Source organism: Pagrus major, chromosome 13, assembly GCF_040436345.1.
Source record: "Pagrus major chromosome 13, Pma_NU_1.0".
NCBI classification, from domain to species: domain Eukaryota; kingdom Metazoa; phylum Chordata; class Actinopteri; order Spariformes; family Sparidae; genus Pagrus; species Pagrus major.
Window position 1 is genome coordinate 3360117 of NC_133227.1, and position 72089 is coordinate 3432205.

Here is a 72089-nt window from a genome sequence, read left to right on the forward strand (position 1 = left end):
GCTAGTGCAGGTCATTAAAAAGTTTAATGGTGTTGCCGTGGAGGTCATGCGACTGATGTAGTTTGTTTTTAGCCTGATGTTAGCTTTTTACTTGTGGCGATTGCATTTACACTACACTACAAAAGCAGTGGGAAGATGATCTTGCAGAAGAAAATGTGTAAGGATCATAAACTTCCAAAATCCAATTGAAAATGCCGTAGACTTTTTGTCGAGGGGTCGAGGCTAACTTCCAGATTCGCCAACAAAAACCTTGAAACTGAAGCAGCGATATGGAATTCAGCCTTATTATTTACACCTGTGCTTCCTTGTTGTAACATGTCAGTATGAAAATGGTGCTATATAAAGGCCCTTAAATTTAATCCAGCAGTTATAGAGTGGTGTAGCGATGACATTTTTTTGTAGGCTAACCCAGAAGTTAGCACCGCCCTGGTTCCCTTGTGACAAAACCTATGGGATTGTTGAATTGGCTTTTGGACTATTGGCGAAAAGCTCTGTGGCAAACATAAGTTTATGATACTGATATGTTTTGTTCAGCAAGATCATCTTCACAGATGAACACCACTCATTTAGCCACTTGTTAGCAACCGCAGTTCTGAAGACACCAAAACGCTTTATAATTCAATTGTGGGACATTTAATGATGTTTTTTATGTCGTAGAATAAATAAATGTAAATAACTTAAGCCTGTGGTAACCGACAGACCTTATTTTAGGCTTTTAACCGAAAAAAACAAATTTAAAAAACTCATAGACAGCCAACAAGCCAACTGCTAACTGATTTCCAGGTTTTAGGGACTACAAACGACACCAGCAGGAGCAGCGAAATGGAATTCAGCCATATTATTTACACTTTCCTGTTGTAACATGTCAAAATTAAAATGGTGCTATATCAAGGCCCTTACATTTAATTCAGCCGTTATAAGCGTCGTTGTTTTAGCTAACTTCCTGTCCCTGGAGCAGTTAGCAGTCCCCTCGCTCCCCTTATTATTTCAATAACCTTTAATGTCATTAATTTGCTTTTCCTGTTATTAAATCACTGGAAATCACCTTCGTAATCAGGCAACTGTCCCTTTTCTTCATCTGCATGCGTGCGAGCAGGCGCATCAGAGGGTGGGGGGAGGTTGACGGGATGTAGCGTGGAGTAGTGCAGGGGTATTTTTTTTTTTTTTGTAACCCGTGTGACTTCATTTCCCACATTGCACCGCGCCCCATGATGTTCCCAACAGCTGACAGACGGTGAAAGCCTCTGCCAGAGCTGTCGGTGGAAGAGAGTAGCCTCTCGTCGGTGGTAGCATACACGGACTGAAAAATACAAGTCGCGGCATTGCTGGACTTCGGACCGCTTCGACAACCCGGGTCGCCGTCGAGCGTTTTGTTTAGATAATTTAAAAACAAAAACAAAAAAAAGAATAAGAAAGCAAAGAAAAGACAAACTGCTTTTTGCATCCTGACTCTTCCAGATTGGGAGCTGAGGGGGGACAATTTGCTGTCAGCTAACTTCCACAATAGGTCGCCCCGGACTGCTGCATATGTTGTATTCGAGCTTAACAGTTTGACTCCAGCCCTTCCAGCCGTGCCCAATGCTGAGGAATGGATAGTGTGTCTGCTAAAGGTGGGAAGATGGTCGAGAGTGATGAGCAGCCGAAGAGGGATAGTGGCGGCGGCGGCGGCGGCGGTGGCGCAGCGATGGCCGCACTACATCAATGCGAACTCATCCAGAATATGATTGAAATCTCCATCTCCAGCTTGCAGGGGCTACGGACCAAATGCGCCGCGTCCAACGACCTCACACAGCAAGAAATACGCACTTTAGAGGTAAAGCAGCTTTCCCCCTGTGTGTGTGTGTGTGTGTGTGTGTGTGTGTGTGTGTGTGTGTGTGAACCGCAAAGCAGTGTAGTCAAATTGCGGAGTCATGAAGCCCAAACGCTATGTCCGCCTCACATATAGGCTGAATATTGGCTGCAAGCGAGGCGCCCTATCCCTGAGTGTCAGTGAGCTGAGAGCACATTTTGTCGCTTCTGGGTCGATGCATGGAGGTGAGCATGGCTCAGAAAATGATATTCAAGTGTTTGGGCTTCATTGTCTATTCAGAGTATTCCCAAAAATTGAGATATCAGTGCAGCCTGGTCCAGTTATTTGTGTGACCTCTTTCTCTGGGTGGAAATATTTTTGTGAGGAGCCCCTCGGATAGTTCGCAGCGCCGTGCTGTGCAGCTGAATTCAGCCTGGCCTAATGGCACACATTCAATAATCTAGATGCTGCTGCTATTAGCTATTTATGTCCTCCCCCCTCCCTTGTTCTGTTCCCTGCACAGGATTTTCGTGTGTGTGCACCGTGAACGAAATGTACGACGTGTACCATGTGTGTTTGTCCGCCTCCCAGCCGTGCAGGGAGAGAGGAGGTCGGTGGACTCGCTGCTTTCCTGCATCTGGATGCAGATTCATTTCAGTCGTGTTGGGATGACTTGACATTGCTTTGCGCAAGAGCCACGGCTTTAGTAGGGCCTCAGCATGCCCCTACTATAGTATGGCAGTCATGCCCTGGTAGCATGCAGGCATCAGCAAAGGGTGCACTTAATATTTTCACCCTGCACAGTATTAAAAATAACGCTCTGATAGAATTCAGATGCAGGTTTGAAAATGCAATGTTCAGGTAACTACACAGCAATGTGCAGTTCCATATAGGGCTGCAGCGATTAATCGATTAGTTGTCGATTAATGGCCTAATATTTGGATAATTGATTGAGTTGCCAACGTGAATATTTTCTGTGACAGTAAACTGAATATCTTTGCGTTGTGGACAATACAAGACATTTGAGGTCAATGTCATTTTTCACCATTTGTGACATATTATAGGACAAACCGATCGACCGATTAATCAACAATGAAATCATAATCGCCATCATTCCCATGTCATGTTGATTTTATAGTGATGTTGATGTAAGGGTCACTTTTTTTTTTTTCTCAGGCCTGCATGTTTCCACCCATGGGATGTTTACAGTCACATAATGTTTTTGTAATAATCTCAGCTGCAACATGACTGAAGGAATCATGTCATGGAAAGTCCGGCTTCATGTTGTTAGTAACAATGCCACGAGCCGACAGCAGGCCCTGCTTCTGCTGAAGGGGGGCCATGGGAAGAAGGGGGTTGGATGGTGAGGAGGCTGAGACGGTGCCTCGATGAGACGTTGAGTTAAACAGTAGAATAGCACATTTGTAATGGCTACAAGAAAGTAGATGAACGTATCGTTGGTATAGGCTCCAGACATGCTGACACTTCAGGGATATGATAGATGGTAAATGGGTTTTCTGGCTCATGCTTTATTTAAGCTTTATACCTTGGATAAAAGGAATATTCCACTCCTGATTGGCTTGAGGCTATCAATTATCCATGTCTGTTTTATTTCTGTATAACTGAACACCCCATGAACAATTGTGCCGTTGCCCCTATAAACCAATGTTCCAGAAAGCTCAGAGCATTTAGTTTCAGCCACACAGAGACACAATGTAGCCTGGCTGGACTGTTTTTTTTTTTTTTTTTCCTAAGTGACCTTCAAAGTGGTCAGGAATCATGGCTCTTGAAGAGAGTAGCCCTTTTAAAGCAAGTTGCATTGTATATGTAATCTTGTTCCTGTCGGACGGTTTGCATCAGCCAGTAACTCCTGCTCAAAAGGTGTATTTGTATTTGTGATGTCTGCAGGAAAAAAAGATATGTGTTAGAACAAAGGAGAGTTGACAAAGCAGTCCTTTGTCTAGCTGCAGCTTTTTATCCATTTTCATAATATTAATGTCTGCAAAATAATTTGGTAGCTCAGCTGGCTGGCAGGCATCAAGTGCAAGTTGGCAAGCTACTGTGTGGGAACACATTTTCACAGGCTCAAGCGAAGAAGCCCAGTATTAAATGAAAAATTCAAAGTATTAACTGAAATGGAAACCAGACCCGATCAGTTTGCATGTTTGTAGTTGTCCCCTTTTATACTCCCAACGCTTTTCTGCAATGAGTGTGAATGAATCTGCTGAACGTAGCATGTTTTCTCACACAGACTTCTAGTTACGGTTTAAAAACATAGTCTGGATGCAGGTTCACGGCCTGTCCCTGCTCCACACACTGCTTCAACCCGTCTTCATCCGCTGTCATGCGTGCCTCCTCGCTGCGCGGAACAGGACGTGATCTGGCAGAGTACTTCCTGAGGTACGCTTGTCTCATAGGTGCATTTTTGGACGCCATTGTTCGACACGACAATGGGCAGGCCGCGCCGGTTTCATGTGTTTCTTGAAGGCTATTAAAACTGCTCTGAGGTCTCTTTCCTGTGGTTAGAGGCCGTTTTTAGGGGGGAATCTCTGAAAGTCAGAAGTGCAAATAGTGGGTCCGGTTTCCTCGAGTTAGCTTTGCTGGTTTGTGGTTTGGGAGGGTTCAGTATCAGAACAACTAGGAGGCTGCACTGGACACAGGTATAGTAGATACTCTCTGTTTTACAGCACAGTTAAACGGTCTCAGTGGTACATTTATTTACATTTTGTCTAATTTACATTTTCTAGTCAGTGGTGAGTTCAGAGTGCAGCTACTCAACCCAGCTTTGACTAACAATAAAGTGCTTATGGTGTTCCTGACTGTTACAAAGTCTAAAGTAAAGATAACGTGTGACTAAAACATCCTAATCAACACACGAGCAGCGATGTTTGAGGTCACAGCTCAAGTCAAAACTTTTAGGAACTTCCCTTGAACTGATTATTTGCTGTTGGTCTCACAATGCATCGGCAGAATCATACAAGTCCACATCGTTTCTCTGTTTTAGCTAGGTGTGTGATACAGTCGTCTTAAATTCCTTTTGACCTCTAACAGGTTTTACTCTTACTTACTGTGTTAGTGTCATGTGATTCTTGCCTATTTTCTTCCTGTTGAGATTCTTTGAAACCACTTTCCTGTCACTCAAACAAGGGTTCAAGTCACAACTATTTAAAAAGATAATCACATGTAAAGAAAAGCAATGGAGGAGACAGTCATGAAAATGACGGCTTAATGCGTTTAACTTCCAAGATTAAAGGAGCAACATGTAAGAACTGGCCCCCTGTCAAATTCATACTTAAAACAAATAGGGAGCAGTGTATCACCAGAGTAACCACCAACTGATGCTTTCCCTTAGCTGGTCAGCTCAGGTAGACATGCAGCTAGCGGTTCGGACAGCTAAAATTTGTACATATTGCCCCTTTAAGTTGCACTGTTAACGCTACTACATATACTGTCCTATGACACATATTCTTTTGAAATATGACCTTTTGAGCTGACATTTTGGTTGAAGATCAGCAGCACATCATTCAAATACAGCGTCAAACGTTCATCATCGTTTCTAGGAAGCCTGGCCTAGATGTCTTGCAACAGTCTTTCAAGTGGAGCTGGCATGGCATGTCTTGATCAGCAGTCTTACTTCCTATGTCTTTACTGGCACACCATTTTGAAACCACGTCTTGCCACAAGTGTGCACTTTCACTTCTTGCTTTAGCTCTCATTGAGATTTCCCTTGCTACATGCCTCGAACGTTTCATGTCAGCAGATTGTGGAAGTTAGTAACAGTTTTATTAGGCTGACTCTTCATGATTATTCCAAATTTCAGCCAATATGTTACAGTTTGGAGATGCACAAGACATCCCGAAAGGTCCTCCCTGTTGTGTCTGAACCTCGACCTATTAACGTGAGAGGTGTAAAACTCCCATTTCATCATCCAGGTGATCACCATCCTGTAGCAGAGGTAGCTGGATATGATAGCTTGTCATTTAAGCTACTTTAATTCAGCTGATGAATCTGAGCGAACTGTGTGAGGGTCAGAGTAGTTGTCGCACTCGTGGTGCAAGCGGGTATCGCTCCCGTATTGCGCTGGAGTGCCATCGAGAGAGGCTTGAACTCGGTTTATACTCTCATTGAGAGAGCTTTATTATTCCACTTGAACTGTGTGGTTTTTCTGCCTTGCCAGTGAGAGGATAATGATACTGGCCTCTCAAATGGAGTGCTAACTGGTACTTCACTTTTCACATGTTAATCCCACTCAGCCTGGTCTCTGCCTCTCACGCTGTCTCCGTGTTACTTTTACTGTAGCTCTTTATGTAGCTCTGACTTTTGCTTTATCATATCCTCCCTGCGCTGCCCAAGTTAGCACCATGTTTCTTTTTAAACCGGGTCCAAATCAGTCTAGACAACTAGAAACATGAGCTCAAAACATCCTATAAACAGTGGACCTGAAGTGGTTTGCTTATGTGCTGTGTTTTAAACAACCTTGATATTTATGCATCGGTGTAAATCTTTACATAAAAGCAGTTCTTATCTGTCTAATCACTGCTCTCGGTAACGATCAGCAAACAGCAAAGCGTCACTCTGTTTTGTCTCCTCATGGTGTTGGAGAGAGTTTGCTGTGCGCTCGTGGTGCGAGCTGTTGTGGCTGCATCTATATTTAGACATCTTTCTTCCTACGCATTTTCAGGGTTGGTTGTTAAATAAGAAAATCAAATGACGCGCAAAGAGCCTGTGCGAGAGGGGAGAGCAGGGAGGAAAGGGGAGGGGAGAATCAAAGCCAATCCGCTGGGCTGCTTCTTATGACATGACAACCGCTGTGTGTGTGTGTGTGTGTGTGTGTGTGTGTGTGTGTGTGTGTGTGTGTGTGTGTGTGTGTGTGTGTGTGTGTGTGTGTGTGTGTGTGTGTGTGTGTGTGTGTCTCTCTGTCTCTCTGTCGGAGGCCGAGGAGAAGACAATGGAGAATGTTGCTCACATGAGTGTAAAGGAAACACAACTCTAGTGAGTGTAGCAATGCCGACCCACTCTTTGTTTCCTTTTTTCTCCTCCAGTACGAGTGGTGTAGTCAATAAGAATGGATGGCATGATGTGGGACTCAGGATGAACAGTGTAGGCAGGCCTTCATCTATTCTTAAACTGACTCAGGATGAGTTGCATTACATCCTGTAATTTTGAGGTCTCCTGTGCCTCTTTTGTGGGAAAGGGGGCATTTGCTCATCCCAGCTTCAAATTATAAGGACGTAAGGACGTGGTTAAAATTGACAAATGCTGACCCTGATTTGCCAGAGCCCGAAGTGACGTCAAAATTGACGTTCAAATTTCTTCTAAACCCAAAGACTCCATCCATGCATCCAAAAAATCTGTTTATTGTGATTGAACATGTTTTACTGGTTGTACTGGTTCGCCTGTTATTCAGCAGATCAGATTAAACAAAGTTAGCACATGAAAATATTTTTAACAAACACTAACTGGGTTTGTAGACTGTTGCCTTTGAACAAATGTTCTCCTGTTTCTAATCGTTTACATAATTTGTTAAGAAATTAAATTAAAATGAATTGTTAGGTGCACCTAAATGAAAAAATAAGGCGCACCAGTGCAACCAGTGTAAGACTTTAGTCTGGAGCCCTGTACTGTCATAAATGACAAAGAAAAGCAGCAAATTGTTAATTTTAAGAAGCTGGAACCAGCAGATGTTTGAAACGATTAATCATTTAGCGACTAATTTTTTTTTCAATCGATTAATTAATTAATCAATTAATCGACTAATTGTTGTAGCTCTAATGTTGCAGCCACAACCTCGATTCCAATAAAGTTGGGATGCTGCGATTCTTCTCAAATTTTTTTCCGCCATTTTCTGACATTTTTATAGAGCAAACAACTAATCAATCAGTCAATCAATCGCTAAACTAATCAACAGATTAATCAACAATGAAAATAATCGTTGGTTGCAGCCCTATTAGCAGTGTACTTGAGTTAGTGTCAGGTATGTCCGTAATTTCAAACTTTTAAGTATTTGCTCATCATCAGTTTTCACAAAATGTGTTTGATGTCCAATATTATCAGCAGTAGCAATAATAATTGTGTGTATTCGTATATGTTTGAGAAGCATAAAATGGCCCTACTGACCACATGTCCTTCTGTCACAGATACGTCACAGTGTAAGCCTAAACTAGGCCAAGGTTCTGTCTGTGTGTATGCGTGCAGGTCGTAGGCCGGGATGTAGACTATCCCTGCACAGCCTTGCCACAGAGAGTTGGAGGCCACTTTATCACCCCCTCCTCCCTCCCAGCCCAGTTGAGGGGTCAACTTGCACTGGTGGTAACAATGATGGAGGAGGGGCAGCAGGCCATTGTCTGCGACTGTCAACCATGTACGTTCAGCCTACCGCAAAAAAGTCCATGTGACCTGGCCTCTGCATAACTAGATCTGCCTGGCTCAATTGTGTTTTTGTCTTTTGGCGTTATCATCATTTTTTTTTTAAATACATGCAGATAAAATTGTGCGTCAGCCATGAAACATCAGTGTACTCACAACGGCTTCCGTGCGTGATCCTGTATGAAATGTGTCCTTGAAAGTGATATTAAAATTAGCCTTAGATTTGCATTATCTTCAAGCTCCAGTGCCACTGTTGCTGCTGTCACATTTCATTTGGACTGTGACACTGACTGGAGCTGCCACATGTAAAGACAGAGGAGACTACAGGCTACAACCAAAGAATAACTAGAGGATCCCTGCTCTCCTCATCCTCCTAATAGTGACGATATTGTGTGCAGATCTAACATTTTCTAGGTTTTGTTCTGAAGCACTTTTTAGTCTGAGGGAAACAAACTGACCTTCCTGTGCAAATATCATTTTCTGGGATAGAGCGTTGCTGCTCAGTTCTCAGATAGGCCATGCTATCCTTGGCAGGTGCGCCAAAGTTGCTGTGTCAGCAAGAGCCTTGAGAAAACAATTGGAGCAGTGGGATCTGCTCCCCAAGTCTGCTGTGTCAGGCAGGCCGCTCGCTGCTGGGACTCCTCTTCCCTCCCCGGTGGCCGACGCACTGGCTGTCACTCATCTCCTCGCAGCATTAGGCCGTTGCCATGGTGTTGTTTAGCTCTGCTGACAGGTGGGCTCTGACGCCATCCCCCCCATCCCCCTCCTCCTCCGCCTCCTCCTCCTCCCACCTCCAGGCCACACGTCAAACGCTGCTTTTCTCCACTCTGCACCAAAAATAATATGCACGGGGCCTGTCATCTTCTGGTTTGTTGATGTGCCTGACTGTGCTCCCACTACAAATACACACATTACTGATATCAGTAAGGGATTTGGGGACTTGTGTAATCCTATCCACCTTATTTACTTAGGATGATAATGGGTGTATTGAACGCTCTGAGTGTGACTTGAGATAAAATGTCGCTCGTGTTTTGTAGCTACAACACTTACTGTCCAGCAGAGACACATGGTGACATTTATATGTTGAGATGCATTGTGTCTGAGCCCCGTGTTTCACATGTATGGGGAAAATCCCACTGAAATGTTGCTGACGACTCAGAAGAGGGGTTGCTAGGTAACCTGACGTCACAGCACTGCACTGGTGTATAGGGAGGTAAAGCAGGAGGCTAGCTCATTAGCCACATCGAGTAAAGGCCTCTCACTGCTGGCCATGCTAGTCCAGATATGCAGAAACACTGACTTCACACACATGACGAGAGCACAGTGAATAATCTGTGTGTTGAGCAGGCTGCCTGTCTCTGTCATCCACCCACAGAAGGAGCTGCTCTTACTGGCTGGGCTCTAAGGTCAAATGCTCAAAGGAGCTTCATTTTGGACACCATTTGAAGGGGTACTCCAGTGATTTATCATTTCACTTTCATAAAGATTGGAGACTCAGAAAAGAAAGATCATGAAAAGAGCAACATAAAGATTTCCTCACTGCTACTCCTTGCTATGAACTAAGCTTAAATAAGACATTGGATCCTACCTTTCCCATAATGCAGCTCAATAGTGTCTGTAATTACACTCTACCTGCCTACGTATTTCATACTTGATGCTCACAGTTTGTGAGGCAGACTCTTGTTAAAGGTGCAATATGTAAAAATTGGCCACCTGTCAATTCAACACATTGCATAGATATCTTCGTCGACGTCGACACATAAGTTGTGTCTTCACATAAGGTTGACAATTTCATCAAACGAAAATTCTTTCATATTTCACCTTTTAAATTATCTACAGAATGTGAAGAAATAACATTGTTGACATTATGATGTATTATGTTGGAGATATCTACTCAAGTTAGCATGCTAACCAGCTAGCCTTGGTCTGTCCTGGTCCAAAGCTCCAGTGCTAGTTGTGTAAGCACCAACACTCCCCTGGTGCTCCAAGCAGCAATTAGTGATTACTCTGGTGACATGCTGCCCCCTATTTGTTTTAAGTATAAATTAACAGGTGGCCAATTCTTACATATTGTACCTTCTTTTTTTTGTTTGTTTGTTTTTCTGTTTTTTTTGTTTTTGTTTTGTTTTTTAATTTAAGAGAGATTTCAAGAGAACCCCGATGACACTACAACATCATCTGGGTTATTTTTTCAAACTTTGGAGTGTTCCTTTCAGAGCCACATACGACATTTTAGGCCAGTTATCACAGGCTGAGCAGTACTGATCATGACGAGCAAACTGAGCTTATGTGTAAAATCGATTGAGTGCCTCTTTAAATGTTTTTTTTTTAATGCTTATTTATAAAATATTTTGTAAGCGTTGACATTTAAGTCCAGAAAGTTTGCATTTAGGCATGTATGGGGTTTCTATTGGAATTCATTTTCATCTGGACCGATCAGATCTTGCTTGTAAGTTTTGAAAACATCACCTTTTATTAGTTTGCTTTCAATAATGCATGCTGTATTATTATTTTATAATGCTCTCAGTGCAGCTGATAATTGACGAGTAAAAAGCTGCAGTCAGAGTTGACACTGAGAGCGTTTACCTCCATTCCATCCTCTCTCATCTCTCTGGCCCACAGTGGAGATGCTTTTGTTAGCTGCCACGAAGCAGCCTTTTTACATCCCAAGGCCACACTTTTCTGAGAGCAGCAGCGCGGCTGTGTGAGTTTTTCTGTCTGTTCGGCGAGTGAATGTGTCAGGGAGAACGTTGAATGAGCAGAGAAAGACACGCGCTGCCTCATTGTTGCTCAGGCACTCGAGAGGTGTGCGGCGGGGTCGAGAGCTGGCTGGTGTCGCGCAGCTCATCTGAAGGTGCGGCCTGCTGTAATGGACTCTTACAGATAGACGGCGAGATAAGGAGACACACTATACGGCCGCGCTGAGCTGCACAACGCGGGCCGCTGCAAACCAATACCACGGTGTTCATTGTAATACTTACTCACAGGACCACTGCACTTGACATTGGCTTGGAAAAAGTGGGATAAAGTCTCCCGGCTTTATTTGTTGTTGATTATTTGAGTGTTGTGCGATCGTCACTGGTCCAGCTGAGGGTTTGGGATGTTCTTGTCATGTTAACTGATGCTCCCCACGTTATGAGACACTACAGCAAAGGTCCTCACCAGGGCTTTAGTCATTAATATGCTGATTAGCAGATGCAAGCATCAAGAGGAAGACGAGAGGGGGTGTTGCTGTGTAAGCGACTGGTTCCGACCTTGGGGGTCCCAAACCCCATTAAGGGTCGCCAAAGCTTCAAGGAGGGGTTAAAAAAAATCTAATGTTGGCTTATATCTCAGCATTTCATTTATATCTGTGAAGAAAAACACTTTTAGAGTTTATATTACTATTTAAAGGTGCTCTCTGTAGTTTTGGGGAAGACATTCTTTTTTTATATGCTGTCTTCGTTTTCATGACTGAATAAACAAACTGACCTTAAAGGACAACGCAGTTTTATACTGTTAACTTTGTTTTATATTTGGCGGACCTTGCCACCTTTCTAGCTTCAAACAGTGTTCTGGGGACCTTATTTTCTTCTGTGAACAGCTTGTTTATTCAGTCATTGAAAAGATAGATATTTCTGAGTTTGTATTATTACCTCATTAAAATTATTATAATATTAAAATTCTGACTTTAAATTTCCTCTCCAAAAGTACATAGTGCCCCTTAAGATATAAAAATTTCACAGGATAATGGCACAGTGAGGACCTGAACACAAGCTACATTCACAGAGCCTTCACTCTCGGCTAAACAGCCTCATCCTGCATTAGAGTGCACAGTTATAACAGGCTGAGCTAATAGATTAATGACACTAAACACTAAATTTGTCAAAAAAGACATAAAAATATACTACAGTGAACTTTTATCTGGTTATGAAAGAGTCTCAATTTAATAATGATGCCGCCACATGACGTACATGAGCAAATCAGGGAGAAGATTGGTTATTTCTGTGTAAAAATTACAGCAATTCGTAATGCCTGTGATCTGGTTGGAATTCCAACTTATGTGGTTTGGAAAAGCCATAAAATTAAAACATTTTTTTATGGTGGAGATGAATTAGGGAGTCTCGCAGCCAGAGGAGAGAAGCCGCTCTGTAGTCTGGTGGCACTAAAAGAAAGTTTACTTTGTTTAACCTTCGTCATCTTTTGTCTCCAGTGGCCGCCAGCGTCAACAAACAATTAAGCTTCCCTAGTAGTAGCTTGTAGCTTGTATGATTGTTAAAAATTAAGAAATACATAGAGAGAACTGTGTATAAGTTTCCTAAGAAAAACTAATCTGTGATGCAATATTCCCAGGAAACAATTTATCCAAATCACTTGTTTCACAATAAATTACTGCAGTTATTTCGTTCAGTATGGAGGTTAATTGTACAGTCTATCAGTTGTTTTGTACTCTTATTGATCTTGGCAAAAGGTTCAAGTCTTTACCATGTTTTTCAGGAGCTGGTAATGAGGTGCAGTACAGTACAGTACAGTAGAGTAATTAACTGGGAAATTGACCGGTCATATGGCACTTTCTTCCGTCATTAAGTCGCTAAGTCGCTTCCTTGTTCCAAATACACTTGTTTGCTGTGCCAGCACCGCAGATGCTCTCATTAGATGACCAGCTTGTTGTTCCTCTGTATGATAATAGCTGTTTATATCTAATTAACTGTCTTGTGCACTGGGGGCATTGGGAAATTGGGTTAAACAAACACTGGAATCGTCACTGCAGGTACAGCTCCGAGCTCGGAATGGAAAAATGGTGCGAGTATGGAGCACTTTATGCGTCAGGTTAACCTTTATTGTATTGATGGAAAATATATAGCGGTGTGTTGCCAGCTGAGGTGATGAATGTGCGGACTCTGCCCTCTCTAAGGTCACTTTTGTAGAAGCGGCAGTATCAACTGTTGCAGCTGCAAAGATTGAGTTATTGTGTGTGTGGTATTGCAAGAACAATAAAACACAGCACGCTGCCGACACAGAGGTGTGACAGATATCCTCCTCAGTGAAGGCCTGCTCCTTAGCTGTAGCTCCTAGCACGCTGTGAGTCTCTCCTCTAAACTGCCCCTCCCATCTGTGCTGTGTTCTCTATTGCTCCCTGCAGGTGAAGCTGATGAAATACATCTGTAAACAGCTGCAGTGCAAGCAGAAAGTGCCAGAGACGGAGAGGCCCGAGGCCCTGGACAGCTACCCACACTTACGAGACTGGCTACGCACCATCAACCTGCGACCGGAGCTGATCGAGGTAGGGTCATTTCTCTTCCCCCGTCTCTCTGGCCTGGGTGACTGTATGTGTCACATTTATGTGGGTTCAGTTTGTGTACTCTCACATGTGCATGCAGAATATTTGACCAGTGACCATCGAAGTGTCTTTCTGGAGTGGCAACAGTTCTGAACCTGACCTGATTTATTTTTTGCAATGTTTAAATCATGTTTCATGAGACTTATGTATTGAGGAAGGTGAATGCTCGCTATTGCTCAGACAAGATTAGACAAGCTCCTCGTGGTCGCTAAAAGTCTAGTCCACAACCTACTGCCATTTATATCATTGTGCCATGTTAGTGAGACTGGAAAGTGACTTTTATACAACTGTGTGAGGAATTTCTACATAATAAATGTTTGTTGAAGTCTCGCATATATTCTTGATCTTGCCATGGATTAATTTTGGCTTTATTAGAGTTGTATATTTGTTTGTGACATTTTGATGTGCATTGAAAATATACAAGGTGTGTTTTATTCCTATTTTGGACATGTTAGCTTCATGTAAATGATTTTCTCAATCTTGGCTTTTCAACAGTGCATTAGTCCAGTCTTGAATATGCGGAGCACTACTGTCCAATTTTTGACAACAGCAAACAGTTCTACTTGTTCTCATACTTTGCTCGACCAACTTAGTCATTATATACACATCACTGATGATTATTTATCAAAAATGTAATTGTGTTAATATTATGTGAAAGTACCGATAGGCATCCCTAAAATATTTTTGCGACGTCGATGCTGAGGTTTTGGTCAATTGAAGTATTTCAAAACATCGAGATTTATTGTGTATCATGATTTAACTTAAAAATGTTTCAGTGTTATTTTAAAGGACAAGTTAACCAAAAAATGAAAATTCAGTCATATATACTCGTCCCCAAGGTGATGGAAAGTCGGGTGAGGTTTCGCAGTCTACAAAACATTTCTGGAGCTTCACAGCAAAGCAGCGTTGAAGCATTCTCCTAAGCAACTGAAGTAGATGGGACTGTAAAAAAAACAACTGAAAGAAAAGCATATAATGGCTCCATACAGCTCGCCCCGCAGTAATCCAAGTCTCCGGAAACCCTGAGATCCCAAATTGATTTGATGTTATTTACACCTTTTCTAAAGCTGAAATCTTCCCTGCAGCTGCTCAGCTAAAAGCGGTAGCACACATTGGAACAAACTGTATGACTTCACCTATTGTACTATTTAGCTTACCAGCTGTAACTCTGGGTCTTACAGTCCTCTAGTCATAATATAGCATAATATGAGTGCTCCTAAATATAGCCCGACTGACACTGATATCAAGATTTGGAGGTTTTAGAAATCCAGCTAGGATAGATCTCTAATTATTTTTAACAAAATTGCTAGAAAGAGAACTTGAAGTTATTATTGCATCGCACTAAATATGCTTATGTGTTCGTGTAAGGAAGCTACAGCGTTAGCAGTGTTGTTTAGTACCTTACACCCACACCCAACCACCGGATGCTTATACACACCTGACAAAAATGAATCAGATAGTTTAGTGCAGTCGTCATCCCACCGTGCGTTTTGTTTGTCACATTTTAGCGTCATTTCCTCTCATTCGTCTGGCTCCCCTTCCTGCGCTGCTGTAAACAGTTCTAATCCCTCTCGGCTACTGTATGTTTTCCTTCGTCTTGTCTGTTTGTCGTTGTTTGGTGACCTAACCGCAAACTGCTTATTTTACGTGTTTCTGCACTTGTTATTCTTTAATATGTCTCTACTTTGTGCACGACTTGTGTTTTTGTTTTACCGCCTCGTTCCAGATCAGATTATTTGTCTTGTGTTTATGGCTTACTCATATCGGTTTACTTTGCAATTTAAACCTCAACACTTTCCCGTCAAAGAATTCAGCTGTGTTCTGGAGAAAAAAAGTTTCTCGATTTGTACGTCTTGTAGACCAACCGGGATTTCCCAAAACATGTAGAGCCGTCATAACACGATGATGACCCATTTAGATAAAACATTATCAGATTGCGATCTCTACAGTGCATCCCCTCACTCTATAGTGTGAGGGGTGGATTATGTAATGGATGGTCCAAAAACATTACAACGATTGTATGCAGCATTTTTTTTTAACCTGGAAACCAACCTCTCTATTCCTGTGCTGCAACTGACAGAGAGCTATTGCATAATGTTATACAAGCATGTGGATGCCATAATGGCAAGCTTCCTAAATGGTAATCTGTGCCTTTCTGTGAACTAATTTATCTTGTCTCTGGCTCCAGTAAGTAGCCTGATCATGATTAAAGAGACAGCTCACCCCAAAATCAAAAATATACATTTTTTCTTTTACCTGTAGTGCTGCTTTCTATCTGGATTGTTTTGGTGTGAGCTGCCTAATTTTGGAGATATCTGCCTTCTGCCTTTTGAATGTCTGCCTTCACTTGAATATAATGGAACAAGATGGCACTCGGCTTGTGGTGCTAAAAGAGGCGAATAAATACATTTGAAAAACTCAACATCAGTGTCTCGTTTTAGAAACAATGACCTGATTACTCAAGATAATCTACAGACCTTGTTGTTGCGTTTTCAGATGTAATACAAAACTCTGCTTCCACGCCAAAAAAAAATCTAGATGGATTAATACTACAACTGGTAAAAGGAAAAATATGTATTTTTGATTTTGGGGTGAACTGTCCCTTTAACAGCCTGCTCACTACAACAAAAAGGTAGCCAAAGAATCTTGAGCCAGGCCAATGTGAGACTAGAAACTTCTGTGTCTAACTACAGTATGCACACGTGAGTATTATATTTATATTCTATTCTTATGCCAACCAGTACAGGGCCCCATATTTAGGCTACTAAAAACCCACTTGACTTAATCTGTAGAATCAACAATAATGTGACTTTAATTGCTTTGCCAGGCCACTCAGCAAGTCTGACCAATAACACTGTATCAAGGAGGCCACAGCACAGCAATCACGTATGCAAGCTATGCTGTTCATGGTGCTAAAATTGTAATGTTATTATGAGTGAGTAGGTGGTAGGGGAGCGGAGGGCCCACAGCCACTTTGGAATATCACATCACTCACCCTCGCCTGTGTGTTGGTGTGTCTGCCTGTGTGTGTGCGCGCTTCCTTTTTGCTTACAGTGTACACACGAGTGTGGGAGGCTGCCCTAGTTTTCTGATCAGTGTTTGCCCTCTCAGAGCAAGGGTTTAACCTGACTGATAAGCGATTGCGTACTTCCCATGTCCAAAAAACATCCTAAACTCACTGGACTATCTCCCATTTCCTTCTGCGGTTCATGTGTTTGTGCTGTCGCTTTGCCTGCTGTCTCAGTAACAGAACATTAAAATGGACAGTAAATGCGTCAGGCCCGTAGGTCTGTATCCATGTAGCTTCAGTTTCTGTTCAGAATCTTGCCTTTAAACCCTGGTTGTCGGCTACTCTTCTCTAACAGAGAAAGGTCTACATACATATGGGAATGTAGCTAGCTTAGGAATTGTTCTCACATGCGTGCATATTAGCTGCAGCTCCCAGTCTTGACTGCTAACGGTAGCTACAGTTAGCAGCAGTTAGCTGTTATTCTGGCAATATTCTATAGTCAATTCTTTCATAGTGCACCTTTAACTCAATGATGATCAAGCACTGCAAGGTCAAGGGTACTAGGAGTGCACATTATGAGGAAAATCTGCAATGTGCAGTAACATTGTTTGATATTGCAATGAAGATATGACTTGCAATAAATAAATGAAGTACCCATATTTGCTCTTCTCTCTATCCTAAGCCATCATGCTAGCTAACCTCACAGTCGCCTGTGATTCAAGAAAGTAAATTGAAGTGCGCTTGGAGGATTTGGCTTCATCATTAGTCTACGAAATATGGCTCATTTCAGTCACACACAGATATTGATATGGTCATGCACGCTGTGGATGGATTCCTTAAAAAACAACAAACGCTTCACTTCGGTTGGTAAGGCGGATTGTAACGCGTTACATAACATAACTGTAGAGATATATTACTGAAATATTATTAGTAACATGCTATACTGGAGTAATATAACATGATGTTACTCTGTTACCGCGTAAAGAAATATATTACTGTAACATGTTACAGTTACATATTTCTTTTAGCAGTAACAGAGTATTATAACCCCAACACTGCTTACAAATAACTACAGTTATCCAGTTCAAGTATAGATCGTTAACATGCTGCCTTGATGATTGCAGACAGGTTCACTGTTTTTAAAGGAGACCTTTTATGCATTTTCGGGTTTTTCCATCCTTTGGTGTATATAAAAGGTAAAAAAAAAAAAAAGTTTAACCTGAAAATATGTCTCCTTTAAAGGTTTTTAAGTGTAATTTTTCACCATTTTATTGTTGAATTGAGCAATGTTTTACTGTCTGCTAGTTTAAATGTCTCATCCAGTACTCTCTCAAATGCTGCATTTGGCCTGATTCACTTTCTATTGTCCAATTTGACAAGTTGTCACCTACAAGTAGTTGGATGCAGCTTGTCACATAGTGTTGGCCTTTAATTATGAGGGGAAATGTTTGGATTTTTCTTTTTCTTAATATGTATATATTTTCACACACACACACACACACACACACACACACACACACACACACACACACACACACACTTGCAATATATTTGGTCCTGGCAAGCCATGTATCTGTGCCTTCTCCAAATTGTTGCCGGCCAGCTCTAGCCAGTCTGCCTCCCACTCTGATAGTGCTCAACTGAGGAATGTGTATCCACTACTACGCATATTACATGTCTGTCTTCTTCCTCCAACTCGTAGATGTGTTGGTTTGGAAATCCTGAGTGAATTTTAATGAACATAACTAACTCTCAAACAGTGGAATATAAATATATTGAATGGAAACTAATAAAATTGCAGTTTAAGCTTGCTCTTCAGAAAGCTTGACTCAGACTCGACCCACACTTGCCTCGTACTAGGTGGCCTTGACCACCTCAGATTTTGTTTTTACTCCCATCTACTGATACAGGCATAAAATCATGTCTGCAGTATTGTATAATCTGCTCTTATCTCCCAGATAAGTGGAAGAACTGGTATGTGAAATGCCCCCAAACAAACAGGATTACACTGATTTCCAGGAACGGCGCAAGTTAGAGGTTGTGTGACCCATTTAGCAGGCGACCACGCTGCCCTTTTAATGCTGCAACGCCAGCCTCCTAGATCACTTTAGCCATGTTGTTAAGACCACTGCAGTGTCAGAGGACTTGCAAAAGAAGTTTTTTTGTTATTGATGTTACATAAACCTTCTCTTTGCTTTCACCTGAGCCTCTCACTGATGCATCATGTATATTGCTTGTGTTTTTTGCTCATTCGTGTACCGTTATTGAGTCCCCCACTCTCTCTTTTTCCTGGTAATGCTCCTCTGTAGGCAGTGGAAGCCAAGTTGTCCCTGGATGCCTTACTGCAGATGACAGGTGCTCAGGTGAGAGACACTATGCGAAGACTAGGGTCCAGCTCAGAAGAATGTGCCAGGCTCAGTGCTGCCCTCTCCTGTCTGAAGAGTGCAACTGAATCAGGTATGTTTTCCTCCATGAGCAAATGCATCACATCGTGTTCTCCTTTAGTTCTGTACAAGATGTTTTATTCTGTGCCATCCAGGAGGTGAGATGAGGGAAGATGGCGGTCCCTGGCTGTCTGAGCCCACAAGGAGGGACAGTGGCTCTCTACTGACTGCAGACCAGCTAACCTACTTCGGCACTCCACTCCGCCCTCACAGTCCCTCGCCTCTCGCCCGCCCATCCACCATCCAATCCACCCCATCCACCCCCTGCGCCACCTTCCCTCATCCCCGCTCGGGCTCGGTGTCGGCGGTGCCCACGCCCGAGGCGCTGGCATCATACGTCCACTGCGACAGCCCTCTCACAGATCCATTCCCGATGTCAGCAGCCCGCGCAGCTCGGCTCCACGGACGCACTTCCACCCCACCCATCACTCCGCCCTCAAAGAGGCGTCACCGACTGAAGCCCCCCTGCACCCCTCCTCCTCCGTCCCGCAAAGTGCTGCATCTGCTTCCCAACATCACCCTGACGCGCAGCAAAAGCCACGAGTCCCAGCTGGGTAACCGCATCGAGGACCCGCCCACCAACAAGTAGGTGCTCAGGAGGCTGTTACAGAACTCACCTTCTCATCTCATCTGTGTCTTTCTTTCTAAGTAGGGGAGATTAGAAATAATGGGAATCCTCAAATCACATTGTGATTTTAACAGACTTTCACCACCAGCTTTGTTAGGGCAGGTTTAGATGTGAGGGAAGTGCTGTGCGAGGTAAACCCATGGTGTATTTTAGTTAGCAAGCATTTGATTTGTTCCCTGTCCTTGAAATTGTTTAACTATACTATGCAGACTGATTTATCGATTACAGCTGGCTTGAATGTCTCTATTGGCGTTTACGCTACAATTCCTTTGCTCTAATGACTAATCCAGTGTATATACATTTAATCTAAGTATCCATTGATGCTAACACACATGTCCTGCTTACAGGAACAATTTTGAAAACTGTGTATACTTTCTCATTTAGCAGATCATTCCGTTGCTGCCACGTATCACTAATAGATGAGGGAGTTCGATCGATTCTCAGTGACATACAGAACGTTTGTGTAATGGTTAGCCATTCAAACTGATTAAGGATTTCACTGATAGACACAAATTGAATTGATGACAATTTTGACAAGGGATTATTAATTGTACATCAAACTGGCAAAACATGATCTAGTTTTTATGAGGGCTGCAACCAATTATTATTTTCTTTATCGATTAATCTGCAGATTATTTTTTACAAATAATTGGGAAATTGGAATGTTAGTGTTATTCACAATTGTTTTGATATTTCACAGACTTAACAATTTACCGGAGCCTGCAGTGACGTCTTCAAATTGCGTCTTTTGTCCAACAGTCCAGAACCTAAAGACTTTTCATTTACTGTCATTAGTGACAAAGAAAAGCAGCAAATCTTTACATTTAAGAGGCTAGAACCAGCAAATGTTTAACTTTTTTGCTTGAAAAGTGACAGAAAACAACAAATTTAGATGAATTAATCAAAGTAAACCAAAAACAGCAACTAATATTCTTTTGTTTAACTGACTAATCGTATAATTGTTGCAGTTCTAGTTCAGACTTTAGATTTTTTGTTTGTTTGTTTTTTGCTCCATACTATTATCAAGTCAATGAATGTGTTTGATCTTTCTTGACAGTTAGAAAGACAACTTCATAAGTTATTTTATCCAGAACTGTATACATGATTAATTGTATCCCCATGTATGCATTGTATATTCATGTATGCATGGCCAAACTGTCCCACGAGCACAGTAAAATTGGACAGGTAAAGGTGCAATATGTAAGAATTGCCCACCTCTCAAATTCATACTCCAAACAAATATGGTGCAGCATTTAACCGGATTAACTGCTAACTATAGCTGTCTTAGCTAGTAGCTCAGTTAGCAGCTAGTGGTATGGACTGCTAAATCAGAGTGGTATTACGAGACAGGATGGGCTGGGGCTAGTTGGTTAGCATGCTAACTTCAGCAGATATCTCAGCAACACAAAATGTCTTACATATCGCACCTTTTAACAAGTAAAATGTCTACACACAGTGGAGAAATGCAGGGAACAGGTTTTCCTGAAATGCCAACAAATATCAGTAATGGGTGCTGTATCTCAAAAAAAAAAAAAAAAGCATGATCATGGTGGTATTACAGTCAGTGGGTTGCTGTTGTAGCCTCATTTCTTTTATCACCTGCTGCTGAGAACAGTTGCCGGTGCAGTTTTCAGGACAGAAGCCAAGCTTTTTTCCTTCACGTGCGTTCTCTCTCCCTCTTTCACATCCTTTCACATCCTGTTGCTCCTTTGCTCTGACTGTGTGACTGTGTGTGTGTGTGTGTGTGTGTGTGTGTGTGTGTGTGTGTGTGTGTGTGTGTGTGTGTGTGTGTGTGTGTGTGTGTGTGTGTGTGTGTGTGTGTGTGTGGTGTGTGTGTGCGTGTGTGTGGAGCTAATCCCCGCACAGATTCCCAGAGATTATGACTCATGTCAAAACAGGAAGTATTTCCTAGGACTAATGCTCAGAGGTGGCAAGACACACAATCTCTCTCTCTCTCTCCCCCCATATTTCTTCCTCTCTCCCTCTATTGTGATTGGATGCACATACACAAACAAGCCACATGTTTATCCATAATATCCTGTCTGTTTATGGAAAGCTTTACTTTACTGAGGGGGGGGACTGGCAAAGGCAGAAGTAAATACGGATGACATAGATCCAGTGCATCTAACGCGCACACACCCAGACGATCCTGCTAGTTTGTCTTGGCTTTGTACACACTGTACAGTAAAACAGGTCAGAGCTCTGATAGCTGATTGAACAGAACTCAAGAGTCAACAAATGGATTCATTTTCTAACTAGGATTGCTCACGTGCGTATGTGCATGTGTGCGTACAAACCAGAGAACTGGCAATGCCTGCTGCCTCGGTCCTTGTGACATCAGTCTGGGTGTTAAGGATGTCACCCTGCCGCTCCCGTGCCAAACGCTATTTACGTACTCCAACGTGCGTCTCTCTCGCCCTGACATAACCTGCCCCGTACAGTATGGTGCTCAAGCTGACCTGCTGCGGTATCCAGTCTAGATTTTGCCTGACTCTGACTGCGTTCCTTCTCTGCAGGTGTGTTAAAAAGAATAAGTTGCTCCTGAATATGCAAGTCAACGGGAATGGATGTGAGGACTCACCTTCCCGTTACCCTGTCATGCCTGCGCGCACCCCTGGAGTCACCTCAGCTGCCACCACAGCATCTTACACCCTGCCTGGCACACCCACCCTGCTGGAAGAGCACAGCACCATCAAGAGTGAGTGATGGATACATTTTTATTTTGCTGATTTAGTGAATATGAATGTCAAACAACTTGTAAAACTGTGAAGCAGTTTTGTGGAAATTGTTGTGAAAAATGACTTCTCCTCATCTTTATTTCATATGCATTCATGTGCAAGCATGTGTGTTTGTGTTTGGGCTCGACTGTGACCTTATCATCGCCACAATCCTTTCAGTGTAAGGGGATCACATCCCAAATGTGGTTTGACCGTGTTCAATGACAACATCTAAATTGTTAAATCCTCAGTTCTGTAATCAGTTGTGATTAACCACCTAATGAGATATCAGTCTTTTCTCGACATATCCCAATGATCTTTTTCCCCTTGCTTACCTTCTTCTGTCTCTCTGTCCCCTGGCCAGATAACGTAGCAGTGCATCGCAGCTCCCCACAAGCAGTGAGGAGGGACATAGGCCTAGCAGTCACACACAGGTAGATGTGTTTTCTTTCACACACAATATGTTCTGTCCTGTTTATAATAAGGCAAACAAGCTAGATTTTTCGGTAATGAAATATAAAAAGTATCTGTAATAATAATGATAATAACTTAAAGGTGCAATATGTAAGAATTTTGGTTGGAAACATTCAAGACTGAAATAAAAATTATCAACAGATTGTAAAGGAGTTCTTGACATTATGACTTCTGTATTGTCTTTGAGAGCATGTTTAGCTTGCTAGCTAGCTAGCCCTGTCCCAGCCCGGTCCAACACTTCCCTGGTGCTCCAAGATCCCAGTCTAGTCGGCTAACTGAGCTAACTAGCTAATAGCAGCCACAGTTAGCAGTTACTCTGGTGATATGCAGTCCACTATTTGTTTTGAGTATAAATTCAATAGCTGGCCAATTCTTGCATATAGCACCTTTTTAAGAGTAATGTAGAACAGTAGGTCTGACAGCATTTCTTGGGTTCATGAAGGTTTTCCACCAAGTCCTGGCTGTCCCAGACGTGTCAGGTGTGCCAGAAGAACATGATGTTCGGGGTGAAGTGCAAACACTGTCGGTGAGTTGAGCACTTTTTAAGGGTGTGTCACTCAACTTCAAATATTTTTTCATTGACTGAAACAGGAGAAAGCCTTAACAGTAATCAGTCTTTGGCTGTGGGAGTCTCTGATATGCTGCCTTCTTTCTGTGCAGGTTAAAGTGCCACAACAAATGCACAAAGGAAGCCCCATCCTGCAGAATCTCCTTTCTACCAAGTAAGCTTTGTTTTAATCCTCAGGCTGCAGTTGATGGACACACGCTGTACGTTGCATATTCATTGTGACATTTCCTATTTTCTGTCCTAGTCGCCAAAATTCGGAGGACTGAGTCTGTTCCGTCCGATATAAACAACCCTGTGGACCGGCCGGCAGAAGCACCACAGTTTGGCACACTACCAAAGGCCATTACAAAAAAGGTAAAAAAAAAAAAAAAAAGGCTGAGGTGCATTACAACGCTTAGTATCACCTCGTTGTCGCACTTTTAAACAGTTGTGAGTAATAACATCTTGATATAAACTATGTAAATCCATAAAGCCAAAGTGTAGAGTTCAGTCTAAGTGTTCGTAAGTTAAGACGACATTTGTCATAATCCTCCATTGGTTCCTGTTGCACAGATGACCTCTTGCTGATCCACTTCTTTTTTGGAACAGACAAATAATTCTGCAACTGATTTATCCATCAGATTTCAGTCTTTTTACCCTCTGGTGTTTCGAAACAGTCAAAAATTATTGATGTTCTCCCCATTTCATGCCATCAAACGATCCTTCTTTCTGCCAAAACACAATCCAGCAGATTTCCCATGTTGTCACATTGGCTGCTACAATGTCACATGAAACTAAAACAAGGTGTAGAAGCAGTGGAAGTCATCTGGAATATAACGCAATATGACTGTTATCGATAAACTCTGATCTGTGTTGTTTGCATCCATCCCCACCCCACCAGGATCACCCTCCAGTGCTAAACCAGCTGGACTCCAGCAGCAATCCGTCCTCCACCACCTCGTCCACACCTTCCTCCCCCGCACCCTTCCAGCAGAGCAACCCCCCCAGCGCCACTCCGCCACCCAACCCCTCGCCCAAAGGCCATCGGGACAGCCGCTTCAACTTCCCAGGTAAGAGGAAAGATCAGGTGGAAATACACAAGAAACCAGACACTGTACAGACACACATACAGTACACACGTTTAATTTCTCCTTATTATACAGATTTTGTTCCCCAGATCACTTCTCAGTAGCACGCTACACAAACACTCTTCTCTTCCCTCCTCGCTCCATATACGACCCTAACACTGAACAAGAACTGTGCTTTTTACAACATCTGTTAATCCAAAGCTTCTCTAACCTGAAGTCTCTCTCCCTGCCATCCTTGTGGTCTTTCCCTCTCTCTCTTTTTTTTTTTTTTTTTTTATCGCAAAAGCTGCCTGTTACTTTCAGCATAGACAGCAGTTTATCTTCCCCGGTGAGTTGACGGTTCCAAAGCGTCATGCTGCATTGTTATTCTCCCACTTTCTAAACCTTCGATTCACTGCCGCTCTCTCTGTCATCTGCATGTTTGCTTTTAGGGTTGGGGCAGTTACTGTAATTCTCTCTCACTGTGTGCCAGCACAAGGATTGCATGTTGACAGTGAACGGGCTTTTGACACCATCTGGTGGTGGTAGTGTGAAATTGCATGAGGAGTCATGTGTCTGTGTGTGTTGGGGCTATGAGGGTTCTATAAAATTTGATTTTTGTTCCCGTGATTTTCCCTACAGATGTTTCCAGTCCTGCTCATTTGCACCCGGATGTCCTCCAAGACACTGTGTAAGACATTCATATCAAACAAATATTTCGTATTAATTACATAGTTTTTCTTGGTGTTTACCCCTCTGATATCAATTCTCTGTGTCACAGCACTGAGATAGAGCCGACGGACGACATACATGCTGAGCTGGTAGAGGATGAAGATGAAGAGGTAATGTTTTCAATATACGCGATTCATTTATTATATTTTTACAAACAAGCTTGTATAATAAAATGTAGTTTGTAGTCACTTTACTAGTGGTACGACCGCAGAGACTTCTATAGTGCAACATGTTATGTATGCAGTCTACAGACACTACAAGTGAATAGGATAAAACATTTTTCACCCTGAACTTTTCCCGGCTGATTACTTATATTAAGACATTCTTTTGTATTACAAGTTTTTCGGAAAGTATATGTGTTATATATGCAAATGATGCTTATCTAGTTAAATGCAATTATTGTTTCATTCATTTGGCGTGACGATATTAAACAGGACAGAGACGCCATTTGTATCACAGTAGTATCAGTATTATCCAGATCACTCAAACAAGCGGATGAGAAACGTCGAATTTCAACCGCCACAATTACCAAGAGTTATATCACAGTATCACAATATTACACAATTCCCTCAAGTTATATTCTTAAAACAACTCAGTGTGATAAAAAAGAAAAAAAACAACAACAAAAATTGGGGGGAGGGAATTTTGGATATCTTTTTTATCACTCCACCATTACAAAAAAAAACTTCACCAGGATTTTAGAAAAAACAAATGTTAACCCCTCTGTTAGAAGTGGAGATTTCTGGCTGAGAGTTAAGAGAAACTCACTTTGAGAAAGCGCCCTTTATAGTTAACGTTTTAAGATAATGAATGTTTCTTTAACTAACAGATATCACCGTGAAACTTCCCCAGTGGGTTAGGATTGTCTAAAACAAGACATGTTACTGAAACCCAAAATCTCAAAATTGATCAGTGCATGGAAAATTGTGTTTTTACCTCTGTTGTCTCCCCTTAAATTCAATTTTGTACTGTCAGTATAATGAGGTTGTTTAGAGTCCTATTTCTAAAATGTATCCCGCATCACATTCTGTTCAATTTGTGGAGACTGATATTTTCATCCATCACAGGAAACACAGGGATGTCAAAAGCAATAAAATGAGTCGATGCATCCATCCCAGCCCCACCAGGATCTGAGTAATAATGAGCGTAAACAACCTCTGGAAGCACTAGACTTATGACACAGGATGCAGATAGCCTGTTAACCTGAGACAAAGATGAAAATGGTGGCAGAGAAACATCATGATAGTTACGGCACCAAAATGAGTTTTGAAAATCAGCTGTCAAAGCAGGGAGACGTGGGTCAAACTCATTTCTCTGGAAACTGTGTTGGACTTTGAGGATTAAAAGGGCAGGAGATCTGTTCGATTAATTCAGTTACATCAGGTCGTTTTTTAAAAGGAAAAATGTAACATGATGAAATCAGTTTTTGTCGTGGTCACAATATCAGGTTTCTTGTTAATAATTTCAGCAAGACGTTCGCTCCTCTGACAGTTATTTTTTTTATTGGAGCCCGGTTGACTTGTTTTGCCAGTGATGTTATTAATTTATCCCGGAGAGTCTTGCTGACATGAAAATATCACTACAATTTACAACTGAGACAGCAACACAAAGCTGGAGACACAGAAAAAAATACCAATGCTGTACCAATAAAGTCAATGCTGGCTCGCATTTACAGATTCTGTTGAAGAGCATTGGGTAGACTTGTTTCCTTCGTTTATGCACAGTGGATTAACGAACCCACGCTCTTGCAGGAAGGCGAGGAGGAAATTGAGGTTGAAGATGAAGACCCCGAAGTGGAGGAAGAGAACGAAGACGACGACGAGGAGAATGAGGATGACGGGGAAGACGACGATGATGACGGGGAGGACATGAGGATGAATGTGGGCTCGGACGGGGAGGTTGACGAGCTGGATGACCTGCCCAGCTCTCGGGGAAACCAGTGGAAGGGCCCCATTTCCCGCAAGCCGAGCCAGACCAGCGTCTACCTGCAGGAGTGGGACATCCCGTTTGAGCAGCTGGACCTCGGAGAACTCATAGGAAAGGTGAGGAATCGGACCTAGACGTTTAATAGTACATGTATTATATCCCGAACTGGCCCTTTTACTGAAGCTCATGTTTGTTCAGGGCCGCTGGGGCAAAGTGCACAAGGGCCGGTGGCACGGCGAGGTAGCTATCCGACTTCTCGAGATTGACGGGAACAATCAGGACCATCTGAAGCTCTTCAAAAAGGAAGTGATGAACTACAGACAGACCAGGCATGAGAATGTGGTCCTCTTCATGGGGGCCTGCATGGCTCCACCCCACCTAGCCATCATCACCAGGTGAGAGCAGAAATATCGAACACACCTCGAAAATGGTTTTAACCCAAAATCCATGTTTTTATCTTCAATTGAATCTTTTCTTCTCTCTCCCCACAGTTTCTGTAAAGGGAGGACACTGTATTCAGTTGTTAGAGACACTAAAAACACTTTGGATATTAATAAGACGAGACAAATTGCTCAGGAGATTGTAAAGGTAATTTTGTTCTTCTTTTTTAAGCTACCAGAGAAAAATGTGAACAGGAGCAGCTTAAATGTTAACATCTCTGTCTGATATAACACAACAACACTTCATGGACTGTCTCTGTTTGTTTTCCGACACAGGGAATGGGCTATCTGCACGCTAAAGGCATTGTTCACAAAGACTTGAAGTCGAAGAACGTTTTTCACGACACCAATAAAGTCATTATCACAGACTTCGGGCTGTTTGGGATCTCTGGAGTTGTTCAGGAAGGGAGGTAAGAAACGCCACTCAAGAGGCCTTAAAAACACAACCTCAGCTGAAGTGCTGTTCACACTGCACTGTTATTACCTGGAGAGGTCCAGTGATTTGTAATAATTGCTGAGGTCCACAGTGGCTCCAGTCCTGCAGGCATCTCCTCCATCGGCCAGTATTCAGTGCAAAGACTGAAGTCTCCTGATTATAAAATCTGAAGTACATTTAAAACAGACAGCTTTGTAATTTTGTGTTATTCAAGATTCTTTACACTGTCCACTCTATTTCATTTGTTACTGAAACATGTGTACCCCTTTTTTATTTTTCCCAGGCGCGAGAACAAACTAAAACTTCCACACGGCTGGATTTGTTATCTCGCACCAGAGATTGTGCGCAGGATGAGCCCAGGTAACAATGAGGACCGCCTCCCCTTTTCCACCTCAGCAGATGTGTACGCCTTTGGGTAAGTCCTGCACACTCACGCATCTTAGATAACTTAGTATAAAGTTCCCGTTTTGTGGAAAGTGAGATTTCTTCAAATGAGCCGGACTTCGCAATATGCGTTCAATTCCGACAATTGAAATAAAATGCAGAATCGTATGTTTCAGATATCCTTTATTGATGAGAAGAGGGTTCACTCATAGAGGAAAAACTGAACTGAACTAAACTGATAACACTGCTTGATTAATTTATTTGGGAAGATGGTTTACTGTGAAACACTAAACTTTGTAACAAACTGAATTTCTATCTTTTGCCGTTAATTGTTGAATCACTGAGGGTTGGTGTTTTTTTTGTTAAACTGGAATCTTTTTTTTTGATGAATTATTATTATGAATATTATTTGAGCTTGTCTAACCCTAACCTGCAAAAAGCATCCAGGACAAACTTCATCTTTTGTTGTAAAAATATCCCCTTTTAAAGAAGAATGTGAAAATGTAAATGACAGCTGTCAGGGCATAAAAGTCTACGTCTAACAATAGCAAAGCTGTCAGTGCAGAATTTTTTTGTAATCGAATCAAACCCCTAATCACAACTATACAGTCGCCACCCTCAGAAATACTGGTTGACAATCAGGCTCACTCAGTCAGCATGGTCGTGTTTGCAAAGACACTGGCAGAGCTGATTCAGAAGCTCCAAAGACCTACTGTTCTGTTACAATGAGTGAAAAGAGCTTACTTTACTAAGTGAGTTAACCATTTGACATAATAATCCTACGTTTGCTTCCCTCCCTTTTTCAGCACCATTTGGTATGAGCTTCAAGCTAGGGACTGGCCAATCACCAACCAGCCTGTGGAAGCTACCATCTGGCAGGTGGGGAGCGGAGAGGGCATAAAGAAGGTCTTAGCGGAGATCAGCCTCGGCAAGGAGGTCACTGTGAGTTGAGACAAAAGCACAAGTGTGTCATTCATTCAGATAAAGTGCATGTTCATTCTGCTTGTACAAGAGTGGCAACTGATCAGCCATGCTCTAGTGGTGCAGAGATATCATGATGTTAGTCCATAGTGCAGTGAGTGTGTGGCTCAGTGCTCCGCTGCGTACATTGACTCAAGGTGGTTTGTGGTCTCAGGAGATCCTCTCTGCCTGCTGGGCGTACGACCTGAGAGAGAGGCCGACCTTCACCCAGCTGGCCGACATGCTGGAGAAGCTGCCCAAACTGAACCGCAGGCTGTCTCACCCCGGACACTTCTGGAAGTCTGCAGAGTAGGTATCCAGACAGGAAGGACCATGTGAAGACACTGGATATGTGAAAACACAAAGAAAAGCTCCCTTAGTTCTTACTGTGTGTTTTCTGGTTCCCTGTGGTACAATGGCTTGTAGTTTTCAGAGGGTTACAGAGTCTTATTTATAAGTAAGATTGATAAATGGATATTTGTTTGCTATATTTTTGAAAATAAGATAAGTTAGATAGGTTTGAATTAATTCATTTTTTTTTTCTTTTTATCATCACACATGACCCAAATACATTCTGTCACTGCACCAAGGCACAGCTCCTCTAATGAAATGTGAACTTTGTTGTTTAGATGTATGAATGTGAATTGTAAAGTTTAATTTATTAACTGTCCAAAAACAATCCTGACAGTTGTTGGACAGAAATGGTGCATTTTTGCATACTTGGCGCTGTCATCGTAGAATTTGAGGACATTGTGAGTAACATCACAGCCTGTCGCACAGTTTGATTGGATTAAACAAGGCAGGCAGGACAAGTTAAACAGACTAATAAGACAGATGCACACTCATGTAAAGTTTGAAGTGGATTTGTATTCATTTCTGTCAAACAACAGTGATTTTGCCTTTAACTGTGTGATAATATTAAAATCATTCCTTTGTTCTCACCATCATCGAGGTGTAAATACGAGACATTTTACAACATTCCACTTTAAATTTAGAGTAACTAAGTGTGAAACAACCAAGTAAAATTTTAAAGGAGACCTATTATGCTTTTCTGTTTTTTTCCTTTCCTTCAGTGTCTTGTATAGGTTCTTGTGCTTTTAAAACGTCTTAATAGTTAAAAAGCCTACAGGAGCTCCTGTCTCCCACAGAAAACACTGCTCCTGAAACGCCTCATCAGCAGTCCCACTTTTATTTCTGTGACTTCTTGACATCATTGTGTCACTATGTCAGACATTTGCATAATATATGCCTATATTCACGGTAGAAGTGAAGGGAACTGGAAGCCGAAAACACAACAGACCCGACCAGAGACACGGTAAGCGGTTCCGGCTCAGACATGTGTGAGCTGACCAATCAGAGCGGACTGGGTATTTGGGAGTGGGGCCTTTTTAAAGAGACAGGAGCTAAAACAGTGTGTTTCAGACAGAGGGGGGAGACACTACAGGCACTAGAAAACTGACAAACTAAATTATTAACCTGGAATTAGCATAATATGTCTCCTTTAAGTTGAATACATACAAAAAACCTAGAGTCTTTAAAATTTCTGGACCTAAAAAGTCATGACATGAATATAAGTCCAAAAAAAGCACTTAAACTTGTATCTTCTCTTGTTTATATCTCACGTGTCATCTCATTGGTCTGTGGTAATCCTTCATCTTCTTTTTACCCAGATCAGCGTTTCCACTTCCTTCTGCCCCACAGCATCGCCACATTTAATTTCATGACTTCATCGCAACTTTGCTCTCACGCCATGTTTCCCACTTGTTTCAACTCCTTATTCAATGATTTGCTTTTTCACAAAGTTCTGTCGCATTTGCTCCAAGACGCACGCAAGTCATGATCAGTCTTACATAGTTAAATTCCAGTTTTGTTTAGCTGGATGGTGAGAGAGATGGAAGCATGTTTTCTTCAAGAGAGAACATTTTACACGAGGTCTGCTTGGTCATAAAATGATAAAACGGATCTTAAAATAATTTCTCGATAGAACTCGCACATTTGCAAGCGAATGTCCTTTTAACTGATCTAAGTGTGTGTGATATCCTGCTGCTTTCTTCACTGTTACTCTCACTAACCATCTAACGTTTGTGTTTTCCTTTGCTCTCTCTTTTCTTTTTCTCTTTTTTTCTAATCTAGGTTGTAGCAGTCGCTCTGAAACATAAGCAATGCAAAACAAAGCCTGGGTCTGCCTTGCATGCTCCTGTATCCTTAACTCTTACAGGATTGATCAAAGCATTGCCTCTGCCTGAAACAGACACTGCTTCCACTAATCCACAGTCTGATCTTCCATGTCTAACCGTTTTCTTGTCGGGGGAAGAGAGGACCGGTGGAGCGAGGCGAGGCGCGGCGGGGGAAGACGGGCGCACCTGTCGTCCTCCACGCTCTCCCCTCCTCTCGTCTTATATCTCTTTGCCTTCCTTTCGGTTCTGTTCTGTAACGTCGTTCGGGACTCCGAGGCTTGCGAAATAACTGGCTTGTGCTGAGACTGACTGGTGTGCTGTGGTCTGTGCCTGCTGACGGCTGTGCCCTGTCCTCAGCCCCCCCGCTCACCTTCTCTGTGCTGCTGTAACGTGGTCGCTCTCGCCCGGGCTCCTACCACTCTTTCTCTCTCTAAAAACACACACACACACACACACACACACACACACACACACACACACACACACAAAGAAACACACTGCTGGACATAAAAATGGACCCTACTACCAAATGGACCACTTCATTTATCTATGTTTTCCCTGAGGGGTTGACACACGTTTGACAGGCTGCTTGAGTGATGTTCTCAAACCACCTGCCTCTCCTCTCTGCTCCTCTTTCCCTCTCTCTCAGTTTTTAATGTTTGTGTGATGGCTTGTGCTGAGATGGTCACCAGCCCATGTCTCGACACAATATGCACTTTGTCAACAGGGGGGAAAAAAATAATCATGAACTCTTCTTTTTTAATTATTTTTTTGTTGATGTTGTTTAGTTTGGTTTTGAATAGTCATATTTGCAGTGTTTTCTTTTTTCTTCAGGAGGGTCTCAGAGGCTTGGACAGTGTGAAATGCTCACTTGTATGTTGTCTTTGTTGGAGTATAACCGCGGTAAATTCACTGTTCATTGGATGCGTTTGAAAACAGGGCACTGATGAAGACTTCTGTATGCTAAATGGCGGTAGAAATGAAAAGAAGCAGGCAAAATATTCCCTTCATCATTCACAATCCACGTGGGAATAGAATGATGCTGGCTGTTTATGATTCAAGATTTTTTTAATAGCAGTGTCCATCCATTGAAGTGTAAAGTGCACCTTATAAGAATATGAGTTATTTAGAAAGATCCTCCTCTCGAGAAGCGATTTCATTCTCTGCGCAAAAAAAAAAAAAAAGAAATCAGGAACCTGGCGCAAAAGTGTCCTATATCTTCCTAAAACATTACCTCTTGTGCGCGCTTGTGTATACTGTTTGTGATTGCTGGCTTCAGTTGGCGTGCTTGTATTTATGTGTCGTGTGTGTGCGTGTGTGTGTGTGTGTGTGTGTGGGTGCACGTGCAACTGAGTGAGCGTCCTGTGTTGGAACGCGTAGGGTCTGTTCTCGTGAAAGACTGCAGTAAATGTCGTGTTTCAAAATCCAATGGTATGTAATGTACATACATTATTTAATGTATAGCAAAATGAACCCGATTCTTCTAATATTTGTACAAACATTTTATATGTAAAATACATCACGACATTTTTGAATAGGTACTGCTATGGCTATTACAGATGTATATATATTTATATTTTTTTCATGTATAAAAGACTGTAAAAAAGCTGTACAATTTTTTAGAATGGGCCAATACATGTTTTTTTATGTTATTGTAAAAATTCATATTTTTGTATTGCATGTGACTACCATTCTGTACACGCAGTTTCTGTTTTCATCCATGGAAGACAATAAAATGAGGCTTGTCATGTAACAATAATGTGGGCACTCTTATTTCCCTGTGGCGCTGCAGTGGCCTTCCTGACAATAGAAGACTATGAATGATTTAGTTTTCCCGTCTCATTTTTCAATACAGGCTAAACAGTACCTTACGGTTCCAGATGTTGGATTTTGAATATGTGCACTGGCTGCATACAGTATATAAAAACAAATGGCGCCGATAAAAGCATGACCTTGCACTAAGGTTTCGACAAAAGAGAAAATGCAGACAGGCATAAGAAATGTTAAAATGTCTTAAGATATGCAACTTTATTCAACTTAGGATTTTAATAAGCCACTTTGGTTCTGACACTTTCATGGTGAGTACTGTAGGTGGTAATTACCAAGCAACATATTTGAAATTTCTTTGAAATTGCCCCCCTATGACAACAATAATTACCTCAAAATTGATTTAAAAATTACCCCAATGTTATTCAATAATATTCTGCTGTTTTCTAACAAGCTGCCAATGAGTAGCTGGTAGTATCTTTAGTACATTTCCAGGAAACTTCCACCTGGTTTATGTTTAACTTCTGCTGATCATATCATTTTTAATTTCCAGCTAGTTTCTGTCTGACTTCCTCTTAGCAGGCCACTAAGGCCCTGTCCACACGTACACGGGTCTTTCTTAAAATGGCCTTTCGTGCATGTAAACACCGTTCAGGGCATCCAAAACTGATCTTTTGGAAAACTCCAGCCAGGGTGAAGATATTCAGAAACTCACTTTTCACCGACCTGCAGAATGTGTTATGATATCGGAGTTGAGTTTGCTACCGATCAGAGAGTAAAATCTGCTTCCTGTTTACAACAACATGCGTATTGCCCAATGTACATGAATGGCAACGGGATATGCGTTTTTTCAGGTTTGTATAGATGGAGATTATTTCTGAAACGGTCAGGCTTGGAGATATTTTTTTTCTAAAACATTGTTTCCAAAAATACCTGCATACATGTGGACTAGGCCAAAATGAGAGAGCCTGATTGTCAATTGTCAGAATTGGTGAAAATGTAAATGGTTAGATAAAAAAAAATGTGCCTCAATTTACTGACATGCAGATGTTGGAAAGAAACTAGTTGAAATTTAAACTGCAACAACTTACTTCAATATAGCAGCCTAAAGTGTTTCTTTATGAACTGCTTATTGGAAAACAGCAGAATATTACTTTTAAAGTAACGTTGGGGTAATTTTCAATAGAGTTTGAGGTAATTATTTTATTAATTGGGATGTCATTTCTATTTATTTAAAGTATATTACTTGATAAAAACCAACTACTGAGCATGAAATTTGCTGACCTGTAAAACATTACCAAACATTCATTGGTCAAATTTGTTAGAATGCGATAGATGAGAGGCATCTAGACTCTACATTTTAATAATAATCATAATACATTTTATTTAGATAGCACTTTTCATGATACTCAAAGACACTTACAAAATTACATTAAAGGAAACAAACGCATTAAAAACATAGAAAAACAACATCAGAAAGATTAAAAGCAGTACTTATTTTGAGCAAGCAAGTCAGTGGGATCATTAGTGTAGTGGGTAGATGAGTGAAAATAGGTTTGTTGTTGTCTTGGGAAAATTAAAAAGCACCACTCTGGAATGTGTAGGAAGTAAAGCTCTTCTCACTCATCTGAGGGTGATACACATAACAGGCTTATGAGAGCACCCTGGGTGGGTTTCACGTCCCTAATGGTCCCACTAAAAATGGTTAGCCCTGCAAACAGAAACATAAATAAAGAAACTACTCTTTTCAAGGTCAATAATGAACCCTCGAGCTCATTTGAGAAGAAGGTTATGTCCTTGTAGCAGCTGCATGATGGTTGATATCCCAGTTCGCCTCTAGGTGGCATAAAGACCCAACAGAAAGTGATCATAGTCATCTCTAGTCTTTGTGTTGTGAACCATGGTGTATTATGGTATAATTCTGCACATGTGACATGAAGTTTGGTTAGATTTTTTTCCCCTTTTTCTGTGGCATGGTATTCTGTTCTCATTACTATTATTATTATTACTATTAATATAGTGTATTGTGCAAAGATAATCAGGTGTGAAAGAGTCATTTTCCCATAACCAAGAACAACTGAATCAGCTTGAATCTGAAAATCAGAAAATTAACTCCTATCTCCAAAATCTGGGAGCCACTTGGAGCTGTGTGTTCTTGGAGCAGATCAGTATGGACTGTTGCCTTATCAATGCTTTGAGGAAAAAAATGACTTGTGGGTCTTTTCTTACACTTCTGCTTATGCAGCTTTTCATGAAGACTTTATCAAAAGCTTACAAAATTAGGCCTTGGGAGCTGTCAGTGAGATGATAACTACAGCCTGCGTCCAGTCCTTGAAACCTGTTATCAGTAAGGATGCATCTGAAGTGTGGCTTTAAATAATAAAAATGATGGATAGATTTCTGTACACTGGTATCAATCCAGTGGAAAAGAAAGGACCTGTATCTTGTATCCCCGCTGGTGGTGCACTGCAACCAAAAGCTCTTTGACTCCAACTGGTACTGGACCACGTGACCAGCATTTGGTGAGAGGAAACTGTTTCACTCACTGGGAGGTCAGACACAGAACAGCCTTTCTTCACCGTATGGTAATCAAAGCAAATGACAATCAGCCATTTGTTTTTATGTTTCTTTGCCAAATTCTGTGCCTGATGATTTGAAACATCTTTGCACAACGTGCAAAACCGGTGCAAATGCTTATGATCACATCACATCACATAATTAAAACTGAAAGATGATAATTGTCGCAAACTTCTTTTCAAACTGCAACACACTTAAAGGGTCTCTGTGAATGTGTTGTCAGAGGAGACTGGGTATTCTTGAGGGGGACAGAGCGGGAAATATAGAGCTACAGCACTGGACAGTATGAGAGAACTGATGTGTTTTTTGAGCATTAAAACATGTAAACCTATTTTAGTAGTAACCCAAAATAAAATTATGAACCTGAAAATAGAATAATATATCTCCTTTAATACATGTAAATTGCTGCAGATCGCTGCATACTGTAAAGCTAGAGTTTCCTGTAACAACTAGATAATTGGGAGGATAATTTATCACAACTCTGGATTTAAATCACTACTTTGAATTTTCCACAAAACAGTAACATAGTGGGCGAGTGACAGAATTTTGGACTGCACTATGCCTCGCATCATAAATCGTCAGAGATGATGGCCGTACTGGAGACAAGGGTGTTCACACTGGAGGAGTCTTCTGAACTCCCCGACACTCGGCCAGTGTCTCCTGCCAGCGAGTTAGTTCATCAGAATTCGACTCGACATGATTTAATTGGATGGCTGTCTCTAAATGACGCCATAACTTTCCCAAGACTCACTGAAATGAGACCAGTAAAGTCACTGTGCTGTGAATGGGACTTGTAGCTGTAGGGATTATCTGGGTGCCAAATCTAACGATAAGTACAAGACTGTACTCTTACAAAGGGCAAACTTTATGGATTCAGTTCAGTTCAGCAGACTCTGAGGATTCAGTACATGGCTTAGCAAAACCTGCAGTCCGAAAGGGATCAATTAACATTGATAATTTCAATCTTTTCTGGGGGGCGCGGGCATCTTGTCAGGGGCAGATGGCCTCCACCCAAGCAGATCTGGAATTGATGTACTAATGGGCCATTTTCTGCAGCAGCCTCTGCACCACAAAGACAAAACATTGCAGCCTCAATGTCAGCATGTTGTCAACCAGCTTGTGGATCAGTCTTCTAATTCCCTCTCACCCTCATGGGATTTACTGATAAAATGGAGGGTTGGTTAACACTGACATTAAATTCGCCCCGCCACCACCACCACAGTCACATCTACGTCATCTGCCTCCACCCCAACCCAGCACATTCTGTAACACCAACCTTGCTGATAACAAAAACGACTAAAAGAGAGAATGGCTCTCTCCTGCCCAGGCGGACAAGACTGATAAGACCGGCAAGGTCACCTAAAAATTTGCCTCATCAGTCTCGCCCCCACCTGCCTTCATAGAGATATCTCTAACAAACTGAGGTCAGAGATTAAGGAACTCAATGTGATTGTTAATAGATGCCACTAAATTGCACAACCGCATCTCAAATGACCGCCACTGAAATCAACACTAAGAGAATCTGCCTGGTATCAGCACAGACAGAAGAGAGGACAGGTTATTTGTCCCCCTCATCTTCCTCCTAAAAGACCTTATCCACATGGCGGCCATTTTCCTCCAACGTCACACTCAGGGTGGGAAGGCTAAAATGATGTAATGCTGCTGTGTTCCAGGTTGCTATTCATATAAACATAGGTTATTTACCTATTTACCTTATTTACAGCTTCCCAACTGATCAGCAACTGAAAAGATTGTGAAATCATCTTGTGTGTTTCACTTCCAGAGTCCAAGATGTGTGTTGATATACCTGAATTAATTTACGCCTTTCCTACTTGTATCGCATCAAAACAGTGTCGTATTAAACCGTAATGTTAGCTGGAATGTAGCTGAATGCTAACCTTAGCTGTTGTCTAATGAAAGCTAATCGGTTATCTTCTACAATGAAATATGGTCCGATGTTCCTCCTGATTGAACTATCCATTGTCTTAGCGGTTGCTAATCAATCAGGAAGTGGTGAAATGATAACGATTTGTCAGATTGCCCGCGTGTATATGATGTGCACCCCAGACCACAGCAGTAGCCTACAACATTTGAGCTTCCCAATGTCAAATGGCCGCCGTGTGAATACGGTCTATGGGCATGTGACTACCTACTGCCTTCCATTCGGTACAAGCAGACATATTATGTAAGTTTTGTTTGTTTTGAAGATGTTGCTCTTCAGCTGAACTCCTCATGTCGAGCCGCCTTCTTAAAGACTGCTGTCTATTAATTGTTACTTTGACCTTGCTCTTATTGTTGGGGATTTTAACATTTACGTTGACAACCTCCAGAACAGCTGCACAAAAAGAATTGTGTTGTATTCTGGATATCCATTGGCTTTTGAAAACACCAGTGAATGAATCATTCGACTTTCCCTTCCACACCCTCCCTTGCTTGGGTCTTAGTCAGTTCAGTTCTAAAATTCCAATGTTATTGATCCCATTGTCCCCACCACGGTAAAAGGAGTCTCTAGTAAGAAAATAAACACCACCCTGGAAAAAAATAATCAAAGAGAGTGAAGGGCAGGCGAAGAAAAACAAATCTCCAGGTGCACTGTGACATCTAGTAAGAGAGACCACTTATTTATAACTTTGAACTGAGAAATACAAGGAGTCCTCCTTCTTTGACATCACTACCAGAAACAGTAAGGTTGCTGGCAGGCTGACAAACCCTCCAGTGTCAGTAGCCCCTGAATACTTTCCAATAAGTTTGCCTCCATTTTCAGTGATGAAATTGAGAAATTTGACATGCTATCAGTTCCTCTATATCAGCATAGGGAACATATTGTATTTGCATCCACTTAAAATCAATTCAGATTGTTTAAAACAATCTAGTCCTATCAGAGTTAGACTTTTGGAAAAAATTGTGTAACATCTGAAATCCCCCTCCTGCTACCTTCACATTCTACCTACTCGTAAGTAGTCAACACTTCTTTAACCTCAGGTTATTTCCCACAGGCCCTGAAAGCTGGAGTAAATAAACCACTCTTAACTCACTAATGAACAATTACTGGCCCATATAAAACTTCCTATTTTTAAGTATCATTGATAAGGCTGTTTTTCAACAGCTTAACACAATATGGCCCTGGAGAATTATTTTTATGTTTTCCATCTCTACCACACCACAGCACCAAGACTGCTGTTAAGGTCTTAAACAGCATGCACTTCAGACAGGAAAGGTTTCAGTCTTGGTAGTATTGGATCTCAGTGCTGCATTCAACATGGTCGACTACAATAGATTATTAGACACGCTAGAAAACTGGGTTTCTGGCACAATGGTAAACTGGTTTGAATCCTTTGAAGAATGTGAATGTCTTTGTGTCTTTCAATAATTCAACGTCTGAGCATACAAAAATGACAGCTGGAGTTCCCCAAGGCTCCATTCTCGGGCCTCTTAATCTGCAATCTACATGTTCCTATGGTGCAGACTTCCAAAAACAATATCCGACCATCATTATGTAGACAACACATAGATCTATACAATTTACCAGACAACTACCATACAAGCACTGAGTAAGTGCTTTGAAAAAAACAGTTTCCTCCAGTTAACGAAGACAAAACAGAATAATTGTCTTTTGACCCAAAGAAGAAAAGGACTTGCGTCTCTATAGAGCTTTTCCAGTCTACTGACTGCTCAAAGTGCTTTACAACACTTGTCACATTTACCTATTCATGAACACATTCATACACTGATGGCAAGGATACTTTCACGTACAGCCAGGGGAGCCTGGGAATCAAACCAGTGACCTTCCGATTACTGGACAACCCTTAGCCACAGTTGCTCCCAAGATCAAAAGTCAGTGCTAATCAGAAATCTTGGTGTTGTCAAGGAGTCACTAAAAAAGCATCATCCACATTGAGGCAATTGTTAAATCAGCCCACTATCACATTTAGAATATATCAAGAATTAAAGGAGGTATGAAAACTTGTCCTTGTGTTAATGTTCCATATACACATAACTGCATATAACACTGTGTTTAAAAAGTCTAGAAGACTGGATCACATCACTCCAGGTTTTCAGATCGTCACAATGGTCCCCTCCTTTTCATATCTTGTACTGAACTGTAGTTGCACTTTGTTTTATTTGTTAATTAGTGAATCTGTGTCATTCTGTTTGAGTTTATTTATTTACTTCTTTTGTTTTACTCTAAAAAATCACACTTTATATTGTATGTATATATAGTATATTATAAAAATCCTCTGTGCGTGTTATTATATTGTCTTTTTTTTCTTTTTCTTTTTTTTGCCTGATGAACTGCCTTGATGTTAAAAGGTGCTATACAAATAAACCTGCCTGGCCTAATGACAAATGGGACTTTCCATTTCTCAGGGGAAGGAGTGGGGTTTTTGAGATGAAGTCATCTGTATTCCTTCTATACTCTCACTTCCTCTCACACATAATTAGCCTGATGATGCTTTTTTTCCTTTATCAGATAAAATCTGCGCCAAGGGTAGAAGCTGAGTTAACACTCAATGTTATCTGTCTGGGTTGACAAAACACACTATATTCGCTGTGTTTAATCAGCATCTGTGGCCACTACTAATATGTGATGAAAGAGATTTTGAGTGGCAGCGGTGTAAATAAAGGAATTGGTGTGGTGTATCACAACTGCAGTTCAACTTGTTGCATTTTAGAGCAACATTTATAACACTAATTATAACAGTCTTGCAATATGTAAGAGTCGGCCGCCCGTGAAATTCATACTCAAAACAAACAGGGCAGCATATCACCAGAGTTACCACTAACTGCTGCTAACTGTAGCTGCCGTTAGCTAGTTAGCTTGATTAGCCGTGCATCTAGCAGACCGGGAGCTCAGCTCGCCAGAGGAGTGTCGGACCATGCATCGGGCTGTTGCTAGCTAGCTAGCATGCAAACTTCAGCAGTACAATACATGGATGTTTTACCTCCTTACATTCTGTTGATAATTTTGTTTTATTTTTGAATGTTTTCAACTAAAATACATACTTACATATTGCACCTTTAACCTTACTTCTACTGATGCTTTTGACATTGTAGTCATCAGTTTTACCATTAGGTCCTTTTGAAGGTCATGTTGATAAAAATATCTTAACGGATATTTTTGGGCCGATACCTTGCTGACCAATGTACAGCACATTGGCCAGCAGGGTCTTTCACTCCAGGGTCTTTATCTCAGTAAATGCAAAACAGTTCTTGTTGAAGCATGGCGTGTGGTCGTAGCTCCTGGGTTTGCTACCTCCTGTCTTGCATGCTGCCGGTATCATCTGCGGGGAGGCAACTTTGCTAAATCAAGCATTTCACTCTCAATCTGTAATCTACAAGTGCAGGTGCAAACACACTGCAGAAGTGAGAACAAATTGCACAAAAAACACAAACGTGAAATAAATATGCTTGCAAACAATGCAAATTGATAATGCTTTCATGTGCGTGAGAAGTGCTGCAGCATTCTCAACTGCGTGTGGTTTTAACTGACTAATTATCGGAAGGCCTCATTGGTACGTTACTTTCAACAGGGGCTATAATTAGACTCAACTATGAGCAATTGTGGCTTGGACAAAAATAAATAGATGACACTGAAGAAGACGCACGCATGCATTTTTAAATCTGTTATGTCACCTGAAACAACTATGCAAGAGCTTGTCAGCATCTCAGCTTTAGAAAAAGATAGCCCTCTAATGTGACAGGCTTTAAAGACAATACAATATCCAGATATAAAGAAAAGTGCAGTTTGCTGCTTTACTACTTGTGGTAAAACCATGCAATTTATATCTTTGGTGTCATGCAGGTTGTGGGTTTGGATTGAGGGCTTTGTGGAGTTTTATCGATGTCAGCTTTACCACAGCTGTAGTTGCACATGGCTAAAGTGTGAAAGCCCAAATTGCATTAATTCAAAGGTTTAAAAAAAGAAGTATAAATAAAAGTTCTTATCAAGGAGCCCAAACTATCTCACCGGATTCGAGCAACTCAGAGTATTTAGCAGGCCTAAAGCTTTTAATAGTCTTCCACCTCGCAGATGTATGCGTGACCAACTTTAGCTTCGAACAGAGCACCAAAACCACTTCCTTATCTTCTTATAGTCCAAATGGAGAAGTAGGAACGAGGCAGCCAGATGAGTGTATAGTTGATTACAGTCACTTTCTCTCAGTTCTTCTACACATCATTCATCTCACTCTGCTTGCACACAAAACCTTTTTCTTCTTGGAACTAGATCAGGATCACCTTCAGTGTAAGTGGCAAATTTAATTGATAAATGCTTTTAATTTGAAAACTGTAAACAGTAATAAATAGGCCAAATATTAAAAGTATGGACTTCATTTTTTGGACACAAATGGTAAGAACACAGAAGAAGGAATAGGTGCTGACATCTGTATCAATAGTGTTTTAGCATTAATTGTCCTAAATCCGGATACTAAAAATGTGCTATTTTGTGCTATTTTTGAATATTTTCAGACAGCCTTGTAAATTAGGGCAGATACTGTAATTTTTTTATGTTGACTTCACTTTAACATGAGCTTAAAGTGAAATTCGTCATTCAGAGATGAAGAAAATACAGTACTTTTTTTTTTTTTTTTTTTTTTTTACAATTTCAGTAAAGTTTCAAAAAAACTCAAAGCTAAATCACTGTTAAAGGATCATACCGGTATTTCAAAGAACATACTGTATTCAATGCAGCAATACTGCTGACCATTTTCTAAAACCATGCTGATGTTTTTAAAGGGCGGTTGCTTTGCATGGTTTCCAATGATGTAAGGATGGACCGTAATGAAAATGTGGAGATAATGCTGATATGTTTTTCATAACCTTCTAAACACAAACTGCTGTTGTATTTACAGTATTCTTTTATTCACTCTTGTCGGCTTACTTTTTCCTCTTTTGGTTTTGATTTTCCAAAAACCATAGCTTTCTGAGTCAGTTCAGTAGCTAACTCTTAAGGACCAGTGGCACATTAGTCTTCAGGCTGACATACTTTTCAAAGTTCTCCATGCTTTCAAAAGCTGACAAATAATTCATAGAAAACAAAATGCTCATAATATTTAATGCTTATTTTGTTATTTCTTTAGTCTTATTTTCATACTGTACATAGAAAGAAAAGAGTGAACTCTGAAAATCAAAGAAATTATTATGTTATGAAGAAGTATCATTGTAAAATCTGACAAAGTGACTTTACTTTAAAAAAATCAAGGAAACCGATTATCTCAAAATTACCAAGTAAAGTAGACAAATAGTCTTAAGCTGTTAAAACTATTAAGCTTGTACAACTTAAATTCAATAGCATACTTTTATTTGGTAATTCTGAGGTAAGCGTTTCCTGACTTTTTTAAAGTAAAGTCAGCTTTTACAGTTTGCAGTGCAGTTACAGTCATTGAAAGTATATGTGATTCATAGTGGCAGAAGAACTCAAATCAGCTGAATACCAGTGTGTATACATATCCTGTGACAAGTAAAAGCACTAAAAATTTACATAAGTAAAAGTACAAACATTAGAATCAAAACATATGCAAATTACTAAAAGTAAAAGTACTTATGATGCAGACTGGCCCAAATTAAGAACTATATATATCATGTACGTATACGTCAATAGGTTCAATTTGGCCCGCCAGATTAAAACTTTATTTAAAAATGATAATATAGATCTGTGTTTATGCTGTTTTATTATTCACGAGGTAAAAATGCTCTTCAAATATATATAAATATAAATATATAACATTATATATATATACAACATTTTGCATCTTTACAATACAGTACAAACAATGCAATACGATACAATACAAAACAATATAAAACAATACGATACAATACAATGAACTACACTAAACTACACTACAATAAAATACAGTGCAATAGGTGTCTGCCTTTGGCCTCTGGCCCACCATTAATACGTAAGCATTACTTTAATTTAGCATCTGGTGAAGATGCATCTCACTGTAAGTACTTCATATACTGCTGGGTATTTTGATCATTAATATTGTACCATAATGTGTTGATTATATACTGAAATAATTATTTAAATCTGCAAAATAACTTGTAACTATAGCTGTCAGATGATTGTATTTCAGTGAAGAGTACAATATTTGCCTCTGAAATGTGCTGGAGTAGTAATATAAAGTAGGATAAAATGGAAAGCACTAGTGCCTCAAAATTGAACATGAGTGCAGTACCTGATTAGTTGCTTTCTTCCACTTTAAAAATTAGGTTGAACCACAAACCATTTTGGTTTAATTATTGCTGCGGCATAGATTTTACATAGTACGGTTATTATTAATGTTATGGTTAGGGTTATTTCATCTGTGCTTCCTCCTAATTCTCCTTACTGTACTACATTTGTATTCCAAAACTCATTTTGAATTAAACTTCCAACCCATGTCTTCGCAGATACCAACATGAAAGGCCTCCTCTTCCTGTTGTGCTGCATAGAAATCCTGGGTACGCTTTTGTGTGGAGCTGAACCTAACACAGCATCTCCTGCTCCTGGTCTGAGCATTGATATTCCTGAAACCACCAATCCAATCACAACATCCATCTCCGTTCTATCCACTACTTCCGTCAGCACAACTCAGGCCACCAAGTTGACGAGCACTCAGTCAGCTAAAACAGTCTCCGACCCCTTCAAAAGTTATTGCCCTCCCTCAACAGCCCAAGAGTCCACCACATTTGTCGATATGATTTTCAAGGAGGAAAGTCTTCCACTGTTAATGGTGACTGGTGGACTGATGATAGTCTGTACCATTCTGCTGCTTTCAACGTTGTTGTTGTCGTGTAAGGTGTGCCGGCTGAGCAGACGCATCAAGGTGCTGAGCAGCAACGCCGACATGATCAGCAACTCTGAATACTGGATGGGAACGGCCAAGGGGGACAAAGGCAAATCAGAGGAAGAACCCAAAGAGACCACCGTGTTAATGGCTGACGTCAATCAAACACAGGAAGAGGTGGGTAGTGGTGCCACCAAGGAAGAGGGAAAGAAGGTAAACGTGGATGAACAAATGGAAGAGGAGAAGAAAAGGGAGGAGGGTGACACTGCCAAAACTGAGGAAGCTTCAACTGCACCTGTAGCCGCTGCTGAGAATTCATCCCCCTCAGAGCTGCAAGAGGAGGCCACTGATTCCCAGCCCGACAAAGCTGCAGCAGCCTCCACCTCTGAGGGCACAGAGGAAGCAAAGGATGTGGTGTAGTGTTTGTGTGTGTGTGTTTGTGAAGGCAAAGAGTTTCCTGAGCAGCTGTCTTCACTTCCCTATAGCTTTACAACCTGTTAACTGTACATAAAGGATACTTTTATTTTGTAGCTTTTCCTCTCTTTTGCTAAATCTGTCAAACTGAGCACTGAGCATTTTTGGTTGAAAACAACAGGCCGATACATTATTTCTCTATTATTTGGGTGTTTTGAATATTAGAATATTAATATTATAATAATTTTTTTGCGCAGGTCAATTTGTGACTTACTTGCTTTACTTTTTGAGATGTATGTACATTTATGACCCAGGGGAATAAAACAGAGATTGTTAACTTTGTCTTGAATTTATTACCATCCATCTATTTCCTTTTTGGTCGTGGCTGTGTAACATGTGTGGGTGAGAGGGAGAGAGAGACAAAGAGAGGTCTGCTTGATTAGCAAGCAGAGAAGGTGCCTCTTCCGGGCAGCGCCACTCAACTCAGAATGAACGCTCTCTTTCACCTCAGCCAGAGCTGACAAAGACGCACAAAAAAGCTTTCAAAAAACCAATATGTGCTTGTTTCCGCCGTCCTGTGCAGATATTTGTTCATCTACTTACTTGCGACGCCGTGATGGATGTGGAGCTTTCATTAAGAGTCTGAATAGTTTGACCCTTCTCAATGCAGCCTCTGCTTTAATTCCAGTTCAGCTGTGCTCTGACTTGCTGTAGCTCCGGGTGACGTGATGTGATTGATGTGATTTTTTTGTGTGTGAACACAGCTCAAACTGACAGTATAGCATGTTGTGTGGAAGGGAGGGTTTGACTACAATTTTTGGGGAATGAATCAGGAACAATTTGAAAATGAAAGAATTATGTTGTTAATGAGTAATCCCTGAATGACGGTGATACCAGGACTAAATAGAAGACAATGACATACTGACCACTTTTGAATGAGTTGTTCCTGATTACCTATGAACCAGCCGTTGAGTGGCACAAAGTAGTGACAACGCATTAATCACTCATTTCTTAATCATTAGTTACTCTTTTTGTGCACCTTCAAGTTAATACTGAGTAGTTACCAAGTAAGCACATTTAATTGTCATAATCATGATGTAATGAGGTACTACTTGGTGACTACTCTGTATTATCTATCACTTTACTTGAGGGGGCACAAAAAGAGTAATTCATGATTGAGTAATCAGTATTTAATGAGGCTACTTGGTAACTACTCAGTATTATGTTTCACTTTACTTGAGGGGGCACAAAAAGAGTAACTAATGATCAACTGATTAGTATTTGATGAGGCTACTTGGTAACTACTCAGTACTTTGTTTTGCTTTACTCGAGGGGGCAGTAAAAGAGTAATTAATGATATAGTAATTAGTATTTGATGAGTCTACTTGGTTACTACTCAGTATAATGTCTCGCTTTACTTGAAGGAACACAAAAAAGAAGGTTATGATTAAGTAATTAGTGTTAATGTGACGTTACTCGTTTCAGTGGCTGGTTCATAGTTAATCAGGAGCAGTTCATGAAGAAAGTAATTGTATGTCAATTGATTATGATTATGAACTAATCATTACCTAGTGATTCATCAACATAGTATTTTCCCATCTTTTCTCTCATAACTCATCATTATCTACTATATAGTCCTTGTATCACCTTTATTCAGTGATTACTCATTATCAACTCATTCATTATCAAGACATTCCTGATTCATTCCTCATTCGTTTCTTAGTAACCACTCGCTTTTTTGTGAACCTTATTGTAAAATGTTACTGAGTTTCAATCTCGGTGCAGCTGGCTACTGGAAATAGAGGAAGGCAAGAGAGGAAAGTACAGACAGTGCAGGTGAGGAAGTAGCAAATGCATAACAAAAGAGGTACTTTGTTTAGTTTGCATGACAACAGAAATGACTATAAAATAACCCACATCTGCTGCAGTGCAACATCATTTTGATGAATATGTCACATTTCTTACATTTAAACCGTGATCACCATCTGTATCACTGTTGAACTGTCCAATAGAATGCACAGTAATAATGTGTGGTGGAAGTACAGCATTGCAGTGCAGAATGGAGAGCTGCTTGTACTGCTGATGGCAGGTGGAAAGCTGCAGTGGACGGGAGTCCTCTCCAATAAATCTTGATGTTTTTGGTGGCAGTGTCTAAATTTACACAAGGAAAATAACAGCCAATTACAGCACAGCATTACTTTGTAAATGGATGCTTTAGAGAGGAGTGATATTGATTGAGGTGATAACTGATAACAGTCTAATTTATTTTGAGTACAAACAGGACTGCAATCAGTCAATTAATCTAACCACAACAATAGCTGTCACTTTAAATGCAGAAGTAAATCCTGAGCGCCTCCAGATAAGGGACTGAGGAGTTTTCTTTGTAGCAGCCTTGCATGCAGGGACCCCCCTCCATTATGCGCTCCATTTCTCCTTTCCCCCCCTCCTAATACTTCCCCCACACTGACACCCCAGCCCTCCCTCACTTCCACTGCACAGAGTAAATCCAGAGCCTGCAGTGCCTGATCGCGCTAACCCAAAAGATCCATAAGAGGACAGAAAGGACCAAACTGCAAGGCAGTGAGGATAACTTCAAAAACCTGCACTGGACAAGTGAGCAAGGGTCAAATTCTATGAGGAGAATTCAGGCATAGGAAAAAAAAAACATTCACCTTCAGCAGAGCAGCAGCTGGTCCCGAGGCTTGAAAGCAGGAGAGGAGAGGAGAGGAGAGGGAAGAGAGGCTGGACAGCAAAAAGGAGCAGAGAAAAGTGACTGGAATGATAAGATGAGAAGGTGAGTTATGGACTAATTCAAAGACTTTTTTTTTCTTTTTTTTTACACACACACACATTCTGCCACACCCTGGCTCGCACATACTGCAGCGTAGAGCTCTTGGCCGTGTCTTTGCCTGCCTTCGGACCAGCTGATGCATGAGTTCTCTGTGGAGTCATTAATAAAGCCCATCTATTGAGCTAGTTCTCCTCCTCTGAGAGCATGGGACTGACTGCTCTGACAACCACTGATGACTGAAGACACAAACTGATGCCAGGGAGAATGACTACAGGGATTTCTCATCCTCTGTGATGAATGATGTTCTTGGATAGACTAGAAATATCCTGCTGCAGATCAGGTCAAATATTTATCAGTTATAAAAAAAAAGGACACATTTCAAGCTTCTCTCTCTCTACTGATGGTGCAAATTTACAGTATGAGCGTTTCTCTAAAGGATGCTGCTACGGCGTCTCTTAAAGCATTCGTCCTATGGTTGGGGGAGTGAGTTTGGCGTGTAATGTGACTGTGTATATCTGCAAGCAATGCAGTGATGTGCAGCCTGTGTGTGTGAGCACAGCACAGAGAGGGAGAGATAGAGTCTGGCAGAGGGTGGAGCTTTAAAGAGACGATGAAACAAGTTTTATTCAGCGCTGCTCTCTGCAGTTAGCACACGTCTCCTGCAGAAGAGTATCTTCCCTGTGTTCTCTATCCAAGCACACTGCAGGCATCACTTCAGCTTTCACAGTGTGCCTCTTTGAGTTCAATAGGATGCCATGTAAGACTAACATTCCCCTTTCCCTATCTGTCTTTTAGCAGGCATGTGCTGCTGAAGCTCCCCCCTAATGAGGCCCTCCTGGAGCTCCTGCTCGTGTTGTTGCTGGGGTCGCACGCCCTGGCCGTGTGCCCCTCCACGTGCTCCTGCAGCCGCAGCCACAGGGAGGTAGACTGCTCCTGGAGGAGTCTGAGACAGCTGCCCGATGGGCTGCAGCACAACGTGCGCTCCCTCAACTTGTCCCACAACCGATTTCACAACCTGGACGACCAGCTCACCTCGTACACCCATCTCCGCTTCCTCGATTTGTCTCACAACCGGCTGAGCCACCTGCCCAAAGGCTTGCCTCGTTCCCTCTGGCACCTCTACGCCGCCTCCAACCGCCTCCAGTTGCTGGACAAGAACGATACAGTCTACCAGTGGAATCTGCGAACGCTCGACTTGTCCAACAACAAGCTGGAACGCGCCATCTTTATCAACAACACACTGACCAATCTGTGCATGCTCAACCTAAGCCGCAATAATTTCTGGACTTTGCCTACGAACATGCCTGCACATCTGGAGACTATTGACCTTTCCCACAACTTGCTTGTGAAGGTACTTCCAGGCTCTCTGGACTGGCTCGTCAGACTAACTTACTTCTATCTGCATGCAAATCGCTTTTCCACGCTGCCCTCTGGAGTGTTTGACACAATGACATCACTTAGAGTCATCACTCTGGGTGACAACCCTTGGGCCTGCCACCTTTACACCGACATCAGCTACTTACTCTCCTGGACTCAGCACACCCCTGCCCATGTCCTGGGCTGCCCCTGCCACACCCAGTCTGTCTGTGGAGGGGCGCGCCCGGGCAGGACAGGAGGGTGGCACTTTGCCACCTACAACCAGCCTCCGCTGGCAGCAAGCGCCCAGGACCTGACGTCCATGCCACCTGATGCAAGTGTCACCGGGTGGTGGTACTTGTCTGTTTCTTCTCTCCTAAGCACCCCACACACTCCCAAACAGACTTGGAACACGCCACACCAGCCCTTCACAGCCACACCCATCAGTATCTCCACCCTGTCACCCAGAAGCACAGGCACACACCTGACTATTAATCACCTCGCCGCAGAGCGCATGCTCCACATTGATTCTAATCTCATCTCCGGCACACAGGAATCAACCACTGACTCCCTCCACACCACAGACACATCCCCTTTTTCTGAAACACCCATCCTGGTTGACATGACGCTGGCCACACACCGTGTTTTTACAACAGAGAGCCCGTCTGTACAGACAAAGAAGACAACCACTCTTCGCACCAGGAGTGTGAGGAGGCAGAATCAGTCCTTTCCTAATGGCATCAGCAACAGCAGCCCAGTTCTCACAACCTGCTCCTCCATCCCTTTCTTACACAACCTGGGGCTTCTGTCTCTCATTCTGCAGCAAATCATCTGAAAGACAAATGAGAAACATTGGCACAGCACAAACAAATACAACACATACAAGCCTGTTGGTGGCAAAAGGCCATTTACAGCACAAGTTCTCTTAATCCTGATCGCGAGTGTGGTATGATGCTACTTTTATGATGATAGTTAAAAAAAAAGATGTTTTCCAATCACATTTTTTAAAGCAGCCACTCAAATGTCACTGATTTAAAAATAAGATTGTAATGAATATAGCTAAGCACATGGTGGCACTATACATTCAGGTACCAGTTTATTATGTAACTGAATGTAGCCTGGTGCCTATCTGCAACAGCCCTTTTCCAGGTTGTCCAGCACACATTATGACCTACAAATTTTGTGTATCTTTTATTTCTATTCTTGGCAGGATTTGACTTTGACTTCGATGGTTGGTCATATCATGGTGATATCCTTTTGATTTTTGATTTTTTTTTAAATTGCACCGGCTTTCAAGATATGTGATGATGAGTTCATTTGCAGCAACAGATAAACAACACTCTTAAAATGAATCCACCAACAGCAGTTTGATTGATTTTCCGTTGAGTGCGCAATATTAAAAAAAAGAAAAAGAATAAAACATGATTTATGAAAATTAAAACATTCTGAGATATCTTATCAAAACAAAGCAACACAAGTGTGATTAATTTTGCTTGGAGTGCACCCAAGAAAGCATGATTAAGGAAATTAAATAAAATGGAGATATCTGTTCTTCTAAATGAACCCTTCAATATGACACTTAAAGGAGCATTATGTAGTTTTGGGGAAGACATTTTAATCAGAGAAAGATCTTCACTGACTGATTCTTTTAAGCCTAAACAAACTAAATAGACAAGCTGTCTTTGTTTTCATGAATAAACTGAGCAAACAAATTGACCTTAAAGGACAACACAATTTCATACTGTTTTACTTTGTTTACATGTGGCGGACCCTGCCACCTTTCTAGCTTCAAACAGTGTTCTGGGACCTTATTTTCCTCTGATAACAGCTTGTTTATTCAGTTATGGAAAGAAATACCTATTTCTGAGTTTGTATTATTACCTCTTTAATATTGTAAATATTAAACTTCGGACTTCTTCTCCAAACTACATAGTGCCCCTTTAAAGTTTTAATGTACCTATTTTGACACTCTTAATAGATGTCCTTGATGCCTGTCTTGCTTGATACATGTAACAAACCACATTAGTCATCAGAGAAGCAATATTTTCTGGGGACAGGGTAAGGAACTTGTCATGTATACCTGGAGCAACAGAGACTCTGTGGAGCGAAGGGGGAACAAACGGACAACGCTGGCGTCACTATCTTTAACAAACTCTGAGTACTGCTTCTGCATTTTGATCACATCTCAGACTTAAGTGTCCTTCATGATTCAGTGACGCTCGTGAAAATGATCTGCATGGTGATTGAACGTTCCAGGAATGCTAACCTAACTGCTATATTGCCGCAGAGCATCAAAGCACAGGCACTCTCAGCTTATTTGTATGAAATGTTAAGATATTCCCATCTTGATTGCATTAAGCCTAAATAACAGCGATGTGCCAGCCAACAGGATTTTACATCTTAGAAATACCTTTTGGTCCCAAAAGGTACCGAGATAGTAAATGCATCTCAGCAAGCTGCATTTGATAAACTTAGGAAGAATAAAGTGCGAGGGAGGCACTTTCTGTAAAGTGGAATAAAATGTGCTGAGTTATTTACACCTTTTGATGATGTTTGAATTTTGCCTCAACTGCTTTTTTTCACACCACTTTTTCTTTTTTTTTTTTTATCTCCGGGGAGAGGTCAGACAAACAGCAATTTATTTTTATTTAGTATTCAACACCAACATCTCCCATGAGGCTCTGACATAGGTGTCAACCCTCGTGGCTGCTGAGGTAGTTGTTTAATTAGCAGCCATAGATTTGTTTTTAAGTTTGTTTATTGAAGGAAGGTTCACCAAGAACAAAAGCACTTATTCCAATCAGACCTCGCTTCAGAGTTAATCACACCTGGAAACTGCCCATTACAGACAGCGTCTTATCTGTTGGTCATTGAGCAAGCGCTCTGAACTACTTTTCTTCAGTAGTTCCATTTTGTACAACTTTAGACATCTACTTTTTACTTCACTAAATTTTATTTCTGACAGCTTTAGTCACTTGTTACTTTTCAGATTCAAATCTTTCATACCTTTCTTTCCAGTTAAAAACAAACATGGTGATTTTGAATGAAGGATTAAGTGATCCTTTATGGGTTGAGAAAGATCACCCGGAAATGAAAATACAGTCACTATCTACTAATCTCCACGCTGATGAAAAGCTGGGTGAAGTTTCGTAGTCCACAAATCATTTCTGGAGCTTCACAGCAAAACAGCGTAGCCACATTCTCCTATACAACTGAAGTAGATGGGGACTTGATTTAAAATGTAAAAAGACAACCAAAAAGAAACATAAAATTGCTCCATATAGCTTGTCTGGCGTAATCCAAGTCTCTGGAAGCCAGAAGATCCCAAATTGATTTGAAAAGATGTCATTTACACCCTTTTAAAGCCCAAATCTTCACAGTAGCCGCTAAGCTAAGAGCATTAGCACCCCCTTCTGAAGGGGATACATGAGCTTGAGCGCACGTTGAGGGTGTAAATAACATCTACTCAAATCAACTCGGGATCTCCAGGCTTCCGGTGACTTGGATTATACTGGATGAGCTGTGTGAAGCCATTTTATGTTTGTTTTTGTCAGTTGGTTTCAAACAAGTCTCCATCTACTTCAGTTGTTTAGGAGAATGCTGCAATGTTGTTTTGCTGTGAAGCCCCAGAAATGTTTTGTGGACTACAAAACTCCGCCCGACTTTCCATCGACATGAGGGTGAGTAGTAAATGACTGGATTTCCATTTTTATCCTTTGAACTTAATAAACTGTTTTCTAACAACCCTCTTGGATAAGCTGTAAAATGCATCATCACAAAGCTGAAAAAAGGCTGTGTTTCTGAGCTCAGGAAAAGTTGAGTGTTTAAAAATACGTGGTTCTCACAGGGCAAACATTTTAGATAGGAATATGATTCATTTGCTGTAGGCTACCCAACAATATAAAAAGTAGATAAAATAGGCTCAACCTTGAACACCTACAGCAGTAAAATGCAACATTAACATTAATGCAGCAGTGATATCAATCCAGAAAAACATTATATATAACAGTAAATCTATGACAGGGAACATTTTGTGATTTTACTGCATAATGAGTACTTTTATTTCTGATGGTTTAAGTACATTTTGCTGATAATACTTACATACTTTTACTTCAGTGAGTTTTATGAATGAGGACTTTTACTTCTAGTGGGGTATTTTTACAATGTGGTAGTTTTTTTTTTTGCTTCAGTAAAGGATGTGGATACTTCTCTCACCACTGCTGAAACAGAACGTCTAAATAAAAAAAATGAAAAAAGAAATCGGCAAAAAATAGTCTGCTGTATGCAGAAATATATAATGTGGAACAGAGCCACTATCTTTATTGATGTCCTGAAGAGAAGTGAGAAAATCTCCCATGCTGAAACATCTGTGACAGAGAAACAAGAACTCCCTCCAGACACTGTGTGGCACAGGGAGGTGCGAGTCCAGTATGGGTGGTGACCCTGTGGTTCAGCCACAAGAGCAATATCACCGTCAACACCCAGACTGTGAATAATAAACATCTGATGCAATGCCAGTTTGGCCGTGGATCATACCTGAATAGCCAACAAAAGAGACTGAAAAAAAAAAATCTCTTTTAACATTAAAATTACCATACAACTGGATAAAAAGACGCATGATTATGTGGTTGATGACAATTAGATGGTTTTGGAAAGAGCAATACATCAATGTTGAGATTTTCTGAATAAGAAAAGAAAGAAAAGTCAGGAAGCGTGAGCGAAAATAAGTGGTGATTTTATCTGCACAGCAGCCTTCATACTGAAAACACCTGCTGAATAAATTGTGTGTATTTATAGCTTAGAAGCCGGAGCAGAAAGAAACTTGCGGTTGGCTTGCAGTTTATTTATAAGCTTGATTCAAGTCTCAAAGTAAAGATAACTATGGTTTCATTTCTCCCGTCAAGTCTACGTTTCTCCTTTGACTTGCATCCCTCATTGATTATTAAATGATTATTTTATTGAATTTATTCCAACAAGTCCTCCAAATTAATACATTTCTGTCTCTACAGCCAGATAGTTTTTGTTTTTTGTTTTTTTACTGTAGACCTAGTTTATGGGACAAAAAGGCAAAAGGCAAAGTGAGGATGTAGTACAATTTATGATTCTGAATTCATGTTGGACCATTTTTCTTTTACTTAAGTCCTTTTATTTGTACTTGCTCAGACAAAAGAAGATGGAGGGGAGTTAATAGGAAGTTTTAAAAAAAATATTGATATTACTATTTAACTGCAGAGATAAGAACAAACAATATAACCACTGAATCATCTTCCCTCTCTTCTGGTTTTAGTTGCTGTATTTCATACATTCTAATCCATAGGGAGATTGAACATGATATATATTATCTTTTTGCTTCCCTTTAGCTGCAGAACCTCAAAACATCTCCTCCAAGCACAGTACAGCATTGTATAGGTGCCAGTGCACTGGCCTGCTTGCCAATTATTTTCTCTGTAGACAACACAAAGTCATGTCAGATTTCTCTTCTGGCTTCTCCTAATAACTGACAAGGTGTAGAAGGCGAGCATCATTTACTGCTGCCATGCCTCCCCTCTCTCCACCCGGGCTTGTTTTGAGTGAGCTGCCTTCTTTCTTTCAGCCACACTCAATAAGACTCCACCTCAGGGTACTTCTTTATACCCGCTGCCCTCATGTGTCCTTGTGCATTTAATTCTCCATCAGCTTCATATATCACCCAGTTCGGACATATAGAATAGCTTTAATAGCATATAGTTTATTACAATGTAGGTGGTGAGTGTATGTGTACTTTATTCATCTGTGTGTGTGTGTGTGTGTGTGAAAAAGTCAATTTTCTTCTGTTTTGGAGAGCACTGCTTACAAGTCTGGCTCTCCGCCAAGCTAACAGGTTGGAGTTAGTTTGGAATTGAACTTCTTTTTTTTGAGACTGTACACAGAAATAACAGAGCGTGCAGAAAGCAGCCCCACGTTTGAGCTGTTTCCCCTTTGCAGCAGCCTGTGGACGTCACACAATCTTTCCCTTCAATAAGAGAGGCCAGAAGGCCACTGTGGGTGGTGAACCGGGGTGTGATTTTTTTTTAGACTCGCCGCTCCCAAAAGGAACACAAGAGATGTGTCACTTACTTTGCACCACCTCCATGAGCACACACGAACACAAAAGACACATGAACACAAATGACATCAGCGCCTCTTTTTGATTACATGTGCTCAAAGTGCCCTCTTGTGGCGGTGGGACTGAAATGAATGTTTATCCCAAAACATGACACCTCAGAGAGAGATCTGGTGTTTCACCAAGACAGAAAATGCCTCTGAAAAAGAGTATTTTTCAAGGACTTTGTTGAGGAAAATCTCACTACACTTTAGAATGCACAAATAAGTAACTGCAAAGACAAGGCTTGATAATTCAATACACTAAAAACGCAACAAATGTCAAGATTATGAATAAATGGACTTAAAGGTTAACGCCATCAATTTTACACATTCATATCTTTTCTCAGAGTGCTACTACATGTGTGAAAAAGTAGTATGAAGCGTTTTGTGGCTCCAGAGGAAGCTCTATGTAATCTGATAAATTCCCTCCGGTGATGTCACTCAATGGCTGAGTGGCACTGTGGGCAATGTAGGCGGCAGATTTTGAAAAGCAGTTCACTGGTCTAGCATTGCACTTAACTTATAACACACATTGCGCTTATAACATAAACACAAATGATCACAATCGATACAGCAGAACGAGAAATATCACCATCTTTATTCCACATATTCCTCTTCCTTGTCAAAACTCGACGCCTACATTTCCCACAATGCAGCCTTGCTACTGATTGACATCACTTGAGGCAATTTATCAGATTATTTGCACCGTCCTCTAGAGCCACAAAAAAGGCTTTATACTACTTTTTCCACATATGCGTTAGCACTCCCCAAGACCTGTAAAGACACTTTAGTGTGTAAAATTGCTACCCTCTAAAAACGTATGGCTATTTGTCTCGAAATTTGTGGACTTATCTTTAAATTCTAGAACAATCTTCTTCTCGCAGAACATCATCCTCAAACCCAAGATAAGAGAGCAAATAAAGTCAGAGCAAAAGATGAAGGATAGCGCCCCACAGCACTCAAGGGAAACCTTTATCTCACATCAAACAGGACAATCATGATGACCAGCAACCTGCCGGCCAAATGTACACCTAATGAAACGCTCATTTTCGTGGACCATGTATATGCCAATGCTCCTTCTGAGCCAAGAGCAATGTTTTCCAGTCTGGCCACTGATCGGCTGAATAGCGAAACGTGTAGGAATCTGGAAGAAATAACAAGGTGTACTCCAGCAACCGGAAGACTGATGAGACAGGCAAAATTCTACCCTGCAGCATAGTGAGGCGGGGGGGGGGGCTGAGGATATGGTATCTCTCGCTCTCGTCTCAATGGCATAGACAAGGCAAGGTCAGTGTTAAGGTCAGTGGTTGCAGGATAGGAAGTGGTTGGCAACTGAGAGAATATATGGTGGCAGCCAGTTAGTGGGGAAACAAAATAAAGTAAAAAGGAAAGGAGAGAGAATAGGTTGGGTTGAAAACAAAGAATGAGCCAGGAGACAGAGAGCAACTGCTTAGCTGGTCTATCCAGGGAGGCCTTCTTATTGTACTATTCTTAGAAATATATGAGGTATAGCACTCATATAAACAAACTAAGAACAAGTGACAAAAACTGGGCGTAAGAGTTCTTCAAGCTCGTAAACTGTAGGCTTATTGTGTGTGAGTCTGCAGCTGCGTGCATGCATGAGTCTGTTTTAACACTGTGCTAAAGAGGAAATCTGGAGTGTGTACTGTAAATTTGCATGATAAACCAGAGAGCATGGTGCACAGCTGTCCTGGGGAGGATGTCAAACAAAATGTGGTTTAATGTACTTTGACAGAGAGTGGAAAAAAGATCATTATTTTAAAAAAGCTCACTTTCAAAGTAATGCTCAGCAGGTTCAAAGAAAATGCACATAACTCACACGACTTGGGCAGTTTCACCTTCAGTCTCTGCATGAAGAAGGGTATACCACTTCCTCTGTCTTAACAAAGCCCTCCAAAAGGCCACCGTGCACATGTTTCTCCCCCGCTGCCGACTGTACAGGTGATGGGACGGCTCCTCGCGGCGCTTTAATGCCACTCGTCATCATCTGTGACACACAGCTCTCTCTGGAGTCGTGCAAACAGCAGCCTGAACATTCCAGGGAGCAGCAGGGGCATGAGCTTATCTCCCAGCCCAGTGGAGCAGGTAAATGATGTCGTCATCATCCACTTGTGTTGGAACCTGATTGGTCTAAAGAGCCCTGCATGCAAATGGTCTTGTCATGGTGGGGTCAAGGAAGCAGATCCAGTTGCTCGGTCTATATTGTTGAAGGTGCACTATGTAGAAATTTTAATCAGAAGAGAAAGATCTTCATTGACTCATTTTTTATGCCTAAACAAAATACATAAACAAACTGTCTTTGTTTTTGGGACTGAATAAACTGGATAAACAAACTGACAGCTTGTTTATTCAGTTATAAAAAAAAGGATTTGTGTTATTACCTTGTTAATTTTTGTAAATATCAAAATGTCTTCTTCAAAACTACATAGTGCCCCTTTAAAACAGAAAGACAGTCATTCTTGAAAATGGTTTCGTGCATGCAATATTTTGGGATTTAGTTTGCATATTGTGTAAAACTCTAAGGAATCTGTAGTCCCCTGGGGTACTACGATCTATTACCTTCAGGTGCTTTTTGCCACTTGGCACAAGGGATTACAGCATTTTTTTCTTTTTTAATTTGCAAGAATAATTTGCCATCTTATTCATTTTAGATATTTCAAAAGTCAATATTACAGTTTCATTTTTTAATAATGTGGATGTCTGAATATCACAGCGGCCCATCTACCTGGAATGCTAGTGCGTAGCCTCTGGCACGGCTTAATTAACTCATCTGCGTAGTTACAGAAGGCATAATGGGGGGGAGAGAAATCACTCATCACCAGAACATCCTTCCCACTGATCTGACTTCAAACAGTTTCTCTATGTGGTGACAATTGTGCACATTCCCAGTAATCCTCACATAATCATGATCAGTCAACAAGGTCTTTACACAACAGCCCTCACGAATCAATGATGGGACCAGACATTTTATTTATTAAATTCATTTCACTTTGCAATTAAATAATCCTGTGTGGCTGAAATAGACTTTTATAAGATGCTAAGTTATTCCAGGCAAAGATGAAAGAGCAGGTAGACCGCAGTTTGGTGGGTGGCTAATTCCTGAAATAGGACTGTCAATTATGCATGTTTCGGCTTGGCTCTCTCCCTGCAGTCTGAGAGGTGCTTTTGCTCAGCAGAGAAGAAAAACAGAAAGGAAGAGGACACTAGAGGGAGACAATTTGTTCACATCTGCAGCCTTCTCCACAGCTTCTCCTCCAGATTCTGAATCTCGCCTTAATGGGCCCTCCTAAGCAAAGCAGAGATCACTCAATCCACAGTGATCAATGTGGAATCATTCACAAAATCCAAACAGCCTCTCATGAGTGTTTGAGTGATACGCAAAGCAAATTCATGGAAGGTGTTTACTCTGAGCTCTCTGTTCGTGTTGGATTAATATATATTGGATTCTTTCACATGTCAGTGCATGCTTACAACACATGGTAATTATGCAAATTAGATATACAAATGTTTAATCCCTGTGAAGTTCAAGTTTCACTTTAAAAATATGTTGCAGTATTATCATCACCAGTATTTACGTCTCCAGACATTTAAGGATTGAAAAAATATTTTGTGTTCGGTGCACAGATTATATGGAGCAATCTGTGCGGAGAAAATGGGTTGAAGTGATCCACGAACAATTCCTCCAAGGTCAAGTGAAGATTCGGAGGGTGTAAAGTGATTACTGCAACAGGAAACAGGATGCCTCTACTCAAAACAGCGTCTCATAACACTGCCAGTGAGTCTGTTGCTTCTCTCACTTTCTTTTTCCCCTCAGCTCTTTCACACACTATCAATTTTACTTCTCTCTCAATCCCCAAATCCTCCAGTTTTCATGCAAAGGCTCGGTTAGTTACAAGCTTTTTTGCATGCTGAGTTTCCTCTCTATTGAGGAGCGCTTCAGCTTTCAGCCCTGAATACGAGCTGCAGTTGCACTGATGCCACTATATGATTTCAGAAATCTGTGCATTTCCCTTCGACATGGTGAATTGTGATTCAGCACAGATGAGTTCAAAGCATGTGGGCTGTAAAAATGAGTCTATTTCTTGAAATTCTTCATCTCATCGTTAATCAAATCGTCTTCAGCAGCTGTCACCTTTACAAACGCTTCCAAGCCGTGATGTGTTATGATGCTGTGATGCCATTAGCATCACTTTCATAGAGATGTGTTCACACGTAATTTGTAGTAAAATACATCCCTTCTCTTTCCTCCTCAGTCAGTATACTACACGCTCAACTGCTCCAAAAAGCAGAGCTGTCAGAGCACCTAAAGTTGCTTAAAGAAGTATAAACACTTTAGGCACTTTCATCAGGCACCAGTGGCTGCTCAGATTAAAGGTGAACACCTCTCAATTTCAAAAATCTATACATGTTTCCTCTTCAATCACTGTAATGGATAGATCCAGAGACCCAAAGCCCGACCCAGATATGAAAGCTGAAATCTGCTATGTTGGTTGACTGTGGTACCAATCTGAGAGAGATCTGCTCTGGCATCAGGTTATGTTGGGTTCAAACTCTCACAACCCTTGATCAGATATTGTAAAACGTCACACCTAATGTACCTCCTCCGTCACGTTTGCACTTCCACCCACTTTCATGGTGTAACGACAGTGAATAGAAAGGCCATGATAACAATGTTCACAAAGCAGAATAATTCACAACTTCACCGTGAAACCTGGGACCCTAGTGTTTTTATTTGAGCATAAAACAGAAGTTACTCTTCATGTGTTAAATCCACTGTGATTTTTGCACACCTTGTGATGGGCTTTAAAGCCTGTTGTTCCTCGGAGCTCCTCTCCGCTTCAATTTATATCCTCCCTCACTCTTCTCTGTCTGCAGCTGCATGAGTGGAGATGATTTTCTTACATTCACGGGCATAAGGACGCTGCCACATATTTGACAACTTAGAGAAAATGCAACACGAAGATAATCTTTAATGCATCACAAAACGGCATGGGACAGAACCACAGTGCATAGAAGGTAGAGTAAGTAATAGCGTTTCACACGAGGTGTCATATTTCCACTCCCTCTGACACTCCTGTGCTATAAGGAATTGCCACAAATTGCTTCTATACCTTTGTTTCGAAGATACAGACAGCTGCATTGTGGAGTGTCCCCAAACTAATGACAGAGTTTTAGCTGTTAAACTGTCAGAAATGTTGCTATTTGGGTTTTTATCTAAGTCATTGTTTCAAAAACATGCTGCCTGGCCAGATAAGAAATTCCCTCTGGTAGTGCCCTGAACAGTCGGCACACAGAAGCCTATTCAAAAAACTTCACTGAATGGGAATAATGAAATACGATCAGTAGTCACGTTTCATGCAGGAATGGTTTGTTGTAAGTATTCTCATGCTAATGTGAATGAAAACTGCATTTATATAGAATCTATTGTCTGGGTTCTGTGAGCAGTCGGAGCAGGATATAAATGTATAATGCGGCATTTAAAGCATAATTTGTACATGAGTGTTTTTTCTTTATGCTCTGTTGGTAGAATACTGTGCTGATAATGTATATAAAAAAATATTTTTTCCCACAGCAAGTGTCATGCACGTTCACGAATTCATCCATTTCATATCCTGCTTCTTCTTCCTCGGGGTCATGAGGGGGCAGAGTCAGCTTATCTTCACATACATTGCGTACAGGGCAGGGCTGGCAGCTCATTATAGGTCATGTACATGAGAGTATCTGTAATTACTGCACCGTATGTGCGAATGCCATTCTTTATTGATCCCTGTAGGAAAATTCTTTGTTGGCTTTCATAATGACTGTAGCAGTTAAAGGTCAGACCGTGGGGTCAGCTACAGAGATTCAGCATGTTGCTCAGGGACCTTCACAGCAGGATTTGAACACAGATTGTATGGCTCTGGAGACGTTGTCTAGTAATCAGACCACCTCACAGCTTTAAATTGGTCAACTTTTAATACGGATATTGAATTTTTTTTGTTCAATAACATGAACTGGTGTACTGGTCATGTTTAAAGCTCGGCGTCCTATTATATGCAGATGTAGTAAAACAACAAATTTAAACTCCCATACCAAAAGTGACCTCCTATCGGCTATATGTATGACATATCATTTTGCAATGATATGCAATGCAGCACTACTGTTAAAAACTATATATACTATAGATATACTATATATTGTTTTTGGGGACAAAACATTCAATAATTATTGTTTGATTATAAGCACATCAGCATGCTTTCATCCGCTGTTTTATCTTAAAGTAAAACAGGTGCTGCTGCAGAAAGGGCACCCTTCCTTTGACATGCTACTAATGTGAACAACAACGAATAAACTTGACCCACATGTGTGTTGATGTAACACCATTAATGTTATTATCCTTTTGTTATTTGGCAAGATCTGTGCTGTCTGTCTCTTTGTTTGTTGATGTAAAATTATTGTTATTATTATTTTTATTATTATTCAAAAAGAGAAGGCGCCTGTCGACTAGTTCTGCACAATATCTATTTCACATCTTCCCTCACATTTCATGCAACTTTTAGCTGAATGAAACTCAGCCTCTTTCTTAACAGAACACCTGTGAGCCATAACAACCGGGATCATTTAAATATAAGCGTGCAAATGGGGATTGCCCCACTTTTCTTTTTTTTTTTTTTTTTGCTTCCTGGTGAGGGACTATATTGCACGGCGGAAGAATAACAAGCCATATTAATTAATGATCAAAAGTCGCTGCTGCTGCTGCTGCTTTGTAGAGGTTTACTCCTCAGTCGAACAATAACATGAGCTAATTAAGAATGAGAATTGTTGGATAAAGTTTTTTTTTATTTTTTATTTTTTACACTTGTATGTGTCCACTGATTTAGAAGAGCAATAAGCCACTTTCACCTCTAGTGGCTTATTGCTTAATTAAATGACAAATCGGAGGATTGGTTTGCAGATTGCCTGAATTGACGTCAATTGGATTGGTTAGGTGACAGAGGCAGGCTCCGCCCCCTGTGGGCCAAGGTAGAGCACGCTGAGAGAGAGGGAGGAGGGAGCAGGGGGCTGAGCTGATCCCACGTGTGACGCTTTCATTCCCGGCTCAGTAATATTCTCATAGCGGGGCTTTGCATATCTCCTGCCGTATCTGTGTGTGTCTGTCACTGTGACTGTAGTCCCAGCCTATAGTTTGAAATAGATATGGAAGGAGACGGGAGTCAAGCCACATCCGGAAGCCTAAATGATTCACAACATGACCCGGGGTAAGAATCTTTCTAAATTTAATCCTAAGGTACGATTTTTTTTTCATGTTACAACATCTTGGAGAGGACTTCGACTGCCGTGCTGGATTCGTCCCCACAGTACGCACTTAAACCGTGCACGGGTCTCTTTCCAGATGCAGTTTTAAAGACCCCGAGCTTTGTAGCGAGAGTGGCCTGCCCCCCTTTTCGCGGAGATAGACTATAATTACTAAGCGCGAATGTGTTTTCATAGTCTTCCTTTATCCTTTAAGGTCGCTTTTAGAAGTAGTTAGTCGTCAAAATGGCCGAACTGACATCTGGACTCACTTCTGTTGTGTTTTCCCCTTACAGTAAAATGTTTATCGGTGGCCTCAGCTGGCAAACCTCACCAGGTGAGACTGTTATTCTCTTTTACAGCCTATCTCAGTATTTCTTGTTGTTTTGTCGCTGTGACTGAGTGCTCGTTGTGGCTGCTGGCGGTGTATGTGCGAATGTGCACCGTACTGTATGGGATATCTGACTAGTGTGTGCGCACGATGTTATTTTTGATCTCCGTCCATCTGAAGTCCTCTATTCGACCCCTAAGCGCATCGCGGGGTGTTTTTTTTGTTTTTTGTGAAAATGCAGTGACAACAGCATGCCCATATGTTCCTGTCAAATGACCCGACATCTTTTCTCTCTATCCACAGACAGCCTTAGAGACTATTTTAGTAAATTCGGAGAAATAAGAGAATGTATGGTGATGAGAGACCCCACGACAAAACGCTCAAGGTAAATCCACGGCTCCTCTACTTTTCCTCCACCAGTGCATGCAGCGATATCGCTCACTTTGTCCGTGTTCAGTGTTTAATCCAGCGTGTGTATGTGTGTTTCTGTGTCCGCGCGCGCACGTGTCTGTGCGTGCGTGCGTGTGTGTGTGTGTGTCCCCGTGTGTGCGCGCGCCTGCGTGTGGTTTCACAGCGAGCCAGATAAGCTTAAATGCTCACTGCTGTAAAGCTGCAGCCGAATGCAATTTGACATTGACTTTGTGACTGCACCACAATGTTGGTGTAGTGTCGTCTCATATTGTTACATAGCACACAACGATCAGCCGTGTCCTCACTTTCTGTTTCAAATCTGCTCCAGGACGTCCATAATGTGGATTATAAGCACATTTACACAGATTTATTGTAACAATAATAAGGTCATGGGAATATTATGCCTGATGTTGTTGTGCAGTTTGGTTGCAAGTCACAATATATATATGTTTATATATTTTTAGCATTTATATTTGCAATAAACAAAATGTGTTTTTGGTCTCATGTGTATGCATTTTAACGCTGTTGTTATTTTTGTCTTTTCTTTCCGCAGAGGATTTGGGTTTGTTACGTTTACAGATGCTGCCAGTGTAGATAAAGTCTTAGCTCAACAACACCATGAATTAGACTCAAAGACGGTGAGTTCATTTTATCTACACTTACATAAGTGTTTATGCCTTGTTTTGGTCTGTCCTGCCCTGTCATAACTGTGTGGCTTTTTACCGCCCGAGGGCCTCGCAGGGGAACACCTCTTGGGTTAACATGCTGTGTGGATCAAGGTCATGTACCGTATATAGACTAAATGCATGATGGGCCCTTCAACGCTCAGCTTAGCAATAAAACACAACTCCAGGGTGAATATTATTATATGTGTTCACTTTCACTTCTGTGGGTGAACGGGGGCTGACACGCCCCCTTCTTTCGCTGCAGCCACATGTGCAGCGTGCACATATCTCATGTTCCACTGAAGGGCGTGCTGTCTCAGGCCTGCTGCCTCGCTATTGTTTGACCCGGCAGATATTGCATTGTATCACGCCTGATGCACTGATACTGTAAGTGTGAAAAATAGATTTGAAACAACGCTCCCCTCAAAAGAAATACTGCCCTGATGTCAAAAACAGAACTCTGTTTTTCTGAGTTAACTAAAGCGGAATTAATTGACTTTCTAAACAACAAAATCACGCACTCACTAATTTCTTGCACTTTCTTACAATTTGATTTTAAGAGCATAATAGTAATGACATTATAAAAGCATGTGTAATTTTTAATAATCGCCTGATTTGACTTAAATAAATAAATATGGCTGTTGATTTACAGACATACACCCACACTCTCATTTATAAAAACTTTGAACTATTGTGGATTCTACTTCCCTTTTTGAAATTAGTCAGTAGATGAATAATTAAAAACGTGAGTCATTTTTAGAAGATGTCTGGAGTGATGGATTAGACAGAGTTCATCTGAAATCGTATCTAGCTGGGATTTGTCCTCGGTAGGTGGTAATATCCAGATATGCCGGCATACTTTTGGAAATGCAAGAGTGCACGTTGAGGGATGTGTGTTACTTGGATGGAGGAATGTTTTTCCAAGATTTTGAAATACAAATAGATTGTACTTCAGGTAGTAGTAGTATTTAATCACAAAATCTGTGTACGATTCGGCAAGTAATGCCGATTTTAAGATTTGCTGTTCACTAGAATCACATTCTTGAGCTCAAGTGTGATTGGCACAGAGCTGAGAAAATGTGCTTTTTGTTGGGGAGTGGACCTTACTTTGTATTCCTTCCAATTCCTTCAACTGCAAAGTTTGTAGTAATGTTGCTATTTTTTTATGGAGCTCTGAGCTTTCTGGCCAAGATTCACAACAGCTCTGTGATGGAGGCAATACTTCTTTAAATGGGCTTATGGGTTTTTATTTATACTGGTCTTAAAATGAGTTACTTGCCATTATGAAAAAGACACGCGTACCATTACAATATTATTGATGACACTAAGTGAGAATGCATTATATAAATGCAACCAATCAGATCCTTGCGGTTAATGTTTTTGAAGTCTCAGGTGGGTCAGTGTCAAACATAGCTGTTTTTTAGTGTATCTACGTATGTAGATGCATTTGATATGTTATGTAGCTCTATAAGGGGTAATAAGGACATAGAGTCGTGCTGCTGTTTTGAATCAGTGGTTTTAGAGGGAAGACAATGTTTTTGGCAGTGAAATGATCAATCAGTAGGACTGATTGCATTGCAAAACCTGCACACATCTGTAGAGGAGAGAGTGTGTGTAAGCAGGTTAAAGGGGCTGCTTGAAGGGGTAACAATTACAAACATACTTTCACTTAGAATATACATACATACATACATACATACATACATACATACATACATACATACATACAGTAAAGGTCGGGGTGTGATGGAGGTTGCACATACAAATGTACTTTTACCTGGGAGCTGGCGGGTACAGCTCCAGTCTTTTACTGGTGCCTGATTAATAGAGTAGTTGTTGGTTTAATGCCTTGCCTGAGGGCACTTTGATAGTAGTGGTGACAGGAAAGAGTTAAATTCCCTGTGCATATTTAATGATTCTGTAAAGATAGTTGCTGGATTTAACTTAATGACCTCTTCCTCAGTCTCCAACCGCTGCTACTTGCATCTGACTTATTGACTGCAATTATTTACCCAGAGGAAAAAGTATTTGATTCTTTCTTCCTATAGTAAAGTTACATAACTTCCGCCTGCAGTTGACTGTATATGTAGTGTCCATGTCACGATCAGAATGTAGAATATTGTTGGCCTATTTTGTTATGTGTTATGCTGGAGTGAAAACACCATTTTTTTTCTATGCCTTTGAAGCTTATAATGTAAAATTACCATTTTTAATCATGAGACCAGGGCTCCATGGTGTAGCTACTTTTGGTTGCACATGCACCCTAAAATGTGTGATATAAAGTGTCACTAAACATCAGGAAAAAAAAAACGTGGAAAAAAAACTCAAAAAATATTATAAACATTGTAAATATATGTAAACTTTTATGTCAGTTAATGCTTTTTACAATAGCATGATTATATTTAAATTTGATTTATTCTAATTTATTAGAATAATACATAGAAGAGCAACTTCTAATTTTTTTTTTTTAAATAATTGAGGTTATTGCAATTTCTTGTTGTATGTGCTGTGATTTTAATGAAGAAAAACATTTATCTGCAGTCGTATTCCTGTTTACAATTATTCACATAATGTGTTAAGAAATATAATCAAAATGTATTATTGGGTGCACCCTAATTATGTGCTCGGGGACCTAAACAAAAAAGTTAGGTGCACCAGTGCAAACAGTGTAAAAAGTTCATCTTGAGCCCTAGAGACACCTCTGTTTTATGTTCATTTACAGAAGCTACAGATATGAACATAAACAATTGGACTATTTCACACTTATTGTTGGCTATAGGTCATATTTGGCAGACTTATGTCATACTCCTCAAACTTGACAGCACCTCACCCTGAGAACTGAACAGTGACATTTTAAGGTCTGACATCCAATCATCATTTTCTCTGAATTGTAGCCTTGGTGCACAGCAAAGTTCTCTAAACTTCCTCCACGTTTGTCTTCGCGTAATTGGCAAGTCGCTCTGGGCTTATTGTGAAACCTTTCCTTTTTTATTATATTTATCGTTACGTCTGTCAGGTATTATCTTTTCTAAAAAAAAATCCATATGTTTTGGGAGTGGATTTCCTTTCTGAAATGTTTAAAGTTTTGGGGCTTTTTTGTCTTTATTAGATAGCATGCAGAGAGAGCTGACAGGAAATGAGTGGAGAGGGAGGCCTGGCTGGGCTTGATCACAGGCCGTTGTGGTTACATGGTCAGCGTTTACACCCTTAGGCCACCAGGCTGCCCCAAATAAATAGTTTCTAATGACCATTAGCTTAATCATATCGGACGTTGACTTTTACACGGACTATATTTAAAAAGTTCTGGAGCCGAATTAGATTCGCTTTTCTCTCTGATATTAATGAAACATTTTTTGTCTCTAATTTATTTGCTTTGTTTCCAAACTTGAATTATATTGATGATACTCCTGTAATAATAGGAATAGCCAATGGCTTCATCGTAATGAACAACAAGCGAAGCCATGTGTTTTTATTTTTGCTGGACATCGTAATAGGATGAGTGTTTGACAGTCTAATTGACATACCAAAGACCCTGTTGACTCAAATGCATGCAGAAATTGATATTTCCTCACCGCTAATGTGCTGGTATTTATCCGTCAGCGAGCAATTCGAGATTACAAACCTAAGGCGGCTGTCTTTGTTGTTTTTCTCCCTATTAGTCACTGGGGCTGTATCTGCTGTGCTTTTGTATATCTTTAACATTCACATTATCAAGTGTTTGGATCTATCATATCTCTTTAAAGTTGCTCAGCAGTAATGGAAAGAATGAACCGGTCCAGCAAATGTTGGCTGGTTCTTGATGTGTTTGCAGATGTTGGTATGATACAAGCCTCCTACTTTTTGCAGTGTTTGAATGAACCCCTACCAGTGTTTTTGTCCCCAGTAACCTTGAAAGGAGTGAGTGGCTGGAGGTGCTGTGACTGCGAACAAGTTGAGTCATATTGTTCGGACAGGGAAAGTGGAAATCATACCTAATTTAAATTTTTTTCCCCTTTTTTTGTTCGTTCATCTCTTTTTTTATCTGGCAGATATAGCTGGATATGTTGCTTTAATATTATGAAAAATGTACGGATTACAGTCACTATTTTTTAGTGATATCAGTTGAAAAGCATATGCGATACAGGCATTTCTTGCTTGAATTATATTGAGAAAAGGATTTCAGGTATGGATTATCATTTAGCATAACATTTCCCTATGGTTGAGGTTAAAAAGGCGATGGAATCAATATAACTCCCTTTCAAAATGCCAAAATGCATGAAGATGGACACACCACCACAGTCGTCCTCCACAGTCTTCGGTATTGTCATATTTTTTTCACTTTGTGCTCTGCTTTTTGTCCGGTTATGAAAACACTCAGACTAGGATGAATGTGAATGAGACATATGGGGAAGCACAGCCCGGGGCTTCAAAACACACATGCTGGTAATTCAGAACATATTTACCATTTTTCATGATGCTTTGTTCAGTTTAGAAATATGCAACTCATGGCATCTGTTCCGTAAGATGTTTCAAGGCAGGCTGGTATGAACAGGGGATAGAATAGTACATGATTTTGCATTTGAGAAGTAACAGTTGAGAGATTAACAAGGCGCTGGATTGATTCCAGGTTTTTTTTTTTTTTATTGTTTTATGTAAAAAAAAAAAAAAATGTGATAAAGTATTTATCAGGGCTGTCTGCACACCTATCGAAGGTTGTATTTGAAATATGGATTTCTTCATGACAATGTGATGCCATTCATCATAGTTTGAACAGCATAAATATGGTTTCAATCTTCATTTATTGTTTTCTTGTAAGATTCTATGTGGTCTTGGGGTAAATCCAGCCTTTATGAAGTGACCCCAGGTCAACACACACTTGCAGTTTTCATGTTTTAGGTGAGGCAGGAAACAACACAATGGGAAAGGAGGAGAAAAGGCATGAAGGAGCAGCTGTTCTGGCCAGTCTACATCATATTCATCAGATAGGATTTGGAAGTGAAGTCAAATCAGTGAGCTGAACTCTGACTTGCTCTTGTTTTATGTATAGCAGGTGCTCTGTCTTTTGCAGTTAATTATGGCTGAAGGCGTTATTAGTTCACGCTGTATCCATCTCTCATCAGCACATACAGAACATCAGATGTTTGTCAAGGCAGTAATGTAATATCTTGTGTAATACCAGCGAATCTGGATTATTCTCATAATGACGTTGCATATTTTTAAGAAAAAAAGAAGACGGGCAATTTGCTTGTTGAGCGTGACATTGGCAAAATTCTCATTATTGATTTGAGGGGCATAACAAACTGCCTTTTCGAGATGTTATTCCACCGCGCAAAATCGGTAAAAGATTGACAGCAGAGATATGAAACATTTATGTTTTAATTTCATGTCTGCTCCGCCAGTATCACACACGCACACCTGTGGACCCGCTCACACTCTTAAGTTGGGAGAAGCTGCAAGCTTTGATAAGCCTTTTCCCTTTTAGTTTAAACACCACATCATCATGCTAGTGTAGATATGTCTTAAGAGAGCGGGAGAGAGTTTACCCAGGAGCCGCATTAATATATGAAATCCTTTTGTAAGATGTGAACTTAAGATATATGCTGTTTCTCTGCCCTGATCTCCCACAGTCGCATGCAGAAGCGGCCCTCAGAGACCCTGTAGTAAAAGGCTGCGCAAGATAAAAGATGCCGGGGTGGGGTTGGAGGGGATCCTCTTGGTCTGTTCTCATTTATTACGTTGACATATCAGGTTGTATGATGTCTCGAGGAAATCCACGTTTGTTCTGCTTGAGATCATGTTTCATCATGTATCAAAAACTATTAATTTGAAAAAAGTCTTGTTAGGGTGATGTAAAGAGGGAATAAGGTGAGCAAATACTTAAAAGTGCTCCACTGGAGAGGCTAGTTTTAGCTTTAGATTGAGGAGAAAGCTCTTAACATAGAGCTGTGTGAAATACTTCAGCAGTCGTGCATCTTTAGCATGTCACTGCCCTTGTGCTCCCCATGAACCAAACTATTTAAATAGATGCTTAAGATTTATCCGAGTTGCTCACATTGCAAAAGGCGCACACACCATAATTGCAGAGCCCTTTGAAAATGACATCACATTAGGGGCTGCCAGTCAATTGTACATAACAGGTATCATTAGATGGTTGCAGTAATTTAATCGATGGGGAAAAAAGGAACCAATACGTCCTACAGACAGCTATAGTGGTAGAAATCATACTCTAACTCATCCCGTAAGATCTTTTTGTTTTCTCACAAAGACACAGTGACATGGCATATGTGAATTGGATATGGCACATATCGATTACGATTTTGTTTTGGCTCACACATAAAAACATGATGCATTTTTATTGCAGTTTTTATACCTACCACATAACATCAACAAACAGCAGAACCTGGCCAACACTTGATTTTGGGGGCTGATTCCTATACCAATATTAGGGAGTAAAAAATTCTGATATCAATATATCTGCCAATATACACACATTTTTCATAATGATCCCTCAAATGTGGTTATCAAACAATTTTGAAAAATATATGTAATGGGCAGGATATTTAACTCTTTAACATTAAACTTTCTTGTGTGACTAAAATTACGTCAGTGCACAGAAATGGAAACTTCACTGGGAAATCTTTAATAATTACCATAAGCATCCTTTTCTACATTAAAATCTATATAATGTATATAATATATATAATCTCAGTAATAATAAAGTTTTCATGTCAACGCATAGGCCTGGGCGTTAAAACAATACCAATATGTATCGGTGATAGACACGTCATTGATAGCAAACCAACATAAAAGCACATAATGAATACGCCCTGGCTTATAAACAGCCTATCATATCCCTTGATAATGGAGCTCGCCACGAACAGCCAATCATTTATCAGGTGTGTAGTTCGGTAACACCATTGCCACTGACAACAACAGAATAGATTGTCATTGTCACCAGCCATACTACGTCTGTAAAGCTATTAACTCACAAAAAAGTAATGTCCACTTTTCTTGCGGTCTGATATGGTGGCCTACAAGCCGCAGCCGTGCCAGCAAATACACCAACCTGGGCTCGTTAGGTAGAGCAGATAGGCTAGCTCTACCCGCCGCTGCTAAGTCACCTGGCCTGTTTGCCAAAAGACACTGCAGTTGCGACAGCCAAAGTAGTCGGCACCACCTGGGCAAATATGACTCACAATCTGCCGCACCAGCTCCGCCACTGGCCAAGTTATTTACAAACCAACCGTGAGAAAACCACAAGCGGAACCCATTGACACCAGAGTGAGAAAATTAGTGCTGACGGAGAGGAAATTGTGAATTAAAAAGAGCAGGTCAGCTTTAGTTGTCAACTGTTACTAGTTTTTTTTACTCCTCTATGACAGTAAACTGAATATCTTTGGGTTGTGGACAAAACAAGACATTTGAGGGCTTTGGGAAACACTGATCAACCTTTTTCACCTTTTCCGACATTTCAACAAAAGGTAAATTCTAGGTGTTTACCTCCTGAATAGTGCTGGTTTCCCCTCGTTTGAGCAGCTAATCTGGCAACCAATAAAACGTAACGTTCAAAGGTGGAGCACATTCATATTCAGAGCAGATTGTTGAATCAGCTCTAAGTCAGGTTTCTAAATATTTATGTGCTGTTTAGTTTGTGTGAACTGCTTGTGATGTCTCCATGATATAGAAATTTCCCTAGAGGGGGGTTAATAAAGTACTTTTACTGCTACTAGGTGTTAGCCATACAGCTGCAGCTGCACTGGAGGTCTAGCTTTCCACACTGTAGATATGTGTCCTCTGTTTATGATGGTCAGTACGTTCAGGAGTATGACTGGCTATCTTCCTCAGTGAGAGGTGGGACCTTAGTTTGGGCCGACTGTTTGACGAGTATTTTTAAACCTGTATTGTTTTCTTTTGTATGTAGCCTACTTTTGGTGGTAGAAGTTTTTCTTGAGCACTTAGTATGGACACTCTATTGTGTTATCTTAAATGTGTTTATCTTTAAATATTTTCAATGTGCTTATTGTAAGTCGCTTTGTATTAAAACATCAGCAACATGAATTTAATGTAATGTGTAAAAAAAAAAAGTAAAACACAGGAATGTAAGTAACTGTAAGACACTCACATTTTGTAGATTAACGGGCCAATGTGTTAGAATTGGAATCTGTCGAAGGTCATCCAAACAAATAGGGGGCAG

The 72089-nt window shown here is 40.9% G+C and overlaps 4 protein-coding genes across 11 annotated transcripts in view; all 4 read left to right on the forward strand.

The window, feature by feature from the left end:
* Positions 1-1228: 1228 nt before the first annotated feature.
* Positions 1229-31582, forward strand: ksr1a (kinase suppressor of ras 1a). 3 transcript variants are annotated; one of them, XM_073479427.1, is made up of 21 exons: positions 1229-1813; positions 13278-13418; positions 18795-18942; positions 19025-19514; positions 22074-22255; positions 22639-22708; positions 23191-23274; positions 23409-23470; positions 23561-23670; positions 24197-24365; positions 24670-24711; positions 25005-25053; positions 25144-25204; positions 26846-27136; positions 27219-27415; positions 27512-27608; positions 27737-27870; positions 28180-28311; positions 29087-29222; positions 29416-29549; positions 31374-31582. In XM_073479427.1, the coding sequence occupies exons 1-21, from the start codon at positions 1589-1591 to the stop codon at positions 31378-31380; spliced, it is 2961 nt and encodes a 986-aa protein (XP_073335528.1). In that variant the 5' UTR covers positions 1229-1588; the 3' UTR covers positions 31381-31582. The 3 variants fall into 3 exon arrangements, with proteins under 3 accessions (XP_073335528.1, XP_073335530.1, XP_073335529.1); XM_073479429.1 differs by lacking the exon at positions 24670-24711; XM_073479428.1 differs by lacking the exon at positions 31374-31582 and having other exon boundaries at positions 29416-30181.
* Positions 31583-41925: 10343 nt separating this feature from the next.
* On the forward strand, positions 41926-45283 carry LOC141007501 (uncharacterized). Its single transcript, XM_073479862.1, has 2 exons — positions 41926-42005; positions 44156-45283. The coding sequence occupies exon 2, from the start codon at positions 44164-44166 to the stop codon at positions 44950-44952; it is 789 nt and encodes a 262-aa protein (XP_073335963.1). The 5' UTR covers positions 41926-42005; positions 44156-44163; the 3' UTR covers positions 44953-45283.
* A 2449-nt stretch (positions 45284-47732) lies between these two features.
* On the forward strand, positions 47733-49928 carry LOC141007252 (oligodendrocyte-myelin glycoprotein-like). Its single transcript, XM_073479601.1, has 2 exons — positions 47733-47740; positions 48533-49928. The coding sequence occupies exons 1-2, from the start codon at positions 47733-47735 to the stop codon at positions 49926-49928; spliced, it is 1404 nt and encodes a 467-aa protein (XP_073335702.1).
* A 12337-nt stretch (positions 49929-62265) lies between these two features.
* The window catches only part of LOC141006798 (RNA-binding protein Musashi homolog 2), a 259908-nt gene continuing 250084 nt past the window's right edge, over positions 62266-72089 (forward strand). For 3 of the 6 annotated variants that reach the window (XM_073479043.1, XM_073479042.1, XM_073479046.1), the window contains exons 1-4: positions 62307-62475; positions 62806-62846; positions 63144-63225; positions 63805-63889. In XM_073479043.1, the coding sequence (XP_073335144.1) occupies positions 62414-62475; positions 62806-62846; positions 63144-63225; positions 63805-63889 (270 nt within the window). In that variant the 5' untranslated portion in view covers positions 62307-62413. Of the gene's footprint in view, positions 62476-62805; positions 62847-63143; positions 63226-63804; positions 63890-72089 lie in introns of all 6 variants that reach the window. The other 3 variants (XM_073479044.1, XM_073479047.1, XM_073479045.1) reach the window with 2 other exon arrangements.

Coding starts and splice junctions, on each gene's coding strand:
- ksr1a (XM_073479427.1), top strand. CDS start 1,589: ATGGATAGTGTGTCTGCTAAAGGTGGGAAGATGGTCGAGAGTGATGAG. Junction 19,515..22,073: donor GAGGACCCGCCCACCAACAA/GTAGGTGCTCAG, acceptor CCTTCTCTGCAG/GTGTGTTAAAAAGAATAAGT. Junction 23,671..24,196: donor CAAAGGCCATTACAAAAAAG/GTAAAAAAAAAA, acceptor CCACCCCACCAG/GATCACCCTCCAGTGCTAAA.
- LOC141007501 (XM_073479862.1), top strand. CDS start 44,164: ATGAAAGGCCTCCTCTTCCTGTTGTGCTGCATAGAAATCCTGGGTACG.